Here is a 72089-nt window from a genome sequence, read left to right on the forward strand (position 1 = left end):
AGAAAATATAGAAACATCCTAATTATAATTCAGAAAAATAAGAGGTATCTAGTTTCTTTTTCTTTTTTTTAACTAAATCTACCTATATAACACTTTTCTAACTTCTAGAAATAGAAAATATAGAAAAATAAATTATAAAATAAATTGAAAAATCAAATCTGAAAAAGCAAAATGCCACTTGGCATATTTAACATTAATTTTTATCTATTTTATATTTGAGAATCTTATTTATCTTTTTTTTTTTTAAGTTTCTTGAGTGCCAAAAGAAATTTTCTATTTTAAATTGATTTTTTTAAAAATTTGTAACTCCCATCAAATTTGTTTTCTATTTTGTTTCTTAATAGTTATGATTGTGAAATGGTATTACATATTTTAATATAGTTTTTAAAGTTTTTGTAAATGCCAAATGGCATTTATTTTTTGAAATTGATTTTTAAAAAACAAATTTCATTTGTAACTCCCATTAAATTTATTTTCGATTTCTATATGTTAATAATTGTGATTACCAAATGGCATTACACATTTTATTAAAAACAAATTACATTTGTAACTCCCATTAAATTTATTTTCTATTTCTATTTGTTAACAATTATGAGTGCCAAATGGCATTGCACATCTTAATTTGTTTTTAAACTATTTTGTGAATGCAAAATGGAATTTGCTATTTTTAATTGATTTTTACAATTAAATTTGTTTTGTAACTCCCATAAAAAAAAATTTCCTTACACGGATTATTCCTTAGAATATTCCTCTACTGGGATTTGCTTCTCCCATTGTATATGCCTCTTAGCATAAGCACTCATCAAAGCATATTATTACATTGATTTATGTCACATATAATAATAGAAATGCTCTGCAATTATAGGTGCAAAGACATGGAATCGCATACACAATAGTTATTTAGTTTGACATAATGCCTCAAAGTGATATCATCTTAGGGGATAAAAAAATAAGCTTGAAGGCAAATTGTGAATTTTGAAGAAGAAAATTAATTTCTAGATTTTGTTTTTTCATATATAACATACATTGTACCTTTCATGAGAAACATTTAAAGAGAAAAGAGACAAATATATTATTGACTCATTTCTCGAGGCATGCCATTAGTGACAACCTAGAACTAAAGATCAAGTGGAGTGGAGGAAGACTGAAAGCTATTTTAAAAAATCCACTAGCTTGTTTATTTCTTATATTATGGAGCTCAAATCTAGTGTAAGTGTTCCAAGGGTTGCCTGCACTGCTCCTCAAGAGACCTAGCTTGTCTCTTCTAGACACCTAGTCCACCTAGGTCCTTGATTGGTTTAGGTGATTAACTAACACTATTCCAAACTCCTCTCCAAGAGTTTGATCCTTTGTGCTCACCCTCAGAAGACTAACACACTAGTTTAGTGCTCTTCTCCACACACACTTAGAGGGATCTAGTGCAACTTGCTCTTTAACTTCATCCTTTATTGTAGGGTCATCCATCAACATGAGATCACTCCATTTTCTTCCATTTGTCTCCATTTAGAAATATCTTTAGACCTCCTCCTTAATAATTTCATGTTTTTGTCTCAAAGAAGCCTAATTAGGCCTAGTTCCAATTAGCCCTTGTAATACAGTAATTCCTCTTTCTTGAAAAAACTCTCTAAACAACCTAGTTTAAAAACTCCAAATTTGATCACCCTTTTGGATTCCCTAAAATATTTTGTAGGTCTTGAAACCCTAAGTTGTCTATACAGTTGATTCCTATCATATAGGTCAAATAGGTCTAAAAGGCCTATTTCCTAGGACTAGACCACAAACTTTTTTGGAAACTTACCTAAATGGACTAGTAAGACCTTAATCTCTAGGATATATCAAGATATGACAATCTCATTCCTAGAATTAAACTTTTTCCATACATCCCTTTCATTCCATGCACTTAACCATTGGATTCAGCACTGTCAAACCTCTATTCGAGCCTTCCTAACTCGCCTAGGGCTTGACTTTAAACATAGCTCCCTAAACATTCACAACTCCTAATCCTATACATATGTATACTGATGACTCCCCTAACCTTTCCATCTACCCTCAACTATTTCCCTTGGTTAGATTTCATGGGGGAGCCACTTTTCATTGACTGGTTAGCATAGATCCAGTGAACAAGCTATATACAAAACAATTTACTAATGCAACTAAACTATCTCTACACTCAAAGTAAAAACAATAAAAAACACTTAAAACTAATCCTATTTCATGAATTTGATGCAATTTTTCTCCTTCAATCCATATAGCATCACATAAAATGAAAATGCTCGGTCTACACACTAATCACAGTCACAGTCACTATTGCTTTTACAAGAATGTCTTACAATCCATCTTCTTAACTTGAGATTGAGCCTTCAATGAGTAATAGATGCATTTTCCCTAGTTTTTTAGGCCATCTTATTGGATTTTCCACTCCTCATACTTAGGGGATTCAAGGTAACCAAGTTGCATGCAACATTTTCAATAAATGTTGTCATGACAACATTTTAGCAACATTTGGCATTTTTGCACTTATGCCATTACCCTTGTTTCTAGGGCGTCTAAACCCTCTAGGTCAATGCATAAGAAACATAAATGACCTTAAAGCATCTTTTTCACCTATTATATGTGTTAGGATACATTTAAAGACTCAAACTCACTATTTCCTCTAAACACTAAGAAATTGAAATAACAACTAATAATGGCTATTTGTGTGACCTTAGTCATAATGAATAACTCACCAAGCCAACAATGAAAATGACCTTCCAAGGTCTAAAAATAAACTAACCTATGCTTTTGACTTGGCTAGAGTCAACTACAAATCAACAATCATTCAAACATTGTAGGTTTCCTAGGTGTGCTCCTGCACTATCCTCCCCAAAATGAAAAGATCAAATCCATATTTAGATTGAGGATATTTGGATCAATCCCCAAATTTTTGAACTCAAATTCATTTATCCATACTACATCATTATCCATCTATCCATACTTCTTTATCAAGTGTTCCTTCTATTCCTTTGTTCTAGTCTTCTTATAGACTCTTGTGTCCAGTATGTTGTCTAGTCTTGAAGCTGTAGCAGTAGGTAAATGGAGATCCTCTATGTCTTTGACCACTTCTTGTTGTGGTACCTTGTAATGGACTAAGTTTTCAATGTTGAAGATTGGTGATAGTCCACTATATTTGTGCAATTCAACTTTGAATGCATTGTCACCATACTTAGCCAATATAGGACAGTGTCCTATCCTCTTCATTTATAACTTGTGAGGGACTCCCTTCTTCAATATTGACTTGTTAAGATGCACCATGACTAAGTCACCAATATTGATCTCAACTACCCTTCTACTTTCCTCCACCTTGGCTTTATGTTTCATGGTGTTCTCTATCAATTTTTTCCTCGCTGTTTCATGTTGTTCTCTATCAATTTTTTCCTCGTTGTTTCATGTTGTTCTCTATCAATTTTTTCCTTGTTGTTTCATGAACCTCTTTCAAGGCATATATAAAATCATCAGCATAACCACTTACCTTGACTCCATCTTTCAAATCTCTCAACTCATAGACACCCCTAGGATATAGTCCATAAACTATCTCAAATGGACTCTTCCCTATAGATCTATTTATGGTCTCATTGTAAGCATATTTAGCTTGTCTAATCAATTGATCCCACTATTTTTTGTACTCCTTTATCAATCATCTTAGAATATTTCCAAGTCTTCTATGAACAACTTCAATTTTACCATTAGTTAGGGGGTGGTAAGTTGATGCAAAGGACAAGTTGGTGCTCAATCTTTGCCAAAGAGTCTTGCAAAAAGACTTATAAACTTAGTGCCCATGTCTTATACAATGCTGATAGGTAACCCGTGGATTCTCACAATCTCTTTGAAGAATAGGGAAGCTATGTGAGTGGCATCACAAGTGGTCTTGCATGGCACAAAGTGAGCCATTTTGCTAAAACTATCTACAACCACATATTCACTATCCATGCCTCCTCTTGTCTTGGGTAACCCAACTACAAAATCCATGCTTGAACACTCCCATGGCCTAGTAGGAATTGGAAGTGGTTGGTAAAGACCAGCATTTGTAGAAGTGACCTTATCTTTTTGACATATGACACAACTTTCCACATAATTCCCAACATCAAGATTCATTCTAGGCCAATAGTAAAACCTTGAAACAAGGTGATCCCAAAATGACCAGTCAAAGATCCATTATGCTTTTCTTGTATCGAATTCTCTCTAATAGAGCCTCTAGGAACACACAATTGATTCCCTTTGAACAAAAGATCACTTTGCAAAGTATATTCAGCATACCTACTATGAAAATGATTCTTGAATTCAGCACATACCTTATATATGTCAGCAAAATCCTCATCATCAGCATATAGATCCTTGAAATGATCTATTCCCATACTTTTTAACTAAATTTCTCGAAATGTGAATGCCCTTCTAGACAATGCATCTGCCACCTTTTTTAGAACACCCTTCTTGTGTTTTATATTGAAGGTATATGCTTGTAAGTATTCAACCCACTTCATGTGCTTATGACTTAACTTTTCTTGCGAATTCAAGAAACTAAGTGTGTGGTTGTCTGAATACATAATGAACTCCTTGGGAAGCAAATAATGCCTCCACTTTCTTAGAGCTTTGACCAATGCATACATTTCTAGGTCATAGGATGAGTATTTCCTCTTGGCTTCACTCAACTTTTCATAATGAAAAGCTATTGGTTTTCCCTCTTGACTTAAAACAGCCCCAATTGTTACATTGCTAGCATCACACTCAATACTGAAAAGGCTTTCAAAGCTTGGTAACAATAAAATAGGTTCATTAGCTATCTTCTCCTTGAGTAACTCAAAGCTCTTGTTAGCATTATCATTCCACACAAACTTGGTTTTCATTCCTTGTTGATAGTATCTAACATAGGAGCACAAATTGCACTAAATTGTATTATGAATTTCCTATAGTATTGTGCAAGACCATGAAAACTTCTTACCTCTATTATTGACTTTGGAGTACTCCAATTTTTGATAGCTTCAACCTTTCTTGTATCCATTTTTAGTTGACCATGTGCTAGAACAAACCCAATGTATGCTAGCTTTGTTTTGATGAACTCACATTTCTCCAAGTTGATCATCAACTTCTCCTCATGTATCTTCTAGAAAATAATGTCAAGTTGTTCTAAGTGCTCACTCCTTGCCTTGGTATTGATTAGTATATCATCTAGATACACTACTACAAACTTTCCTATTTAGTCCTTGAGAACTTCTTTCATGAGTCTCATGAATGTGGAGTGGGCATTAGACAATCAAAATGGCATGACAAGCCATTCATACAACCCTTCATTGGTCTTGAAGGTTTTTTTCCACTCATCTCCTTCATGTATTCAATTCTATCTTGCTATAGTACTTGGCTTCACTTAGATAATTCATTAGGTATTCAATCCTATGAAGACGGAACCTATACCTAATGGTTATCCTCTTTATGGCTCTTGAATGCATACGAAGTCTCCAAGTTCCTCCTTTCTTTTCTGCAAGTACAATAGGTACAACACATGGACTATTAATCTTCCTAGTTAGGCCTTGGTTTAGGAGTTCTTGTATTTGTCTTTCTATTTCCTCATTTTGTTGAGGGGTCATCTTGTATGTTTCTTTGTTAGGTAGGGTAGCTCTTGGGATTAGGTCTATCCTATGGCTTATAGATCTTATAGGAGGCAAAGTTGATGGTTTTCCATCACTTACAATACCTTAGTAAGCTTGTAGCATCCCTTGAATCTCTTTAGGTAACTTTTCCCTCTTAGTCTCTTTATCCTTATTTCTCTCCTTTGGTCTCAACACCAATGCAAAACTGGCACCTTCACTCTCTTCCATGGTTTGTAGGAACTCCTTTTCACTCACCATGGTCACATTTGGACCAAATGTCCCTACTTTAGCATTTTCTAATAATGATTGTATCTTGAAAGTCACATTGTCCTTCTTAAAGGTATAGGAGTTCTTTCCTCCACCATTGATAGCTTGGTGATCAAATTGTCATGGTCTACCTAGGAGAAAATGACATGCATCCATACGTAACACATCACATAAAATTTTATCATTGTACCTTCCAATTTAGAACTCCACCCATGCTTGCTCATTTAATAATGCATGTTGGCCTTTGTTTAGCCATGTGATCTTATAAGGATTAGTGTGGGGTATCCTTGTTAGTTTTAACTTGCTAACTACTTCCTTTGACACAATGTTGTCAATAGACCCTGAGTCAATAATGACTGCACACTTTTCCCATCATTTTTCACTTTATCTTAAATAAAGATCTTCTTTGGCTTGGCTCCTCCTTTACTGGCTCCTTGATCAAAGTACTCATCATGAGGTTCTCCCCTTCTTCTAAATTCAATGGTACTTCAACATGTTTGTCTACTGTATTGGACTCATCTTGAACTAGATTTGTCCTCTTTTCACCTCCTTGTGATGAACCACTTTTCTCTGGACATTTATAAGCTAGGTGCCCCATTTGATTGTAATGGTAACATTTCATATTGGAAAAATAGTTGCCTCTTCCTCCTTGTCCACCACTCCTTCCTTTAGAGTTAGAGTTTCTTCCTCTACCACCTCTACTTGAACTTCCTTATTGTTTTTCACTGAATTTTACCTCACCTTGAGTCCTTGAATATGAACTTCTTCGACCACAGCCACCTCTTTGACCTCTATTATCCTTGCTCTTTTCTTTACCTTTAGAGGTTTCTTGCTTCCTCTTGCTTTTCTCTTCTATTTTCAAAGCCATTTGATAACATTTCCTAATGGTTTTGAAATTTACTAGGCTCATCTCTTCTTGAATAAACCATTTGAAGCCATCCAGGTATCTTACAAACTTGATGCTTTCATCTTCAATTACCTTGGACCTCAAACACAATTTTTGAAATTCCTTGGTATATGCTTGGACATACAAATATTTTTGTCTAAGATTTTGTCTTCTCCTATGAAGCTAAACTTCATAGTCATCAGGAAGATAGGTCTACCTCACTTTGTTTACCATACCCTTCCATGTAACAATAAGACCTTTTCCATCCTTTTCTCTCTCAGTTTGCACAAACTTCCACCAAGTAAGAGCTAAACCTCTTAGTCTAGACTTTGCCACCCTAAATTTTTGTGCCTCAATGATACCATCACATTCAAAATGGTTCCCAATATTGTTAATCTAGTCCACAACTGAATCTAGATCCATTCGTCCACTAAATAGTGGTACTCCTTCTAGAGCTTTTCCACTCAATGCTTTTAATGCCTTTAAGAATGGCTCTTCAGGAAGAACAAGGTTAGGAGTCAGTGCTTCTTCTTCCAACTCTAGTTCTTTCTCCCTTGCTTATTTTTTTTCCTTTAGGTCAACCTTCTCTTTGACCCTATCAACTTTGTCTTGGACTTCACCCAAGAGTTGCTCCATTTGAGCTATTCTTTCCCTTAGTGACTTGTTATCTTCTTCTTTTTCTTCAACCTTCTTGGTTAACTCAATGTTAGTCACCATGGTTGTATCTTATAATATTCCACTTGGTGTATTATCTCCCACTAATTCAACAGGTTGAAACATAAACCACAATCCTGATCTACATAGGCTCTAATACTAATATGGTGTAAGTGTTCCAAGGGTTGCTTTCACTACTACTCAAGAGACCTAGCTTGTCTCTTCTAGAAACCTAGTCCACCTAGGTCCTTTATTGGTTTAGGTTATCCAATCCAAACTCCTCTCCAAGAGTTTGATCCTTTGTGCTTACCCTCAGAAGACTAACACACTACTTTAGTACTCTTCTCCACACACACTTAGAGAGACCTAAGTGCAACTTGCTCTCTAACTTCATCCTTCATTTTAGGGTCATCCATCAACATGAGATCACTCCATTTTCTTCCATTTTTGTCCATTTGGACATATCTTTAGACCTTCTCCTTAAAGATTTCAAGTTTTTGTCTCAAAGAAGCCTAATTAGGCCTAGTTCCAATTAGCCCTTGTAATCCACTAATTCCTCTTTCTTGCAAAAACTCTCCAAACAAATTGGTTAAAAAAATCTAGATTTGAACACCCTTTTGGATTCCCTAAAATATGTTAAAGGTATTGAAACCCTAAGTTGTTGATACAGGTGGTTCCTATAATATAGGTCAAATGGGTCTAAAAGGCCTATTTCCTAGGACTAGGCCACAAACTTGTTTGGAAACTTGCCTAAATGGATTGGTGAGACCTCAATCTCCAGGATATATCAAGATATTATTATCTCCTTCCTAAAACTATACTTTTTCCATACATCCCTTTCATTCCTTGCACTTAACCATTGATTCAACACTATCAAACCTCTAACCAGGCCTTCCTAGCTTACCTAGGACTTGAGTTTAAAAATAGCTCCCCAAACTTTCACAGCTCCTAATCCTATAAATATGTAAATTTATGACTCCCCTAACCTTTCCATCTACCCTCAAGTGTTTCCCATGGTTATATTTCATGGGGGATCCATTTTTCATAGACCGGTCAACACAGATCTAGTGAACAGGCTATATGCAAAACAATTTACTAAAGCAAGTAAACTACTCTACACTCAAAGCAAAAACAATAAAATACACTTAAAAATAATCCTATTTAATGAATCCAATGCAATTTTTACTCCTTCAATCCATATAGCATCACATAAAATGAAAATGCTTAGTCTACACACTAATCATAGTCACAGTCACTACTATTTTTACAAGAATGTCTCACAATCCATCTTTTCAACTCAAGATTGAGCCTTCAATAAGTAATAGATGCCTTTTCCCTAGTTTTTAGGCCATCTTAGTGAATTTTCCACTCCTCATACTTAGGGTATCCAAGGTAATCAAGTTGCATGCAACATTTGCAATTTATCCAAGGTAACCAAGTTGCATGCAATATATGCAATAAATTGCAAATGTTGTCATGACAACTTTTTAGCAACATTTGGCATCTTTGAATGTATGCCATTACCCTTATTTCTAGGACCTCTAATCCCTCTAGGTCAATTCATAAGCAACATAAATGACCTTAAAGCATCTTTTCCACCTATTCTATGTGTTAAGACACATTTAAAGACTCAAACTCACTATTACCTCTGAACACTAAGACATTGAAATAACAACTAACAATGGCTATTTGTGTGACCTTAGTCCTAATGACTAACTCACCTAGAGAACAATGAAAATGACCTTATAAGGTCTAAAAACAAACTAACCTATGATCTTCACTTGGCTAGAGTCAAGTACAAGCCAAAAATCATTCAAACTATGGAGGTTTCCTAGCTGTGCTCCTACACCAAAATCATAGGTTTGTAAATTAGGACCTTTGTCATGTTTTTATTAAAGTTGGGAAGTAGACTATTTTTCATTATTATTTGGTTATTAACTATATCAAATTCAAATAAAAATAAGTTAGTTATTAAATAAATATATGACATTTTGCAATATATAAGGGAATTTTTTTGGCAAATGAGAGATTATACAAATTTTTTCCATGGAGTCTATTTGTTCTTAGAAAAACCTTAAGGTACTTTTCTTAAATGCTTTTGGTGAAGAAGTGCAACATGAATTAATTCCTACATCTTTCTTGCAATCAAAACATGAGATAAATGATGTAATTGTCTATAAGGCTAGTATGCTCCTGATGTCCCAAATATTTCACCAAAATCTCTTAGGTCTACATATACTAAGAACTAGCTACTAATGTTATTGATCCCAAAATTTATTTCAATACATTGTCAAGCATAAGGATAATGGAGGGTGAATCAATGATTTCATTGTATATGAGGCTTCATTGAATTGAAGGATATTCCTATTTGTTTCAGACTTGACTTATTTTTTATCCTCAAAGCCAACAAGTATTGGCCAAGTTAGAGAATGAATAGACATGGCTAGAAATGCCAAATCTAAAAAATGCACATGATGTTGAGCCTTCTGACATTAGGAATGCAGAATCCATGATTGAAAATGATAAATATTTTCCTAGTCATGAATATGTTTTTTATGGTGATATATGTTATCAAAGAATTAAAAATGTTGGTGCAAATGTGATTTGTTGTTATGATAGTCCAAATGTGCTTGAAAAAGTGAACCTAGTGGGTTTCATTCCTACATTAGATTATGAATGTGATAATGAATTTATTTAGTTTTTATGTTAAATTCATAACAGTGTGATGTTGTGAATCTTGATCTACAATTGAATAGTACTTGTTGTCAAGAGGAGAAAAAAGAGGAAGGTGTGAATGAGAATAATGGTTTTCCAAGTAGCGAATAGATTCTAGAGTTACTAAATTTGGAATATTAGAAATTATCATCTACAAATGGTCATGGACTTTCATGCCCTGTATAATACATTGAGTTTGGTAGTAAAATTATTCTTGGTAGTGTTATATTTACACACGTACTCTTGATCCCTCTACCACTTATGAATAATCCAGTATAATGTGCATGAAAGTAAAAGATATTTTTGATGCAATAAAGCCTTATATATGATGAGTATAATTCACATACTGATGTGAATTAAGAATTTTATCAAGTTTGGACAGTAGGTGATAATGAATTTCAATGCACACCAATACCTCTAAGTCAAGTGGCTTCAATTGTAGATTTGTATAGTTGTGTATCTTTTGATTTGGATGAATTTATTTATGAAATTTTTTATGTGGATAAAGATGTTGACCAAAGAATCAAATTCGATTGGCATTAGGATCTCCAAATTCTCGTTGACAAGTAATAGTGTATATCCATATAAGTTGTTGTGAATTATGTAGATGTTGAGTTCTCAAGCCAATTATCCAATGTTGAAATGTTAAATTTGACTCATGAGCTCCATACTATTAACTAAAATGTTGATTGATGGTTATTTGCATGCAAGTGATCTTGGCACACTATGAAGTTGGATTTCATCAATTTCTACATGGTATCAGAGCCTCCCTATTGCTTCCAGTTTGAAGGATTTTTGAAGTCACGATTCGAAGACATAAACCCTAGTTTGTTTGTGATTTTTTCTCCAATCTAGGGGAACATTGTTTTTTTGGAGCACTTTGGGCCTAAACTAACACTTCCATTAAGTTCAAAAGGCTCATTATAGTCAAGATCCATATAAAATTTTCCAATTTTGGAGAAAGTTGATCCGAGAGGCAAAAAAAATTGCCTGGGAAGCTGTATGGACAATTTGTACAAAAAAATAAAACTTAAAATTAAAAAATTAATTTTGCAAGGACACCCAGAAGCCACTGCCATGCCATTACAACCTCACTCGCACTTCGCTCAGTGGTCACCTTTATCGGCAGCATCATTGCGGAGCCACCAGCCCGCCACCTACCTGTGACCGCCGCTTCGCATCCCACCGCCTCTGTTGCGGCGATGCCATATCTACCACTACTATGGCCATTGCCGCCACCCTCTTGAAGCCCATGTGGAATCCTGCAAATAGTTAGTGACATTTGGCACACTCTGCGGGTGCCATGTGGGATGGGTTACATGTTGGCACTTGCCACATGGCCCTTGCCACATCACCCATAGCATGTCAGCAACTGTAACATGGATGCCATGTGACACCTTTTTTTGTTGCAATGGCCCCGTGGCCATCAATTTCAATGGCATGACTTGCTGATGCTAGCATGATGTCAGCCTACATCAGCACCCCTACACGCACTCCAGGTCCTTTTTTGACCTACTCGTAGTTTTTTGGCCATAACTTGAGTATACTTTTTTCTTATCTAAAAGAAGCGTCAGAAAGTTGGTTCCAAGACACAGACATTGGTGTGGGTATTTTTAGGTTTTGATGCAGTTTTATTACCCTTTTTTGTAGTCAAAGTCTAAAGTTCTATTTCTGACTCTGACAAGCATATCTTTTGCGTCCCATCTCCATTTTTTGAAAACATTATATTTTTGAAAAGTTGGTTTTGTCATATTTTTAGAAATGCTATCATTTCCTTCAGATTCTGTCCCATTCTCTTTCTATCATGTTTTTGGCATTTTTTCTCTATGGTGGATATCTTGGGTCTTCTAGGTCCGAGGATCATTTTCATCGCATATAATCTTTTTTTTTGGGTTGTACTATCTTTTGTATCAACTTTTATTTCCCTTTCTTATCATTGTTGATATCATTTGTAAGCATCTTTATGCAAATGCACTGAGATAAAGTGTCACTCTTGCATTTTGAGTTCGTGAAAGTTATTTTGAGATAGTTGTACTTGCACTATTTTATAAAGCACCATGGGGGGATAGTTGTTGTCATTTTTGTGCCCTCTTCCTTTGTCAAGTAAGTGTCCCTTCCATGACATTAGCCCCATGCAACATCGGTGACTGTGTCTTTGTAGATGTTTGTACCTCTTCAACTCTCTCGATGTTCTTGGTTCTTTTTGTAGAGGATTTTGGCACACTTTCTTAGTTTCCTATCATCTCACCTCGTCTGCATTAAGGGGGGGTTATTATGTTGTTCTAATGCTTCCTTGGTTCAATGGTTTGATAGTGTGAACTATATATTCAATATTTGATCATATATACTAGGCAATTGTAGTGGCTAGCTACCTATGCATTTTGGTGAGATGGATCATCTACCATATAGACACACTCAGTTCATGCCTTCTATTTTCCATGGAGGATCTTCAAATCAGCAGTTTCCTTCTGAAAAAGTTTGTGGCTTCTTCATGGTTCAGTGATGCTCCTCATGATCTTTATTCCTATTTTCTGGGACATTCCTCTAGTTGGAGGCTTCTTCATTCCTTCACTAGATTTTCAGCTATCTATTTTGGAGAGGGGTTTTTCCCATGGGTTTCTCTCCTTTATCTCTAGTTTACAAAGATTGCATTGCATTTCTTATGCACTTGTTCATGGGTACCTAACAAGGCTTTGTTCCCAGGACCCATCTTGCATTTCATCTTAGCTTTTGTGAGCTTGAGTGCATTATCCTAAGTTGCACTTAAGGGGGGGTTTTAGAGTAAATAATTATTTATTTATTATTTATGCTATTACTTAAGTTTACTTAGATAAATGCACTTAGTTATTAGTTGTCATCTAGGAGTTGTTGATTAGTTTTTGACAACATGGGAGTTTGTTCCTATCTAGTCATACTTATCTCCTCACCTTGATCAAGGATAATCCATCTTTTGTAGACGTATGCTTAGTTGTCAACCTTATCTCCTAGCACCTTCTAGCTTGTTGTACAAGCTTCCTAGAGGCCTTTATATTTGGGCTTTCCTATTGTGGTTTCTCAACTCATAACTCATTTTCAAGGCATATTGTATAGAAATACATTTTTCTTTGTTTGCAATATCTTCTCTCTCAATCTGTTTAGTTTTTCCAAGCTCCACCTCTTCCTTCTTTGGTTTCCCTTAAACAGGTTATTTGCATGCAGGTGATATTGGCACACTATGAAATTGGATTTCATCAACTTCTACAGTATAGCTCTAGATATATTTGTGATTTCCACTGATGAACAACAAGCTTCATGTTTAGTCTCTTTGTTTTTAAATATGTTGTTCTATTTTTCTAATAGAAATATATTTAAGTAAAACTTTTTTCTTTCCTGGAAGATGCTCAATTTCAAAATTAAAGGTGTTTAAACATTAACACCACCTTATGACTTATCTCATGATTACTTTATCCTTTGATTATTTTTAAAGAACCCTCTTAGATTTCATAAATCACTCCTAATAAGGATTTTCAGTCTATTACAAAATTGTAGAATTCCTTCAAGGAATTGATCGTCACTTAGATTTGTTTATTTCTAACATGATAATTAAGTTCACTTCCTTTAAAACTAGTAGAAACGTACCTAAAAATTTTCTCTTGCTACTAAGCTATGTTATCATTTAGAATACTTGTGCATGTTCATACTGAGGAAGAGGAGGAGATTAACCTATAATTAATAATTATAGAAGAGATGGAAGGAGTTTTTTTATGAGAAGTTATATAAATATGGAGAAGAAGATCATCAAGCATTTGAATGCACACAAGGAAATTAAATCAAGAAGACTAATAGAAATAGTAGTAATGCATCTATGGAGAAAGATTCAACAAAATCTATGAATCAACCAAAATATGGAGAAGCACTAATAGTTACAAGAGCACTATGTAATGAGGAACTTGATAAAGAACCAATATTGAGGAAAATTTTGTTCAAGACCAATTGTAAAATCGAAGGAAAGTGTTTCAAAGTCATCATTGATAGTAGAAGTTCAAATAACCTAGCACTAAAAGAATTAGTTACCAAGTTACACTTACCAAGGATGAAGTATTTAAAGTTGTATCACATTGCATGGATAAAGGTTGATCATAAGCTATTGGTAATTATGAGAAATGTGTGGTAAATTTTTGAAATTTGGGTCCCAACATGATGAGGTTCTTTGTAATATTATGCCAATGGATTATTGTCTTATCTTGTTGGGTAGACCTTGGCAGTATGATAGAAAATAAATACATGATGGTAGATTGAATAAGTGCATTGTTGACACAAAAGTCTCCACCCATGCTCAATGAGTTATCCCCAAACAACATCATGTAACATACAAGTAGTCTCCAAGTGTGGGACTTGTATTATGAGGTTGAATCTCCAGAGAAGGACACAATCAAGATGCACTTAAACTAAAACTTTAAGAGAAAAGGGAGAAGGATTGTATAAAAGTTAAATGTTGAATTGGAAGGGGAGTAATGCACCTAATTGAAAAATGGTTACTATCTATGCCGATGAATGCACTAAAGATCAACAAAACACCCAATATATATAGATCTTAACTTGACACTGCCTTCAAATAACATGTATGAAATTCAAAACTTATCAAATATTAAAATGAAAAGGAAATTCACTACACAACAACTGCCAAGTTAAACATGATATACAAATTAGGAAAATACAAAATAAATATTCACTACAAGGCACATAAAATGCATAAGACAATAGAATGGAAAGAAGAGGTAAAAACAAGATATTTCATTAATAGAAGGCAAAAGGAAGTTATAGTGGCAGACCATAATGCTACTACAAAGAACCATATATGAACTATAAAAAATATTTACAATTTTTTCCTTTATCTAGTTCACGCATAATCCATATTGAAGCATGAAGTTCAAACCCTAACTAAACTAGAGTTAGATTGCAGAGGGAATATATAAATAAATATTAGATAAAATTTTGATCTTGAAACAACTTGATCCTCAAAAGTGATAGGAAAATTGAAAAAGAATGCACCTAATTGATGAAAGGATAAATATGACATAAGATAATCACTACAAATCATAAAGACGCATAGAATGCATTTGCATCATGCTAAAAAGGCCAAAAACATCACTCAGCATTAAAGAATCAACCCTGGAAACATGTCATGGTCCCAAAGAATCAAACCGCATTGTTGTCAAAAGACTATTGAGATGGGCTAATACAAAGTATTAACCCACCTCTGTACACCTATAACTTGACTTGTTGGCTGTCATTATTTCACAAGCCCCTCTAGCAAGCTATTGAGAAAAAGTGAAAGAAACCTAGGTCAATGATCATAAAAAAGATGCACAAAAGAAAACTTTGGGAAAGATGGTATTGGCATGGCACCATAGCTTCTATTACTCCAATAGAAGAAGAACACATGGAAAATTTTTGAATTAGTTTCTCTATTTTGCAAGGGGGAAAAAAGGAATCCAATGAAATAGAAAAATGTGGATAACACAAAAGTGAATCTCATAACATGTTGCGTTAACCCACTGTGACATATTTCATCCCATTGAAATTTTCTCAAATCTTTTATTTGTGATGGGTTGAATGGAGAAAAAAATAGCCAACATTTTTGACAACTCAAAGGGGATGCTTTCTTACTAAGCATAAATTAGTGACCTTAAGAAATCTAGTGGGCATGGATTCATCAGTGGAGAAAGATGCATGAGTATACTTATAACTTCACAAAAAATCTACAACCTCTGCAACCAACAAAAACTACAAAATAACTATCTCTAGGAGGGAAATAGGTGTACACATGCAGTTCTTGGCAAGCTAAAAATGCCTACTCTTATATGTACAAGCATTTACAAATAAGATAAATCAAACAAATCCATTAAGTGGCTTGTTGAAATAGCTACACTTTCTAGCCAATGTATTGTCCCTTTTGTGCATGTGGACAATCAAACATATCAACAAGCATACTACTACATTTTATATATTCCTTCCAATTTTGAGGACAAGAAAGCTCTCCATCATTGAAATACTCTCTTTTTGAGAAAGAAAAACTTGACCCTCCTTGTAATACTCATCGTCATTATTTGAAACAAACACGACCGAGGGAACATGTTTATTTGTTGCAGAGCTAGGTGCCTTTAGGGAATCCTCTTCATGGATTTGGGTTGAGGAAATCTACAATCTTTGTATTATTATAGTCCAAAAGAAATGGATCAAATGGTACAATTGGCATTGTTCTCTCTTCTTCTTCTTATTGCAACACGTGTTCTTCATATGGGGAGATGACTTGTTTGATAAATAAGAGGCCTCAAGCATGTCCACTATGGCATTCCCATGTCACAATAGTCCCTATGATGGCTTAAAGAAGAAAGAAACTCTTCTTCTTGTATTGTTGTCTCTATTGTGATATTGTACATGGGTTGAGGAGTAACCTCATGCACATCAATGTGTTCCTCTTCAAGAATAGGGATGTCCTTGTGACTTTAAGTGTACTCCAAAATACATAAACATGATCTCAATTAACCTTTTTTTGGTTACAACAAAGCTGAACCAAGATGTTCCAATTTATAAAGAAAAAATAAATACAATTGTAAAACATGATTCATTTATCCAATAGTGGGAAAGCCATGAGTGGGAATGGAAGTTTTGGAAGAACATCAAATAAACAATGCATGGAATACGACACATTTTTTGGAAAGGTAAGATTATAGAATATTGGGAAATGGTGTGTCGTGGTACAAAGAAATGTTTTTATTAATGGAAGAAAATGTTGTCTACTAACTTGAAGAAGTATTTGTGTTGTTGGTGTAAATAAGTATTTACTTATTACAGTTACTTAAGTTTACTTAGGTTAATGCATTATTTAATTATTTTTCATTATTTTATTATTATTTTAGGTGAGACACTTAGGAGTTTGTGTACTCTCAATGAGTTACACAACTCTAATTTTTCACATCGTGTCTACAACACAGGAGTATGCATCATTCACTGAGTTGTGATGTTGACAACACAGTTATCCACACTCCTCATTTAGCACATGTTTTCTACACTATTGATTTGTGTGCTACATCATTGTAGGCTTATCCTCACATCATCGCACTTAATCCCGTGCTCAATGGAGGATAACCCATATCTAGTGGACATGTGCCTGGTTGCATGACATATCATGATGTTGACTTCTATGCATTCTAGAAGCTCTCCTGAGGCCTTTATATACAGGCACTCCTAGTGTACTCTCAAGTTGGCTAAGCTACATATTGAATGAATATCATCATTTTGATCATACTCTATCTATTTTGGTCTACTATGTGCTTGTGTTGAGTTCTTTAGTTCTTGGGTGAATTCTGGCCTAAGCCAAATTCTTACATGTGCAGTTTTGACTGAAATGAGAAATGAAATTGGTAATTGTTAAAGAGGACACAAAAAACTATCATGGAAAGTAAATCCTAGGAGTTATGGCTATGGAATTGTTGCACAACATTGGAGTGCATTTCCTTTAAAAAAATCCTTCTAAGAACTTTTGACATCCTAAGAACTTTCTAGTATTAACAAACAAACAAGAAAATGACATATCAAGAAAATAATAAGAAAAAATTAATCCCTGTTACAAAATATGTGGTGTACTTTTTTAATTTGATGTCTAAATTTTATAATTACTTTATTAATATTTTAACAAGAGCAGTGTGTGTCTTGAAATTGCTAAGTGTTGAGAACTTGTTTCTTTAAGAGAGTTTATAAGTTGAAATCATCTCAAAAGAGGTAAGGTATGTGTGTCTTGTTTGTAAACACACAATTTTAAGATGATTTAAAGTGAATGATCTATCAAACTTCTATTGATTACTAATTTATAATAATCCAAAAAACATATAAACTAATTTACTAAATTATTTATTAAATAAAAAATAAAGAACATTAGGCAAGAGCCTACAACACAAAGGTAAATTATGAGAGGTCTTGAGTTCGAGTCTACTCGAGCTTAACACACAATAATAATTAGTATCCATAAATAATAAATATTCTCAAAATATATATATATAATATATATATGCATCCATCCTGCCTCTCATGGGTGGGGCATTCCCCCTTGGGTTTGTGAGCGGAGTATTACATGAAGATTTTTGGTACTTTGTGCAAATGTATAAATATTTGAATTTGAAGATAATGAAGTAGTTTTGTAGTAGCATACAAATATTTTAGAGTTTTTCTTGAACTTTATATCATCTTTCATGAGAGTTTATGGGTTCTACTATTACTAATCATGTGATTTCTGGTTATGCATAGTTAATATTATTTTACTCAAATCTAGACACCTAGGATGGGATTATTGATGACATATAAAGAGGAAAGATGAGTGATAGTTGAGCTTCTCCAAGTGAGTGTTTGGAAAAGACAACAAATGTCTCTTGGTATCCTATTATCAATTACACTTATGTAATCCTTATCTTTGGAATTTGTGTACCCAAGTTGGAGAGAAAGTATTGCAGTCAAATCTTATGTCTTTTAACATTTTGAGGAGGAAATTTGATTGTTTGGGGTGTTTGGAGCAATGAACCTTCTTTGGGTATCTTTTTTGGTACTCTAGAATTCTTAACATGTCTATATAAACATCTCCTTAGATGCATAAATTGAGAAGGAATAGTTGAATGCAGACTTACTCTATAGTAACAAGGACAAGTTGGGACATGTTACTCCCTTGTAATGTGACTAAAAAAAATTAAATAAAAGTTTTAATTTTTTCATAAAAAAATATGCCTTAATTTATTTCTATTTTTTATTTGAATAGTTAAGGATTATTTTATGAAGTAATTTTAATTACTAATTAATTCTCTTTATTTTGTTAGATTACATTCTATTAATTAGAATATTTATCAAGAAAACTTAATATTCATGTTAATATCTTGAAATTGATGTTGTTATTGGAGGTTAAAATTCATGTTTACATCCACAGGGTGCATGGTTTGATATGAGGAGTTTTACGTCTTCACACCCGTCAAAGCATAATAGATGTTTTTTCCTAGATATGGAATCATGGACAACAAGCCTAGATTGAACCTTGACAAAAGCATTAAAGAAATGTGGTTTCATGAAATATGGGAGCAGAGAGATAAGACGGTAAATGTTTGACAAAATGTCACTTTGTGAGGAGTATTGTAGTCATAAATCATGTTGGAGAAATTATTACAGCTATAGGACTAAACCCATCAACCTTTGTCGATAATACCTATTATAATTAAACACTTCTCACCGTTTGTGTATAGAAAAGGCACAAAATTGTATGTCAAAATGCCTCAAAGAAGACACCAATCCAGCAATTGTGATGAGTGTTTGATAGCTCTAGGTATATTTGTGATTTCCAATGATGAACAACAAGCTTCATATTTAGTCTCTTTGTATTTAAATCCATTGTTCTATTTTTCTAATAGAAAGATATTTAACTAAAAACTTTTTTCTTTTCTGGAAGATGCTCAATTTCAAAATTAAAGGTGTTTAAACATTGACACCACCTTATGACTTATCTCATGATTACTTTATCCTTTGATTATTTTTAAAGAACCCTCTTAGATTTCATAAATCGCTGCTAATAAGGATTTTTCAATCTATTACAAACTTGTAGAATTCCTTCAAGGAATTGATCATAACTGAGATTTGTTTATTTCTAACATGATAACTATGTTCAATTCCTTTAAAACTAGTAGAAATATACCTTAAAAATTTCTCTTGCTATTGAGCTATTTTATCCTTTAGAATACTTGTCCATGTTCATACTGAGAAAGAGGAGGAGATTAACTTATAATTAATAATTATAGAAGAGATGAAAGGAGTTTTTTATGAGAATTTATTTAAATATGGAGAAGAAGGTCATCAAGAATTTGAATGCACACAAGGAAATTAAATCAAGAAGACTAGTAAAAATAGTAGTAATGCATCTATGGAGAAAGATTCAATTGAATCTATGAATCAACCAAAAGATGGAGAAGCCCTAATAGTTACAAGAGCACTATGTAATGAGGAACTTGATAAGGAACCAATATTGAGGAAAATTTTGTTCAAGACCAATTGCAAAATTGAAGGAAAGTGTTTCAAAGTCATCATTGATAGTAGAAGTTTAGATAACCTAGCACCAAAGGAATTAGTTACCAAGTTACACTTACCAAGGATGAAGTATTTAAAGTTGTATCACATTGCATGGATAAAGGTTGATCATAAGCTATTGGTAATTGTGAGCAATGTGTGGTAAATTTTTGAAATTTGGGTCCCAACATGATGAGGTTCTTTGTGATATTATGCCAATCGATTATTGTCATATATTGTTGGGTAGACCTTAGCAGTATGATAGAAAATAAATACATGATGGTAGATTGAATAAGTGTATTGTTGACACAAAAGTCTCCACCCATGCTCAACGTGTTATCCCCGGACAACCTCTTGTAACATACAAGTAATCTCCAAGTGTGGGACTTGTATTGTGAGGTTGAATCTCCAGAGAAGGCCACAATCAAGATGCACTTAAACTAAAACTTTAAGGGAAAAGGGAGAAGGATTCCATAAAAGCTAAATGTTGAATGGGAAGGGGGGTGATGCACCTTATTGAAACATGGTTACTATCTATGCCTATGAATGCACTAAAGATCAATAAAACACCCAACATATGTCGATCTTAACTTGAAACTGCCTTCAAATAACATGTATGCAAGTAAAAATTAATCAAATATGAAAAGGAAAAGGAATTTCACTACACAGCAACTACCAAAAAGTTAAACATGATATACAAATTATGAAAATAGAAAATAAACATTCACTACAAGGCACATAAAATGCATAAGAGAATAGAATGGAAAGAAGAGATAAAAACAAGATATTTCATTAATATAAGGCAAGAGGATGTTATAGTTGCAGACCATAATGCTACTACAAAGAACAATATATGAACTATAAAAAATATTTACAATTTTTTCCTTTATAGAGTTCATGCATAATCCATATTGAGGCATGAAGTTCAAACCTTAACCAAACTAGAGTTAGATTGCAGAGGGAATAAATAAATAAATATTAGATAAAAATTTGATCTTGAAATAACTTGATCCTCAAAAGTGATAGGAAAAGTGAAAAAGAATGCACCCAATTGATGAAAGGATAAATATGGCATAAGATAATCACTGCAAATAATAAAGATGCATAGAACGCAATGGCATTGTGCTAAAAAGGCAAAAAATGTCACTCAACATTAAAGAATCGACCCTGGAAACATGTCATGGCCCCAAAGAATCAAATTGCACCATTGTCAAAAGACTATCAAGATGAGATAATACAAAGTATTAACCCACCTTTGTACACCTATAAGTTGACTCATTGACTGTCACTATTTCACAAGCACCTCTAGCAAGCTATTGAGAAAAAGTGAAAGAAACCTAGGTCAATGATCATAAAAAAAGATGCATGAAATAAAACTTTGGGAAAGATGGTATTGACATGGCCCCCCCAACACCTGTTAGTCCAATAGAAGAAGAACACATGGAAAAGTTTTGAATTAGTTTCTCTATTTTACAAGGGGAAAAAAAGGAATCTATTGAAATAGAAAATGTGGATAACACAAAAGTGAATCTCATAACATGTTGCCTTAACCCACTATGACATATTTCATCCCATTGAAATTTTCTCAGATCTTTTATTTGTGATGGGTTGAATGGGGGGAAAAATAGCCAACATTTTTTACAACTCAAAGGGGATGCTTTCTTACTAAGCATAAACTAGTGGCCTTAAGAAATCCAGTGAGCATGGATTCATCAGTAGAGAATGACGCATGAGTATACCTATAACTTCACAAAAAATCTACAACCTGTGCAACCAACAAAAATTGCAAAATAACTATCTTTAGGAGGGAAATAGGTGTGTACATGCAGTTCTTGACAAGCTAAAAATGCCTACTCTTATATGTACAAGTATTTACAAATAAAATAAATAAACAAATCCATTAAATGGCTTGTTGAAATAGCTACACCTTCTAGCCAATGTATTGTCCCTTTCATTCATCTAGACAATCAAACATATCAACAAGCATACTGCTACATTTTATATATTCCTTCCAATGTTGAGGACAAGAAAGCTCTCAATCATTGGAACACTCTATTTTTGAGAAGGAAAAATTTGACCCTCCTTGCAATACTCGTCGTCATTATTTGAAACAAACACTACCGAGGGAACATGTTTATTTGTTGCAGAGCTAGGTTGCCTTATAGGGAATCCTCTTGATGGATTTAGGTTGAGAAAATCTGCAATCTTTGTATTCTTATAGTCCAAAAGAGATGGATCAGATGATACAATTGGCATTGTTCTCTCTTCTTCTTGTTGTTACAACATGTGTTCTTCATATGGGGAGATGACTTGTTTGATAAATAAGAGGCCTCAAGCATGTATAAATTGATCTCCCCCATCCACTATGACATCCCCATGTCACAATAGTCCCTATGATGGCTTAAAGAAGAAAGAAACTCTTCTTCTTGTATCATTTTCTCTATTGTGACATTGCACATGGGTTGAGGAGGAACGTCATGCACATCAATGTGTTCCTCTTCAAGAATAGGGATGTCCTTGTGACTTTAAGTGTACTCCAAGACACATAAATATGATCTCAATTAACCTCTTTTTGGTTACAACAAAACTAAACTAGGATGTTCCAATTTATAAAGAGAAAATAAATACAATTGCAAAACCTGATTCATTTATCCAATGGTGGGAAAGTTGTGAATGGGGAATGGAAGTTTTGGAAGAACATCAAATAAACAATGCATGGAATATGACACATTTTTTGGAAAGGTAAGATTATAGAATATTGGGAAATGGTGTGTCGTGGTACAAAGAAATGTTTGTATTGATGGAAGAAAATGTTGTCTACTAACTTGAAGAAGTATTTGTGCAGTTTTGACTGAAATGAGAAATGAAATTGGTAATTGTTAAAGAGGACACAAAAAACTATCATGGAAAGTAAATCCTAGGAGTTATGTCTATGGAATTGTTGCACAACATTGGAGTGCATTTCCTTTATAAAAATCCTTCTAAGAACATCTGACATCCTAAGAACTTTCTAGCATTAACAAACAAACAAGAAAATGACATATCAAGAAAATAATAAGAAAAAATTGATCCTGTGTTACAAAATATGTGGTGTACTTTTTTAATTTGATGTCTAAATTTTATAATTACTTTATTAATATTTTAACAAGAGCAGTGTGTGTCTTGAAATCGCTAAGTGTTGAGAACTTGTTTCTTTAAGAGAGTTTACAAGTTGAAATCGTCTCAAAAGAGGTAAGGTATGTGTGTCTTGTTTGTAAACACACAATTTTAAGATGATTTAAAGTGAATGATCTATCGAACTTCTATTGATTGCTAATTTATAATGATCCAAAAAATGTATAAATTAATTCACTAAATTATTTATTAAATAAAAAATAAAGAACATTAGGCAAGAGCCTACAACACAAAGGTAAATTATGGGAGGTCTTGAGTTCGAGTCTACTCGAACTTAACACACAATAACAATTAGTATCCATAAATAATAATTACTCTCAAAAAATATATATAATATATATGCATCCATCCCTTCTCTCGTGAGTGGGGCCTTCTCCCTTGGGTTTGTGAGCAAAGTATTACATGAAGATTTTTGGTACTTTGTGCAAATGTATAAATATTTGAATTTGAAGATAATGAAGTAGTTTTGTAGTAGCATACAAATGTTTTAGAGTTTGTCTTGAACTTTATATCATCTTTCATAACAATTTATGGGATCTACTAGTACTAATCACGTGACTTGTGGTTATGCATAGTTAATATTATTTTACTCAATTCTAGACACCTAGGATGGGATTATTGATGACATATAAAGAGGAAAGATTAGTGATAGTTGAGCTTCTCCAAGACAACAAATGTCTCTTGGTATCCTATTATCAATTACACTTATGTAATCCTTATCTTTGGGATTTGTGTACTCAAATTGGAGAGAAAGTATTGCAGCCAAATCTTATGTCTTTTAACATTTTGAGGAGGAAATTTGATTGTTTGGAGTGTTTGGAACAATGAGCCTTCTTTGGGTATCATTTTTGGTACTCTAGAACTCTTAACATGTCTATATAAACATCTCCTTAGATGCATAAATTGAAAAGGAATAGGTGAATGCACAGTTACTCTATAGTAACACAGTAAATGTTTTGACAAAATGTCGCTTTGTGAGGAGCATTACAGCCATAAATCATTTTGGAGAAATTATTACAGCTGTGGGACTAAAACTATCTAACGTTTGTCGATAATGCCCATTATAATTAAACACTTGTCACCGTTGGTGTACAGAAAAAGCACAGAATTGTATGTCAAAATGCCTGAAAGAAGACACCAGTCCAGAAAATGTAATGAGTGTTTGATATGAAAAATATAATTTTGTCGAAAGATCTTCAAAAACTTTGAAGAAAGTATAACTGAAGCCACAGCCAGAACACTTGATGTGTTTGACAACTAATTGAATGCGATGATTGCAAGATTAGAACAAATATTGTTGAAAAAGGTTTAGAAACTAAAAGAAAATATTACTGATAGTAATGATGTCGGACTCCATAATTTTTGCCATTAACGCTAAAATGGTATATTTGGAAAAGGGTATAAACATCCACCAAATCATATTATTATTACAAGAGATTTATGCCAGATATAATAATTGAGATGCTCTGCAATCATGGGTGCAAGACGTGGAATCATATTCATACAACAGTTTTGTAGTTTGATATAATGCCTCAAAGAGATGTCATCAGATTTGTGTAAAAATAAGTCAATTACTAGTTTGAAAAAGAAAATAGTTATTTCATGAAATCTGTGAAATGTGATATTTTGTAATGTGAAAGGGAAGGAACTTTTTGCAAAGGAGAAACTATATAGAATTTTCTTATGAAGTCTATATGTTCTTGCAAAAAATCTTATGGTACTTTTCTTAAATGCTTTCGGTGAAAGAGTGCAATATGAGTTTTGTTACAAAACATTGAAAATACACCTTATTTGCAACCAAAATATAAGATAAATGATGTAATTGTCTATCAAAGTGAGTATGCTCTTGATTTCCCAAATGTCTCACTAAAATATCTTGCATAAAATGGTTCTAGATATACTCAGAGCTAGCTACAAGTGTTATTGATCCCAAAATTTGTGTGGATACATTGTCAGCATAAGGATAATTGAGGGTGAATCAATGATTTCATTGTATATGAGGCTTGATTACATTCAAGGATATTCCTATTTGTTTCAGACCCCAAGATTCCACATTTACTGAGTTGTTTTGTATCCTCAAAGCCAACAAGTATTGGTCAAGTTAGAGAGTGGATAGGCAAATGTCAAATCTAAAAATGCACATGATGTTGAACCTTCTACCATTAAGAATGCATAATTCTTGATTGAAACTGATAAGTGTGTTCCTAGTCATTAATTTGTTTTTTTATGGTAATTCATGTTATCAATGAATAGAAAATATTGATGCAAATATGATCTGTTGTTGTGATAGTCCAATTGTGCATGAAAAAGTGAACATAGAGAGTTTCATTCCTATATCATATTATGAATATGACAATGACATTATTTAGTTTTTATATTAAAGTCATAACAGTGGTAATGTTGTGAACCTTTATCTACAAATGAATGGTACTCATTACATCAAGAGGAGAAGAAAAGGATGGTGTGAATGAGAATAATGGGTTGCCAAGTAGTGAATAGATTTTATAGTTACTAAATTTGGAATATCAGAGATTTTCATCTACAAATGGTCATGGATTTTCATGCCCTATACATTACATTGAGTTTGGTAATGAAAATATTATTGGTAGTGTCATATTTACATGTGTACTCTTGATCCTTCTACCGCTTATGAACAATCCAGTATGCAAGATGATAATATGCATGAAAGTGAAAGATCTTTTTGTTGCAATGGTGCCTTATATGATGAGTATAAAGATCCATATGTTGATGTGAATTTAAAAAAATATCAATTATGGACAACAAACGATAATGAATTTCAGTGCACAACAATACTCCAAGTCAAGTGGCTTCAATTGCATATTTGTATAGCTGTGTATCTTTTGATTTAGATGAATTTATTCATGAAACATTTTATGTGGATAGATATGTTGACCAAAGAATCAAATTCTAATGGCATTAGGATCCCTAAATTCTTGTTGATTAATACTAGTCTATATCAATATAGGTTGTTGTGAATTGTATATATGTTGAGTTCTTGAGCCAATTGTCCAATGTTAAAATATTAAATTTGGCTCATGGGGTCCATTACTACTAACTAACATGTTGATTGATTAGATTATAATTCTATGGTTTGAATATTAGATTCCAAACAAAACCTTTATATCTAGAGAAGATAAAATATAAATCTTACAAATACAATCCTTGAAATAAATCCCTAATATGTTTGAATCCCTTCTCTTAATGTATCCATATTTCAGGTCTTCATATATGAGGATTTTAAAACTAAATGGGGATCTAGAACCTTAAAACTAAATGGAGATCTAGAACCTAATTTCTAGAGACAGATTATTTGTTTGACTTGATCCTCTAATGGTCCATCGTTTCCTTGAATTCAAAGGAAACTACTTGGATCCAAAGTATTTGATTTTCTCAAAATCTTCTTAGCTTGAATCATCCATCCTTAGTGTATCAAAGAGATGGTCATTTTCTAGTTCAAAACTTCTTCTCACTCTATGAGAGAATGGATTATTGCTAGATTTTGAGCAACTTTCTTCATATCATCTTTCCTATTAAACTTTGATTGCTCAAATAGTACCAAAAGCTAAGCTAGATCCTCTATAGGAATGTGTTGGAATTTAATGTTCCAATAGTTAGAGAGTTAGAAAAGGAGTCAAATATGATTGTAGATGTGTTTGAGTAAGTTGTTAATAAGTTTGAGTTAAATATCAATCACATGATCTATTTTGTTGTCATTTACATAATTATAGGGTCTTGGTGAAGTGATATAGCTATATATATTTGTAGTTTCCAATGATGAATAACAAGATTTGTGTTTAGTCTCTCAATTTTTGAATCTGTTGTTCTATTTTTCTAATTTGGTATCAAAGCCATATTCTTATTAAATTGTTTATGTTTAAGAAGAACTTTTGTGCTACTAGAATAAGTTTGAGAAGAAGCTATCAAGGAGATGTGGCTTGGTGAAGAACCACTAGATCTTGATGGTGATGATTATTTCATCGAAGATGAAGCTCTTGTCATATTTTTAAGAAGACAATTCTTTGAAATAGGAAAGGTTGTAGTAGAGGCTAGATGGATGCTCAATAGTCTAAGATGCTAATGGATCAAAGAAACTATACCTCATTAGGGTTATGAGACACACATGTGTGGATTGGTGCCCAATAGTTCAGGGAGATTTGAAAAAATTTAAGCTTAGAATCATACCTTTACAATGATTATGATACATTTCATGTGAGAATGGTGTCCAATGGTGTTTCAAATCTTGGATGATAGTTGCATGACTATACTAGTAGTTGGGAGCTACTTGAAGAAGGCTTACTAGTCTAAGAACTATTTTTCAAAGAAAAGATTACGCATAATGTATTTTCTATTGTATGTTAGTTTAATGTTGTAGCAATAAGAGGAGGTGTTTGAATTTAATGCTTCAACATTTAGAGAGTTAGAAAAGGAATAAAATAAGATTGTAGTTTTGTTTGAGTTAGCTATCAATAGGTTCTAGTTAGTTGTTAGTCAAGTCTAGTTTTTTTAATGTATATTAGCATAATTATAGGATCTTGTTTTGGAAATATAAATGGGAAAGTAAGTTCTAAGAGTGGGAGTGAATCAATATTTCAAATTTTTACTATAAAAGCATTTCACCATTCATCCATCTCATGACTTAACAAATAAACTGAAATATGTAACCATGTATCACATCCATAGCATAATATAAATCAACACATAACATAAAAGATTTTGGTTACCCAAAATCCCTCCAAGGAGAAGGTAAAATTGGCATGGGGATGACACCCACAAATCTTCAATACTGCAACAATAAAGTGTGGCCAATTATGGCTAAAAATTTTTGATCAAAAACTATGATCTACCCTGTTAAAGGCTTACAAGATTGTTAGGTCTCACCTTGACTAAAGGAGTTAAACTCGTAATTAAGTCAGCACTATGTTAGGAGATTTACAAAAGTATGTTAGGACTACTCTGTTAAGAGATTCACCCTATATCACCTATCAAAATGATTCAGTACATGATCCTTCAGTTAGCACCTTTCTACTAGATGTCAAATTTTCTCTTTATTGTTTATATCTTGATCCTATTGATCTAATTACTCTTCTTTGACCTTTCACTACATGTCTTCTCAACTAGCTATGTTCTCATCAATTAGTTCTGTAATGTTGATCCTTCAATTAAGCATCTTTTCTATGCTTCCTTTTGCACACAATACTCTTCTTTGTATCTCTATCATTACTATACTCCCTCTTAGGGTTTACCTCTTTAAATAGACAATTGGAAATGATATTCGATAATAATCAACAACTCTAGTTGATTATTATTGCCACTTAAAGCTTCTCTTTTTCTTATTGTTTGCATGGGTTACCTTGGGATGTGTGATATGACTTTGTTCTTATCTCACAATATCACAAATAAAAGATTATGTTGGCCAAAAATGGTTTACATAGAATTTTGTGCCATTACAGGCTTGTATGTCAATGACTGTTCACTCAGGATCAATAGGCTTCTGATGCTTGGCCTAAAATGTGCTCTTTGTTGATTGCTCAGCTCCTAAATGGATTAGTACATACTATTTTCTCAACTCCTGAGTCACTTGGCATATACTAACTACTCAGCATACATGTCTTCTTGACACCTGAATGACTCGACACATATTTCTTGTCACATCACTCGACATGTATTGTCAAAACGCTTATGCTTGGCATATACTATTCACTCAGCCTAAGTAGTAGCTTGGTTGTAGTGATGACCAACTAAATCTACTAGATAAGGACTAAGTGTTTTGTCACTACTTTGTCAAAACTTCAATGAGATTAACGATCTCCCCATTTGACATGAATGAAAAAAATACTTTTTCATGGCATATATTATCTTGTAGCATAAGTTAGACAATCTATAAAAAAATTCTTGATCTCTAAACAAAATTTCAAAATCTTCAAAATTTGCAAAAAAAATTGTCTCATTACCTTGTTACTCCCCCTGAGTAAATACTTCATCTGGTTCTGGAATGTTTGCTTCAAAAATATACTGCCCATGTTGTCTACCTTGATAAAATCCTCAAAATTCACAAGATCCCCCTTTTTTGACACTTATGTCATTTGGGTGGTACACTTAAAGTGTATTTATCCAAAAATGGTTTGTATATTTGCATAATGATTCCTAATGTGGAATCCCAATTATCTTTGGTTGCATCTAGATATTGGATCTAAATTTCTAAATTTGCTGCCATGTTGACTAAGCCTTCTTGAGTTGAAAGATGTGAATCTTTCTTCAACGGTGTTTTTGCAAATGCTAGCTCTCTTTCAAAAACTTCCATGTGAGGGGTCAACATGGAATAAATGTTGATCAATGTGGATCTAATGTTAGCATCCTTAGCTTGCAACTCAACAAGCCTTCCCTATGTTAACAATAATCTTTGAAAAATGTAATTCAGTGGTGCCAAGAGATGTCTGCAATGTCATTCTAGTATACATAAGTTATTACAACCTATCAATAGTTTGTTGAGTTTACTAAGGAAAGAAATCAACATTGCAAAGTTTAGTATACAAAGAATATATGTTTTCTAAAACTTTCTTCACACTCTCCATATTTATTGATAAATCAACTTGCCTAAGTTCAATAGCACTGGATATTTTATCCATGAACTTTGTGTGAAACTTATTTTCAGACCATTCCAACAACTTGACATTAGTCTCTATGTCTTCCTCTTTTATCATATCAACTATATGTATAAGTTGTTCAATGATAGGCTTATTGGACAATGAATCTAAAGCATCAAAAGCATCTACAAAAATATATTTAATTTAATGCAAAACTTGTTTTTGCTTGTGCTCTCTCATGCCCTTCTCTTGCCTTGACTTTCGTTGTAGAGCCTCTTTAAGTACTTCCATCTCTTCAAGTGTGATTTTTTTAGGATCAAACTATGGTAATACAATAACTTCATCCAAACTAACATTCTCCAATTATATAGTTTCAACACTCTTGGGTGTTCTAGTACTTGGTCTAGATATTTTCATTGGAGTTGCTTGAGTACTCAATCCTTGAAGAGTCTGGCTACTGAGAGCTGATGTAGTCACTACCAAGGTAACTAGTGTTTGTATTGCTACTTTCTTCTCTATCTCAATAGTCTTCTTATCCTCTTCTACTTGTTAATCCTCCTTTGAATTTTCAGTAGATTTTGGTGAGATGGATTTAGGACTATCTTCCTTACCCTTATTTTCTTCACTTCCCTCCACAATTGTTAGTATACTTGAGCTTTGTAGAGTAGGTAGTGATATGGTTGGTGTATCTACCTCTTTTTCTTTAATCTCAATGACAAGTGTAGGCATTGAAGATGGTTCCTTATTAAGCTCATCTTTCTTCTCCAAAATCTTATCATGACTTGTTGTTTACTCTTGTGACTCTTTATCCTTGACTTATGCAGCATGTGGGGGCACAATAGATGTATCTAGTTGTTGTTTCTCAGTGGATGGAATCCTAGCCATAGGAGATTCATCAATTCTTACCAATATATGATTTGTACACGGAATAGTTGCATTGGTGGATTCTTGTTGCAATTTCTTGATGTCATCATCAATCAATAGATTGACATTCTGTGTAGAGTTGTCAAGGATGTATTCAATAGTGATAGAGTCCTATTGACTCTCTTTCTCTTCTTGTGGAAGACTAATGTCTAGCATAATAAAATTTGTGTCCTATTTTATATATTCTTTGTTGTTTCTTCCTTCTCTCCTACTGTTACTTCCTTTTCTTCTACCACTTTTGTGGTCAACCCATAGATTGATTTCCAAAGTAATGTACTTTGGGTTACCACCTCTTTAATTTGATTTCTTAAGATGTAAAAATCCATGTATTTTGGATAAAATATCCCTTTATACTTCTCCAATCATATGCTTATCTAGAGTAGGCATAACTTGAGCTAAAGTAGCCTTTCTTATCTATCTTTCAGTCATCATAATGAATTTCCATTTCCTCTCTACTCTCTTATATAAGCTTTTTGGTATTGAATTAGAAATTTCTAAAGGAGTAGTCTTAAAATTAGCCATCATATCATAAATAGCTTCTTCAATATTGTTCTTGTCTCCTTTATCTAACTTATCAAAATCAATATGTAGAGATCCTAACAAATCTGCATTATTCTTTACATTCTCACATAGATGATATACATTCTCACTTAGATTATCTATATCAAATGAGGGATTGTGGCTTACCACTTTGAATTGACTTATTTCATCTAATTATGTCCTCTCTTCATCTAATTCATCTTGAGGTTTGAATTGCTTCCTTGACTTCTTTGTAGGTTGCCTCCACTCTGCAGTATCACTCTTCCTTTTGCCTTTTGATTGTGTCTCTTTTGCTACCACAATGGCTACTCTAGTGCTTAACCTTGTCAAAGGTGCAACAAGCTTCTATTATTTCTTCTTTGTGGTCTTCTTGAGATTTTGCACCTTCTGTGGTACCTTTCTTTTCTTTCCAACTTCCTTTGTCTCTTCCTCGACTTCCTCATCATTTGAACCTGGATCCTCACCTAACCCTTGTGTCAACTATAAAGGTCCTTGACCTTCTTCTTCTTCTTCTTCTTCACCAAATTGCTCCTTAATTTTATTTAGCAATTTTTTCTTCTTCCTATCAATGATGGTAGTTTGCAAGTTGATAGTAATCCTTGCCTCCGTCTCTTCATAATTTCCAAATGCCTTAGCATTCTTTTCAATGTCCTATGCTAACAATGTAGTGATGGTTGCACATGCTTCATCAAAATTTACCTCATAAGATAAATGTTTCAGCCATCTCACCCTTGGAATAACTACCTGTACATATGTGTAGTCAAAATCTACTAGAAAATGAACATCATTATAATGTTGGTCCACTAGAGACATAGGTATCCTTGATCTCTACTTCATTGACTTCTTGAAATTTTCAAAGTAACTAGTCATAACTGAATCAAAGTTCTCTCCTAGTTGATCAATGTATTCCCCTATTCATTGGGTAGTAGATTGAGTACTAGTCTTCCATGCAACTTTTCCAAATGTAGGAAATGTGTTTTGCATGTAAAAGAATATACAAACAATAAGTGAGCCAAACTTATTGTTGGCTTCCCAATTAGATTAATAACTTGGTTCTAAAAACACAAGTCATGGATTGGACATCCAAAGTGAGTAGTTATCTTTCTTATGGAGAAGAATCATTTAAATTGTCAACCCGAGGACGTATACTTGAAACAAGTCTACAAAGTATATGCACCATGAAACTCTCTAAGCTATTCTATCATTGAAAAGTTTAAACTATAAAAATTTTGCAAATAAATCACAGTAATGGCTACAAGAAACTGCACAGTAGTGGTTGCAGGAACTATATATTATAACTTTATATATATATATATATATATATATATATATACATATCAAATGCTTGACTACAATTTTGAATATATAAGCTTTTTGAATCTCTAACAACCATCTAACAAGTGTCTCATCATTCATTTAAACAAAGAAGAGATTTATTACAAAACTAATGACTAAGTGTGCTGATTTTATGTTCCACATTTTTAGTAGTCCACTCAAATGCATATCGCTCCTTCATTATTATAAATTAGATCAAACCCCTTTACTAGATTATTCTCCTCCCTTTTATCTTTCCAGATCATTTTGAAAATATAAATTTCATTAAGAAACATGGAACTTATGATCATTTTATTGAAAGTGGTTTTCTGCTACTTGAAAATGTGCCACCTTTTACTCAATCAACTATTGATTCACAGTGCTCATTAACTATTTCAAAATAATTCAAACTCTCAAAAGGGTTTGTGAACCTTATTTTCAAATTTATAAATCTATAATAAATTCTTAATTTTATTAAAAATTGAGAGAGATATGTATATTTTATTGAAACTAACTTTTTGACTTTTTCTGCATTTCCTGCAATTGTTGATTATTGACAAGTGTCAATTTGCTTCTCCTTCTTCCCAACTACATGAATGACTCAAATACCTCACAAGAAACATTTTAATCATCTCAAGATAATTTTTATTCAATAATAACCATTTATCATAATAAATCATCACAGTTTAGCATTAACTAGCTACACATACAAATGTTAATCAATAAATCATTAATCATAGTTAATGTTTCATAAATCAAGTTAATGTATGGAAATGGCTTGGGAATATATTGAAACCATGGGGTAAAGTGTTATAGTAGATGAATATAAATATGACATTTTATAGGCTCATCCCTTACATGAAGAATTCTTTTATTTTATGATTGCTTCAATGTTTTTTGATAGTTGTTGAAATTGTAACTCGGCTAGGTCATAGTTATGATATTTTTTGACAATCTTGTAACTGAGGTCTATTGCAATACATGGCATACTGTTAAGTCAGATTGAATAGTAGAATTTATGTCTAATCACATGTACTACAAATGCAATAACAGGGTCTATGATTGTGTCTATGGACGTTCCCCTTTTGTTCCAAGTAACTCTCGTAGCCTTTTCAATTGCTTCCTTAGCGTCGCTCCTAATGGTCTTGTGTTTGTCTAGGGTAGGATACCATGTTACCCTATGAATAATTTTCTTTGTGATCTTGACAAGACCATAGTCCAACCACATTTGGCTTGTGTTAGGATTTAGCCACAAACAAAAATAACAATTATATGCAAGTATAAAAAATATTTAAAAAATAATAGATCACACAAAAAAGAACACAAGACACCAAGATTTAACATGGTTCACCCAAACCCTAGGCTACATCCACCAAATAGAAAGTCCAATATTATTACAATCCATTGATTACAACCTAATTAAAATTCATAATCTATTATAGCTCAATACCACCACAAGAACCAATTTCCACATCACACCTTATGAGACAATCCCTAAACCTAAGCCCTTTTATACAAGTTTTTTTGCCACTTTAGGGTTAAAACTAGTTACAACATGTTGGCCATAAATTGGCAAATATAAACAGTAGCCAATTGGCGAATAGTAGCCCAATTTTTTGTGCCATTGGCAAAAAGTATTATGAAGTATTTATATTACTTCCCTGATCAATCTCCATAAACTAACAATATCTCACTTCGGGATTGATCAGACTCCACACTAGACAACAATCTTCCACTTGGAGATTGATCCTATAGCAATACTGCTACCACATGGGGCTCCCATTGGATCAAACCACCCTGGACTCTGCTATTCTTTTATTATTTATAGTCTTGAAGACTACCCGAAGCTAAAGAGGAATTCAGCTTCTCCCTTGTCACTACCTTTCTAACCATATCCAATAAATTGTCATCTATATGTTTCTTATTTAGCTTTAACTGTCCATCATCCAAAACTAATTGAATGAAATGGTACCATAATTAAATGTGTTGTTTCTTTGAATGCAAAGTTGAATTCTTTGTAAGATGAATAACACTCTAACTCTCTATAAACAAATAATTATCCCTCTAAGGGTGTCCTAATTCTTCCAAGAAGAACTAAAGCCATGTCATTTCCTCGGTTGCCTATGTAGCAGCAACATACTTTGCCTTTGTAGTGGATAAAGCATTAAACTTCTGTAACCTAGAAACCTAGCTCACGGCTACCCCACCAATAGTAAATACATAACTTATAGTACTCCACCTAGTATCTATATCTCCTACCAAATCTAAGTCAACATAGCCCTATAAGTCAATAGTAGATCCCCCAAAGTGTAAACACTTATTGGATGTTCCTCTTAAATATCTAAGAATCAATTTGATTCAATTCCAATACTCAGTTCCTAGATGACTCATATACCTACTAACGACTCCCACTACATGTGAAATATTTGGCCTTGTACATACCATAGCATACATCAAGCTTCCTACAACTCAAGAATAGGGTACCTTGGACGTCTTATCCTTCTCTTCTTGAGTCTTGGGACACATCTCCTTATTCAACTTCAAATGACTAGGTAAAGGTGTGCTGATAGCTTTAGCAATCTCCATAGAGAAATGTTACAACACCTTCTCAATATAATCAACCTGAGATAGTGTCAACCTCTGATTCTTCCTATCCCTACAAATCTTTATACCAAGGATTTGTTTTGTTGTGCACAAATCCTTCATAGCAAATGCATGTGCTAACTAGCATTTCAACCCCTTAATGTGATCCATGTTAGACCCAACTATAAGCATACCATCAACATATACACATAAAATAATGTAGTTGTCATCATCCAACCTCTTAAAATAAACACAATGATCTAAATGACACCTACTATATCCATGCTCATGCATAAAATTGTCAAATTTCAGATACCATTGCTGAGGTGCTTGCTTCAAGCCATATAAAAAAAATTTCAATCTACACACTATGTTCTCCTTATCTTTGACCTCAAATCCCTATGGCTATGCCATATATATCTCTTCATCCAAATCACCATGAAGGAAGGTTGTTTTAACATCAAGTTGCTCCAAATGCAAATCTTTAGTAGCCACAATACTTAAAACGGTATAGATGGAAGTCAATTTAACAACAAGAGAGAACATCTCATCAAAATTAATGCCTTACAACTAACCTAGCTTTAAATATTTTCTTATCTCCATCCTCTTCTTTCAACATGTAAACCAACTTATTATGTAAAGCCCTTTTACCTATATGCAACTTGCATAAATCTCATGTCTTGTTTTTCAACAAAGAGTCCATTTCGTCTTTCATTGCAAACTCCCACTAAATCTTAGTATCCACCTACATAGCTTCATCATAACATTTAGGTTCACCAACATCTATTAGTAAAATAGAATACAGAGAGGGAGAAAATCTTTCTAGAGTTTGAATTAGCCTTGTTGACCATCTAACAGTCATTAGTATGTGTGGTACTTGTTGTTGCACTTGTTGAACATCATGGAAAATTTTTAGAACATCATCTTTTGGAGTATCATACAGCACTACATAATCATCTTTTTTCTTCTCATGTTGCTACAATAGATCTTTGTACAGCACTTTCTCATTGAATATGACATCCTTTCTTCTTACAATTTTACAAATTTTAAAATCCCAAAGCCTATAACCAAATTCATTAATGTCATATCCAACAAATACACATTTCTTTGACTTAGCTTCCAGCTTAGTTCTATTTTTAGAATCTATATGAGCAAATGCTTCACAACTGAAGGTTTTGAGAAAAGAACAACTCACATGCTTACCAATCCATGCTTCCTCTTGAATACTACAACCAAAAGGAGTAGATGAACCTCTATTAATAAAATATATAGTAGTATTGATAGCCCCTGCCCACATGTGTAAGGACAACCTAACATGCAACCTCATGTTCCTTGCATGCTCCATTATAGTCCTGTTCATGCGTTCAGCCACTCCATTTTCCTGTGGAGTCCTTGGAATAGTTTTTTGTCTATGAATACCATTAGTGGAGCAATAATCTTCAAATTCATAACTAAAATACTCACCACCATTATCAATCTGAGACATTTTAATTTCTTACCAGTCTCATTTTGAACCAAGCATTTCCATTTCTTAGAAGTTTGAAATACATCAGATTTATGTCTAAGGAAATAAACCCATACTTTTCTAGTTGCATCATCAATAAATGTAACATAATAATGAGAGCCATCAAGGGAACATACTTGAGCTAGTCCCCATACATCTGCATGCACAAGCTCTAATTTCTCCCTTTTATTTTCCTTCCCAGTCTTCACAAAACTCACTCTCTCTCTTTTTTTTCCATACACGCAACTTTCAAAGAAATCCATATAAACACATTTTAGACTTGGAAAAGATTTATTTGAATGAAGTAATTTCATACCTTTCTCACTCATGTGCCCATGTTTATTATGTCATAGTTCTATATCAGAATCTATAGCACCTATTTATTCTCCCTATTCAACTACAGTAATTGTTCTTGAACATTCATGTTTCTCTAAAACAATTAAAGTAGAAGGAAAATTATGACTTGTACAAAGATATAAGGTGCCTACTTTCACACCTTTTGCTATTACAAGGGAACCTTTTGAAACCTTCAAATTTTCATCAATAAAAACAACTACACAACCCTCATCATTGAGTTGCCCTACTAAAATTAAATTCCTACTCAACCTTTCTAACATGTCTTACCTCATGTAGTAGCCAATGATTTCTATTTTGCAACTTAATCTTAACTTTTCCCTTTCTAACAATCTAATAGGATTCATTATCCCCCAAATAAACAAGCCCAAAATTTGCTTGGACATAATCAATGAAATAACCTCTATAAGGAGTAGCATGAAATGAAGCACCAGAATCTAAAACCCATGAATCATCAACACTTTTTAAAGATAGAAGCAAAGCATCCTCTTCAGATTTGTTACTTACCACATTTGCCTCCTTGTCTCCATCTTTCTTTTCTCCTTCATTTTTCTTTTGAGTCCAATAGTCTTTCTTCTTATGCCCTATTTTACCATAGTACCAATAGTCTTTTGGTCCTCTTGATTGAGACCTCCTCTCCTTTGACTTTCCTCTTTTTTCCCACAATTTATGGAATTACTTCCTCTCTTAGTTGTTTTTCCTTTGCTTTGTGCATTCAAAAAACTTCCTAATGTAGATCCACCTAAGGATTTCCTATGAATTTTCTCACTTAGAATAACATCGATCACATCATCATATTTTAGGGTATTAAATTTAGAAATAGAATTACTTCAAGCCATTACCAAGCCATTTCAACTTTCAAGCAAAGAACACAAAATCAAGAGAGCCCCAATTTCTTCATCGAAAGTAATACCCACAGAAGATAACTAACAAGTAATAGTGTTAAACTCTTTTAAATGATCTACAACAAATCCACCTTTGGCTATTTTCATATTAAATAAATGCTTCATGAGAAATACCTTATTTGAAGCAGCGGGTTGTTCACTAGGGTTTCCATCAACTCTTCTATCATCTTCACTTTTGTAATATTAAATGCCACTGATGGTGCTAGACATAATCACATGCTTACAAGTACCTTTCTATGCAAAAAATCTCATTTTTCATTTGACATAGATCATTGATTGTTGGTTTTTCCTTCGAACAGCTTCCATAAATCCTTCTAATAAAGATAGTCTTCCATTTGCATCTTCCATAATTGAAAGTTTTGCCCATTAAACTTGTCAAACCTTAGCTTACCCTCATCTTCCATCACTCACACACAACCGTGAGACTTTCCTGTAGAGGATAACCACTTGTTAGTATTTAGCCATGGACAAAAATAACAATTACATGTAAATATAAACAATATCAAAAATTAATAGGTCATACCAAAAAGAACACAAGACACCAAGATTTAACATGGTTGACCCAAACCTTGGCCTATGTCCACCAAACAACAAGTCCAATATTATTATGATCCAGTGATTACAACTCGATTACAAACTGTAATCCCTTATAGCTCAATATTGCCGCAAGAACTAATTTTCACATCACACCTTGTGAGACAATCCCTAACTCTAAGCCCTTTTCTACAAGTAATTTTTCTGCTTTAGGGTTAAAACTAGTTACAAGTCAACCATAAATTGGCAAATATAAATAATAGCCAATTGGTGAATAATAGCCCAAAATTTTGTGCCGTTGGCGAATGGTGAATACTAGCCTAAAATTTTGTGCCATTGGTGAATAGTATTATGAAGTATGTACAATAATTTCCTAATCAGTCACCACAAACTAATAGCTTGAATTTTGCTCAAAGTAATTTTATTCCATTCCCTTTTGAAAACCTAGGGAAAATCTAGGGCACGAGTTAACCCTTTATGCTCAACAATCTTGTTTTATTCATTCAAGAATTCCATTTCACATAACTTTTGATATGTCTTTCTAATCTCTAGGCCTCCAATCTCTTGTACCTTGGATATGTAGCAACATCTTGCATCATGTATCATTAAAAAATTTGTTGGAATCATTCACAACACACCTAATGGATCTCCCTTATATGTTATCTCAGGTATGGCTCAAAACTTAGGAGGTTCCTGTACATCATTTCTAATCAGTTGAACATTAGTAACCTCTTTGTCTTCCTTCCTTTCTATTGTTAAAGAACTTTCTTCCATTTTGACTTGCTAGGATATGAAATTATGAAATAAGGTAACTTGACACAAGTAAAATACCTTTCAATTTGATGAAAATTGTCAAGTAGTAGTTGAATCACCTTTGCACTTGTTGGAATCCTCTTTCACAAATTGCCTTCCTTCTATTCAATCATCTAGTAAGTGAAAATGACGCAAAAAATCAACTATATAGTCTTGAAAACCTTGCATTTAATGCTAAGAACCTACACAGTTGTAAGCTCAGTCACTATAAGTCTTTAAATTGTGCTCAATCTATATGTGCTAAGTCTTTGTAATGTCCCCTTTCTTGACTATAATGAATAATAGGAGGACAATTGCTTACAAATCCCAAATTATATATTTTATTTATTTATCTCTTAAATTATATGTTATGAATGTAATAGTGACTAGGGAATTGATATTATTAATATCATAGGAATAAGGTCCCTATTATATCTATTTGATTTCTACAAGAATGATCTGTACATCTACATTTCTAATATGGAATATGAATTGAAGATAAATTTGTATCTGATAGAGTATAATATACTAAGGTCTATGTAATGACTCGGCCTCTAATTGGAGTAATGAATACTAAAACCTCTATTCTCAACCTTAAGGAAACCTTTTATATTTAAATACTTGATGAGTATGTACTGAGAGAAATTAATTTATTATTTCTACTGCTGCAGTCTACAGGGATATTCTTTATTTAATTATTAGAGTGTCTCTTCTAACTACGATGTGATCTTTATCAGTTAGAGATGACTCATCTATCTTGTTTGTTGTTTGAAGCTTTGCTATTTGGTATATGAGTTTTCTCCCTTCCCTATACGATCGACTATTGTGAAAGCCTCTATTGTTGATATCCTGGAATGATGCTAACCTTTTGTTACTGAATTATGCTATAGTTTTTAAAGTAATTAAATACAATTTTCTGTCTGCAATTTATGCAATTACTACCCAATGATGATTATGAACATTGACTTCATAACTTGCATATATGTTCTTTCCACACGCGGCAACAATATATATGTAATGATCCCTTCCATCAATACTACATATGCAATCTATGGATTCTGTTGAGGGTACAAGACCCTATCCACAAAATTCATATTCCGGCAACCCTTCCAATGGAGGATATACCTGTGCTTCGACCGGATGGAGTGTTACAGGTGCTTCAACTGGGTTGATTGTTATGGGATGTTGTTGGCGATATAAACCAAATGAATTATGGGATGTTCTTAGATATGTAACCCTGTTGATGGAAAAGTAAGTTTGTTGATCCAATGTTAAGAGGAAATCTGATTTAATACTCTTCTTGGTCACCGTCAATATCCCCGTCTTGTCGACATTCTTCCATTCTAATATATGAGTATAGGTTGAACGTCATGGTTATTCATAATTTATTATTTAGCATATTTGTTTACATTAAAATATTTGATTATTATATATTATGATTTCAATTATAATATGTAGTTAGATTTATTACTAAAGGTATGTAATTATGAATTATTAAATTGTATTGCTTATATAATCTTACATTAAAAGTATAACCATAAAATATGATTATAATAATAATAGATTTATCATCATTATTATATATTCATTATTTTTATATCTCATTATTTATTTTCTAATAATTATTAAATCTTATTTTAGAGTGACATTACAATCCACCCATCTCCAAAATTGTTCGTCCCCAAGCAATTCAAAACTTTGTTTTGAGTGATTGTGTGTTATGTTGATATCCATTTTGATAATCCTAAAATAATAATTTTAACTTAGAGGTTAGAATGACACTTAAATATATCAATTTAGATTAAAATAATAATTTTGCAAAAGTACTAAGAATAATTCAAATAAGACAACTTATCTTTGATGTATTAGGTACTTCCCACTCTTCCTTTGGTCCATGACAAGTCTTGATGAGTAACCCTTATAAGTTTTGGTAGTGTTCATCTCTTCCCAAATCTTATGAATACCCTCTTTTACTATGCATTGTAAACTTGTAGGGGAGACTTTATCCCATCGTAGGCTGCTATGGATATTTCCTTAGGATTTATCCATCTCTACAATCCTTAGGAGAGACTTTATCTCACCCTAAGGCCTCTATGAGTAACCCTCTTAGGACTTACTCATTTCTATGATCCCTAGGAGAGGCTTTATCTCATCTGAGGTCACTAGGGATATTCCTTTAGAATTATCCTTCTCTATTTAATCTTTAGGAGAGACTTTAATTCATCCTAAGGCCTCTATGGGTATCCCTTTAGGATTACCCATCTCTATAATCCTTGGGAGAGACTTTATCTCTCCCTAAGACCTCTATGGATATCCCTTTAGGATAATCCCTCTTGTAATCCTTATGAGAGACTTTATTTCATCCTAAGGCCCCTAGAAGTGCATGATCTTCTATAGTTTCATTCAAGGAGTTTTGATAAAATTTTGAGTATAAATACAATTGAATATTTGTATTCATATGCTCATTATAAACTCTAATAATCCATTACTTTTTTTTACTTGTCAATCCAAAAGAAATAGGTATGAATACTAACTAAAAGTGAATAATTTCTTATCCCATTTTATTTTCCCTTCTTCTCTAATATCTATTACTAATTCCATTCAAATTTATACATCAAGTGGAATATCTTCAAAATACCATCGCTTCTCTCCTTCATTTTGTGCTTGGATATTATTCAGATCTCCTAGATCGTGTCTTTCTTTCTTATGTGAATCTTATGTTTCTCTCTCAGACATTGCTTCTATTCTATTAATTTGATTCCTTTTGCTACACTTGTGACCTAATTCCCATGGTTCTCTACACTAAAAGCATAAGCCTTTCTTCATTATGTCCTCTCTTTTTTCTGAAAGCATTCTTTCCTTGGCATTGATGCCCAACACTCCACTATCCTTTGCAAAAATAATATTTATTTTCTTTATGATCTGTTCTCGAGCCATTGTTTCTATGTTATATCTTTGTTGAAAAATTCTTAGATCTTTTCTTTGAAGGATTTGATTATACCATTTTTGCTTTTCTAATGGCTTCTTTCAAGTTTTGTGGCTCATGCGGTTTAACAGAGTACCTTGTGGAGTCTTTTAATACTTCTATAAATATATGAGTGAGTCTCTTTTGGGAAAGGTCTAGAACCATAATTGATAACTCTTGGGATTTGTGAGCATAGTCTTCCACTATTCCAATTTGTTTGAGTTGAGTTAGTTCTTGAAAATACCATTTGATGTCCTTATCATCAAATATGTTCATGATCTTTTGGGATAAGTTTTCATAGGATTTTATATCTTTATGTCCCAATAAGATACACCCATGGGTCCACCAATCATGTGTTGCTCCCTCTAGATGTACTATAGCGAATTGCAAGGCATCTTCTTTTGTTATGAGATTTAGAATTAAAAATGTGTTTAATTTTTCTAACCATTGGCATGGCATAATATTTTATGAACCATCAAAATGTGGAAGCTTTATTTTGTTAATTTTACATTTGAGTTCTTCATTTATAGTCCTTCTAGACATCTCCCTTCATTTATCATCATAAAATTCTCTAAAAGATACCAATCCTCTAATGTTGGGCTCTAGAGTTGTGTATGCCCTTGCAATTTTTTTCGTACTAGTTAGTGATTGCTTGACCCCTTCCTCCTCTCTTAGATTTACTCTTCTAAGTAGGAATGTGGGATGGGGTAGGCTAGAGCTTGAAGTTACATTGTTATTTTTAGAATGGACTGAATTAGTTTCTCTCCCTATGTTAGGTTGACTTCTTAAGTTATTGATCAAATTTCCCATGTTCTATAATGCTTGTCGGAGGGCCTGATTTGACTTCTCCATTTGATTCAATATAGTTTGGTTGGTTTGGTGGGTTTGATCCATATATTTTCTCACTTCATTTTCTAAGTTGTTCATTGTAGTTTTATTTGTCCTTCTCTTGTAATTTTCCATATGCCTTCACTCACATGATGGTAGGATTATGCTCTAATACCACTATAATATCCCCTTGCTTGACTATAATGAATAGTAGGAAGATGATTGCCTACAAATCCCAAATTATATGATTTTATTTATTTATCTCTTAAATTATATGTTATGAATGCAATAGTGACTAGGGAATTGATATTATTAATATCCTAGGAACAAGATCATTGTTATATCTATTTGATTTCTGCAAGAACAATTTATATATCTAATTTTGTGATATGGAATATGAATTGAAGATAAATTTGTATATGATAGAGTATAATATATTGAGATCTATGTAATGACTTAGCCTCTAATTGGATTAATGAATATTGGAACCTCTATTATCAACCTTGAGGAAACCTTTTACATTTAAATACTTGATGAGTATGTACTAAGAGAAATTAAGTTATTATTTCTATTCCTACAGTCTACAGGGATATTCTTTATTTAATTATTAGAGTGCCTCTTCTAACTGCTTTGTGATCTTTATCATTTAGAGATGAATCATCTCTCTTATTTAATGTCTGAATCTTTGTTATTTGGTATATGAGTTTTCTCCCTTCCTTATATGATCACCTATTGTGAAGGCTTCTATTGTTGATACCTTGGAATGATGCTAACCTCTTGTTACTGACTTGTGCTACATTTTGTAAAGTAATTAAATGTAATTGTCTATCTCCAATTTATACAATAACTACCTAATGATAATTATCAACATCGACTTCATAACTAGCATATATGTTCTTGCCACATGCGAAAGGAGTATATATGTGATGATCCCTTCCTTCAATACTATGTATGCAATCTTTGGATTCTATTGAGGGTACAGGACCCTACCCACATTATTTTTATTCTGGCAACCCCTCTAATGGAGGATCTACCTGTGCTTCAACTAGATGGACTATTGCAGGTGCTTCAACTAGGCTAAGTGTTATGGGATTAAATATTGTTGATGGTATAAACCAAATAAATTATGGGGTGTTCTGAGATATGTAACAATGTGGATGGAAAAATATGTCTGTTGATCTAATGTTAGGAGTAAATCTAATTTAATATTCTTCTTGGTCACTATTGGGTGGTCATTATGCACAAGGTCAATGGCAAGAATTCTTTGCGCAATTCCTCTCTTGAAAAGCTAATCTTTTGGGATCAAATCCAAGGTTCAGTATTTGTCTTGCGACATACCAAAATCTACTCAGTTGAAGATAAATGTGATTGTTCATGAAGAGGCCTTTGCTAGTTCTATTTTGATCTCAGAATGAAGTAAAATCTATTCGTTGTCTCAAAACAACACACAAAAGAACAATGTTTTTTTGTATTTTCTATTTTCCAATGAATGCAATCTAACATTGCAACTAAAATGAGTTCCTATTCTAGCAAGGGGTTAGCTAAGCAAATAACAAAACTGAAAGTAAATAACATGAAATTGAAATAACACAAAATTGAAAACCTAACGGACATAAGCTACAAAAAACAACACGCTACGAGTTAAACTTTTGAAGAAATTCATAGGAAACTAATAAAAATAGGAGTAGTGCTTCTTGGAATCCACTACTACAATCGTCAATGGGAAATTTCAATAACTGAATGATGTTTCACTCTTCATTAAATCGCAAGGCCACAAAAAGTGTGCTCATGCAAGAAAAAGAGTTATGTAGGCACAATTTGTTGATTTCTCCTCAAGCTCGATACATCAGTAGAATTTGTAAATCTATAGCAAACACTAGAGCTAAAAGATCACACAACCAGAAACAATGCAATAAACCTTTGGCTCAATCACAATCTTAAGAACAAAATTCACAAAAAAATGACACATTTAGGCAAGAATCACTAAACTCCAAATGTGAGCACCAAAAGCATAATTTTATTGCATAATAATGGAGACCTTTTTTACATATTATAATGGGGTATTTATAAGAAATCATCTCCTTAATTTGTGTTGAGAGTGAGAGATATTCTTCATGCAATAAAATGCTTTTAAACAATAAAACAAACTAAATATATACAATCTAATAGTTAATCTAGTGCTTAGAGGGACTCCATCCATATTTTATTCATTAATTGGATGCATAAGCCCTTTACATGTCAAAAACAAAGAAATTGTGAGAGAGAAAGCATGAAAAAGCTTTGAGCTAAAATGTAAGTGTCTAGAAGTGCCAAAAATAAAAGTTGATCCTTCACTAGGCGTGTGTTAAAGTTAAACTACTGTCAGAATGCATTTTTGATGCATGGAAAGTGCTATTTTTGGAACAAGTAGTTAACTATCAGCATATCTCTAAATTGTAGAGCTGTAGATCTGCGGAGCTACGGACCTTGACAATGTCAAAATCTCAAAATTTTACTAAGTGTCAAAATTGAAATTCTAGCATCTGGGTTTTGTTCTTCTTCATCCCAAAGCTATGTTTGGATGTTTGCCCTTGAATTTCTCTATCATCTCAGTAATCTTAGCTGCATTCAAAATATCTAAAGCCTCATATTTATCTTTTACCTTCTATCTATAATTGTCTACCTCAATCTAGGTGTTAGCAAAATCCCCGAGTTTGGTATCCAATTCTAACAAGGCTTCTTCTATCATGAAAGCTTGTTCGATGTCCTCATCATTAGCAACCTCCACAAAAATATTCCTAAAATTCTCCACTACTGTCTCTACAGGTAACAACTTTTCTCATTCCTCATCTTCAAAAATATCCAAGCATGCATCACTGTAGTGTCTCTTTGCTTCCAAAATTCGCTCTTAGGCTTGGTCCTTGAGCTGATGAATCTCCTCATGTAATATTCCCATTACCTTATTTTTATCTACTCTCTTCTCTATCCAATCATTGATCATATCTAATTCTTCTTCGATATATACATCAATCAAAACCTAGTATCTTTGGCCCTTTATGGCTTGTAGAGTTTGTAAATCCTTACTCCAAGCCCATACTTCATCCATAATACTAAAGTCCTACTTTAAAATTGCTATGATTTTATTCACATTCTCCTGCATACCATGCAGTAACTTCAAATTCCCTATGATGATCGTAACACCTTTCTCCTCAAAACTTTCTCACCACTCCTGACAAGCCTTCAAAATGGATCAAGTTGTAAACCTCCCCCTTCTCTAAGTACAGTGTTCAAGGTCTACTCGAGGTGTTCAGGATCTAGTGGACAAACTACTTCTGCTAGATATCCCTTTAGGATCTCAACCTACCTTCAAAGTGCTTTGAGTTCGGCCCCATCCTATTCCATATGCTTAAGGGCATCTTTGACTCCTGGGGTCATCATCAATTGAGCTAAATCCTGTGTAGGCCTACCCAACATAACATCCTTCAATTCATAATCCTCAAGACCAAGTCCTTCCACATCTGTGCCTTCAGGAGGGAGAGCCACTTGTGCAAATAGTTCATAGTTCCTTGTGCTAGTGATAAATGTTAATGGCATTGCCTCATGTGATGGAGACTTAGGTTTATTCAAAATCTCTGCAATGTCACAAATGTCTTCTTCTAAAGCACAAAATTGAGGCTTAGTACTCCTCAGTATTTCCTTTCAAATCCATCTAGGGATGCGTCCTGCTAAGGAATTGGCTCTTGATGACAAAGGAGTATGTTCTACAACTTCCTTCTCTTTGTCGCTCTTTCTCATAGTTGTATCTTGTTGGGAGGGATCTTCTTCTATAGCCTCAGTCTCAATAGACCCTATAGCTTGAACCTTAGTGTCTTGGGAAGGTGGTTGAGAACATTCCACCATTTGCCCCTCCTTTGATACTTCATTGGTCACCCTTTGTTTTGGTTTCTCCTCTGATGATGGCATCTTCTAAACCTATTCTTCTTCTGAACTCTAAGGTGGAGGAGTTACTAAGCCCTATTCTATCACTATAAATCATGGTGGAGATGGAGGAGTAAGATCAGGACCCTATGTATCTAGTGGCATTTGTGTCCAGTCTTCTTGTTGAAGTTCACCTATAGGGGTGTCCCTAATCTTATCCCCAATCAACTTTATACCTATGGGCATGAAATTAAAATCTAACATTAAGAAAACATCATTGCCTTCCTTACTTTTCTCATCCACCCACTATTTTACTTCATCTACTAAAGAAGAGAGTTCAAAGGGTTCTACTTGAGTGGATGGTGGAGTACCCGTGGCACTCTTTCTCCTTTGCAACTCAGTAGCTCTTGCTAGTTGAGTTCTTCCTTGTAGAGGCAGTTGTTCCTCTTCCTCTTCTAATTCTTCTTCTTCCTCCTCTTCATCTCCCTCCAGAATACTTTTAGGGATAGATGGGGAAGGCATCGATCTTCTGTTGATCCTTTGCCTCTTTTTCATCTAAATCTTAATTCTCTTCTTTTGTCTCTTGGAGGCAAAAGGAGAAGCTGGCTCTTCTTATGCAAGAGGAATGGAGGCCTATGAAATCTCACCCTCTTCCAATTGGCTAGACACAATGGGAGGAAACTGAGGTTCATCGTAGACTTGAGTAGCTCTAGTATCATCAAACCCTTGTGCACTTTGTTCTTTTTGTCAGGGAGGTGCTTGTTCTGCAGAGTGTTTTGCCTGCATCATTTGAGGGGAGGTCCTCTTTCTTTTTTTCTTTCCTTTCCTTTTAGGAGGGTGATAATATCCAACTGGACGATCAAGCTAGTATACTATCTTGGGCCTAATGGGAGACTAAGCTGTGAAGGTAGGAATTGTTAGTTTCTTCCCTTTACCTCTTTCTGGACAAGCATGTGCATGGAAGACTATTGTGTTAGGAATCGGATCAAGTGGAAAAGGTTTCTTGATCCAATCCTTCATCATTTTAATGACATGCCTAGCTTGATGATTAATATCATCGGCCTCCTTCCTATCAACCTCAACATTCATAATGGGTCTTTCACCAATTTTTCAGCATTGAACAGGGCGTCCAATAACTCCTTAGAATTTTGTTTCTTTATCTCCTCTGGGATGTTCAACTGGAGAGCCTTTTCTGCTAGATACAAATTCATCCTACAATAGTCCCTAATGCAGACATCATAGTCATTTGTGGCATTTATCTAGTGATCTTCAATAGCATCCTCATGATGGAAGTCCTTTCCTGCAAGACTCTCCACTCTCCCAACATTATCAAAATAGGGTCAGGGAGAGTTGTATTCTTCAAGTGGATAGTTCCCCCACTCTCACTTGAAGGACATAATATCTTGATTCCTCTTCACCTGATATGGTCCAATGATCAATGGCCATCCTAGCAAGGTCTTCGTTATCTCTTTATCTTCTCATAAGCCAAATCAATTTGTCAAGTATTCTCCAATAGCACCAACTTGTCACTAGGATAGCTGGGGAGCTTCTTAGGATTGATGGAGGCACTAGCTACCCACAAATATGTGAATGTCTTGAACTGGATGAAGTAGGCTCTAAGAAATATGATTTGTGCTTTGGCTTCATCAGATAACCTCTTCCCATAGTCTCCCTCAATGAATTGAATGATCGCGAAGATGAACGCATCATTCATGATTTTGTATTCCTTGTTCCACACTGAGAGCTTCTTCTTCACGAGTTGAGGGTAGACTATGTATGACCAGGCATTGGGATCTTGCATACTACCTCTCCTGTACAAATCGAGATAGTTTTTTGCCCTTTTTGCAAGCAAGTATACCATGTAAGAAGTCATGTAAAACTTCTTTCCCTTCACTGTCCTCAATTGTTCACACAAGTTTTTACTTAGTGTGGTAGCCCAGTCCAGTGGTATCTTTGCCTATCTGATAGTCTCAATAAAGTTGACCATAAAGGTGCTAAGTTGACCTACTGCGGGTAAGCCCATGACTCTACTTAGAAGAATGATAGAGTATCCAATGTATTCCTTCATATATCTTCAAATCATGTCCACTTTTCCTGTTATCCTTCCGTAAAGAGGCTTCTCGATGAGGCAGGAGGATTGAATGATGTCAATCGCATCCTGTTGGTGCTCCCTATACCATCTCTCAGTTGTTTCATATGAGATCCTAATGAACTGGTCTACTCTTAGAAGATGGAAGACCCTCTCAATATTGTCAAGTCATAGATCCAAAACCACCTCGTCAATGATACTCTTGATGACCCTTTCTTCAGGAACAAAACATTGTGCTAGGGCCATAATTAGTTCAACTGATTGTACTGACACGGGGTGTGATGCTGCATTAACCAACCCAGAACGGATCAATGTGGATACCAAAGTTGATCTCTCTATTGGCTTGTTGCAAATTTTGAGGAATTCTCCAAGATCTGTGTGCCCTAAGTCAGTATCTCTAATTTCTGCTTGGTCATCATGAAATCTTGACTTCGAGGGAACGCCTTGGAATTTGAAAACTATGGGTTTGGGTCCTACTCTAGATGTGGATGCCATTTGATCACCTATACATCATGAGAGAACAAAAAAAATTAGTTAGTTGACAGATAAAAACTAATTGCAAAAGAAAATGTTTAATTAAAGTCTAAATGAGCATTAAATAAAATATTAAAAAAATGTCCCTTTGGTTTATTTCATCTCTTTTATTTTTATTTTTATTTTTTTTTATTTTTTTCAATTTTAATATTTTTTATTTTTTTAGAATTTTAATTTTTTTAATTTTTTTTAATTCAAGGTTTATTAAAACACAAAAATAATGTGTGTGGCATAGTTTGGTAGCACGCACGGGGTTGCGAAAGGTGCACGACTGCCCAAAGACCACATGGTGCGGAGCGTTTACAAAGTGGGTGCGATGGTAAAGTGTGGTGGAAGATGGCACGCAATCGTGCGTGGCAGAGCATGTGGTGCCATTTTATGGTGCGCAGCATTGAAGGTGGGGCGCCTACACGGTAACGTAGGGCACGATAATGCAATTTTGGTGTGCGACATTGAAGGTGGGCGCCAACGTGGTAACAGAGGGCATGGCGGCACCATTTTGGCTCGCAAGGCACTGGGGCACCATTTTGTAGTGTGTGATGCCAAAGGTGGGGCGCCTGCATGGTGTCACAGGGCACAGCAACACCAAAAAGGCCTACAATGCCCCCGTGGTGCTAAAAGCCCGTGACACCCACACGTTACACATGACGCGTGGCATATATGGAAGGTCTCGTGGCATACCTCTTATTGCAGCATTTCTCAAATGCAAAGTGAAAAATGGCTGAAGTGTGCAGTGTTTGGCGGGTTTTATAACCACCCCGTGCCAGGCAGGGTGCGCAACATGCTTCAGCATGAGCGTGGTGCGCACTTTGCCCGTGCACACGTGCTTCTTCTTCTTTTTTTGACTTTTAGATTTTATTTTTATTTTTTTCATCCTTTTAAATATTTTTGAATTTATTTTATTTTTCTAATTTTATTTATTTATTTTTTTGTGTTTTTTAACTTTTTTTACTTTAACATCTTTTCTCGACCCTCGAACAATGAGTTCAGGAGTTTGAAAAAAGTAGGGGGTCCCCATTCTTGATTAGGAATGGGGTGTGTGTTGTGACCACAACAATCACCATCCATTTCCCCTTCTTGTCAACATTCTTCCATTCTAATATATGAGTATAGGTTAAACATCATGGCCATTCATAATTTAATATTTAGCATATTCATTTACATTAAAATATTTGATTAGTATATATTTAGATTTCAATTATAATATGTAGTTAGATTTATTACTAAAGGTATGTAATTATGAATTATTAAATTATATTAATTATATACTCTTACATTAAATTATAATAATAATAATAATAATAATAGATTTATCATCATTATTATATATTCATTATTTTTATATCTCATTATATATTTACTATTAATTATTAAATCTTATTTTAGAGGGACATTACAGCTATCATGGTAATTCCTTCATTACTCGGCAACAACTTAGAAAATCTTATAACGATATAATAACTCATCCTTCTAATCACTTCATTATATCTTAATTTATGTTGATAAATTATTTTCATACCTTAAATGCTTGGAACTTATGCAAAATATATCATTTCAAATGCCAGTTCCATACTCACCTTTAATTGCCTAGTTGGGGGTGATATGATCACCTGATCCATTGGATAAAATGGCCTTATCTTGGCTTGATGTGTTGCAATCTTATTTCTTTCTCCATTTTTTTTTTCATTTGGATCTTTACCTTTTCAGCATCTACCTTTCCTTTGCCTTTGTTGAATTCACTGCTTGGTGCAAGTGACCAAGTTGGGCAGTTTCTGCTTACCTGACCGCCCTTAAGATAACTAAAGCATAAAATCTCATTCAACCGCCTTTTGTAATTACCTCTAAAGTGTGTCCTTATGCAATTTTCAGGAACATGACCATATTCTTCACAATAGTGACATTTATACATTGTTGTGTAATCCCAATTGTAAGATTTTTCATGATGAAGTACCTTTATTTTCTTGTTCGATGTCCACTTAGGTTTGGATATGCACTCATATACTTCGTGTCCATACTTTTGACAATTGTAACAATATCCTTCAAATTTTTTAATGTTGATGGTCTTACTCCTCCATTCATGTGTCTAATGTCCTTATTTCTTACAGTTATAACAATGTCCCTTATATTTCTACTTAGGGTTTTGATTACCAGTGTTACTTCTATAGACATTTGTTCTATGACCTAATTTTCTACAGTGATGACAAGTGGATTTGTTGGTCTTTTTCTTATTACTCCTTTGTTCACCACTTTTAGATGATTCTCCTTCCTCAGTAGTAGAATATCCCAATCTAGTAGTATCATCATTTGTCCTTGGTGTGTTCTTTAGTTTTTCAATGTACTTTATGGCTTCACTTGGCTTATTAAACCTTTCAATGAATTCCTTCTCTATTTTCAATTCATTTTACATTAGGTCATTTTGTGATTTTAAAGTTGCAATCTCAATGTCTTTCATGTTCTATTCAATTGATTCATTGTGTCTAGTTGCATGTTTGCAAGAATTTGCACATCGATGACTTCTACTCAAGTCTATTTGCCAGTAATCTTTTATCTTCTTCAATCATTCCTTTATCTTCCTCAACTTTCTTTTTCAATTTATATATCTCACACAACATTATTGATTGAGCTTCTTATTCCCTTTTCAGATTCTTGACTTCTTCATTTAGGGCACCGTTCTTTTCCATCAGATCTACAATTGTTGCATCAAGTTCTTTGGAGTTCTTATCTTCAAATAATCTTGTAATGTCTTCTTGATATTGAGTGTCATTTTGTTGAATGACTAGATCCTTTCTTCTCTTTAATGATTGTTGTAGTTCATCTCTTACTTCCTTCAATTTATGCAGGGAAAGTTGTATTTCAATCTTCTGGTTCTCAATAGTCTTTCCCAATTTATAGACTTTCATCTTCAAGATCTTTCCTCTCAAGATGTCAAACTTTACTTTCTGGAGAACTCAGCTCTAATCCCAATTGTTGGAAATAGAAATGTGAATGTAAGTTCTAAGAGGGGGATGAAACCCACAAATCTTCACTAATTCAACACATGAATTAAATCAACACATTACACAAAAGATTTTGGTTACCCAGAAACCCTCCAAGGAGAAGGTAAAAATGGGTGGGGATGACATCCACAAATCTTCACTATTGTAGCAATAAAGTGCGGTCAATTATGCTACAAAGTTTTGATCATAAACTATGATCTACCTTGTTAAAGGCTTACAAGACTATTAAGTCTCACCTTGACTAAAGGATTTAAACTCACAATTAAGTAAGAACTTTATTAGGAGATTTAGAAAATTCTATTAGGACTACTCTATTAAGAGACCTACCTTGTATCACTTGTCAAAATGATTTGGTACCTGATCCTTCAATTAGCACCTTTTTTCTAGATTTTAGATCTCCTCTTTACTATTTATATCTCGATCCTCTTGATATAATTACTCTTCTCTGACCTTTCACTAGTTATGTTCCCATCAACTAGTTCTACAATGTTGATCCTTCAATTAAGCATCTTCTCCATGCCTCCTTTTACACATGATACTCTTCTTTGTATCTCTATAATCATTATACTCCCCCTTAGGGTTTACCTCTTTAAATAAGCACTTGGAGATGATCTTAGGTAATAATCAATGACTCTAATTTATTATTATTTATACTTAAAGCTTCCCTTTTTCTTATTGGTTGCATGGGTTACCTTGGGATGTGTTGTATGACTTTGTTCTTATCTCACAATATGGCAAATAAAAGATTGTGTTAGCCAAGAATGGTTTACATAAATAAATTCCATTACAAACATGTATGTCAATGACTTATTCACTTAACATCAATAGGCTTCTAATGCTTAGCCTAAACTATACTCCTGATGTTTTCTCAGCTCCTGAATGGCTTGGTACATACTATTTTCTTAGCTCCGAAATTACTCGGCACATACTACTACTCAACATACACTATCTTCTTGGCACTTGAGTGACTTAGCACATACTACTTGTCATATCACTCAACTTCTATTTTCTAAATGCTTATGCTCAACATATACCATTCACTCAACATTTATTGTTTGAACACTTATGCTCGATATATACTATTCAATTAGTCTAAGTAATAGCTCAGTTGTAGTGATGACTGACTAACTCTGCTAGAGAATGACTAAGTGACTTGTCACTACTTTGTCAAAACCTCAATGATATTAACATCTTGTTGAAGTGATGGAGCTCTATATATTTGTAATTTCCAATTATGAATAACAAGCTTCATGTTTAGTCACTCTATTTTTGGACCTGTTCTATTTTTCTAATAGAAAGATATTTTGCAAAAATGTTTTTCTTTCTTGAAAGATGCACAATTTCAAAACTAAAGGTGTTTAAGCATTGATACCAGCTTACTATTTATCTCATGATTAATTTAATCTTTGACTATTTCTTAGGAACCACCTCAGATTTTGTATATCATTCATAATAAGGATTTTTTAATCTATTGTAAACTTGTACAATTCCTTCAAGGAATTGATCATAAAAGAGAAGGAAGGAGTTTTTTTAAGAGAACTTATTTTAAATATTGAGAAGAAGGTCTTAGGTCATTTGAGTGCACATAAGGAAATTCAATCAAGAAGACTAGTAACACTAGTAGTAATGCATTATGGAGAAAGAAACACCTAAATCTATGAATCAACCAAAATATGGAGAAGTCGTAATAGTTATAAGAGAATTGTGTAATGAGGAACTTGATCAAGAACTAATATCAAGAAAAAATTATTCAAGACTAGTTGTAAAATTAAAGGAAAGCATTTTTAAGTAAATAACTAATAGTGGAAGTTTAGATAACCACCCAAGGAAATAATTAACAAGTTACACTTACCAATGAGGAAGCATTTAAAGTTGTATCACATTGTATGGATAAAGGTTGATCACAAGGTATTGGTACTTGTGAGTAATGTGTAGTAAATTTGAAAATTGGATCCTATTATAATGAGGTTCTTTGCGATATTATGTCAATGGATTGTTGTCATAACTAGTTGGGTAGACCTTTCCAATGTAATAGAAAATAATACATGATCGTAAATTGAATAAGTATATTATCAGCACAAAATATACACCCATGCCTGACATGTTATCCTTGGATGACCTCATATAACATGGAAATAACCTCCAAGTGTGGGATGTGTGTTCTGAGGTTGAATCTCTTAAGAAGGCCACAATCAAGATTCACCTAAACTAAAACTTTGAGGGAAAAGGAAAAGGATTGCATAGAAATTAAGTGTTGAAAGGGAAAGGGGGTGATGTGCCTAATTGAAACATAGTTACTATCTATGCATATGAATGCACTACACATCAATAAACACCCAAAATACATAGATCTTAACTCTAAATTACCTTCCAATAACTTATATGTAGGTTAGAACTTATTACATACTATAAGGAAAAGGAATTTCACTATACAATAACTACCAACAAGTTAAACATGACATACAAATTAGGAAAATATAAAAGAAATATTCACTACAAGGCACATAAAATGCACAAGGTAGTAGAATGGAAAGAAGAGGTGAAAAAAAAGATATTTCATTTATATAAGGAAAAAGGAAGTTACATTTGTAGAGCATAATGTCGCTGCAAAGAACCAGATAAGAATTCCAAAATATATCACAAACTTTTCAGTTATATATTTCATGCATTGCTCAAATTGAAGCATGTAGTTCAAACCCCAACTAAATTGGAGTTAGATTGCAGAGGAAATAAATAAATAAAGATTAGATAAAAATATGATCTTGAAACAACTTGATCCTTAGAAATGATGGGAAAGGCCCAAAAAATGCACCTAGTTGATGAAAGGATAAATATGACATAAGATACTCTCTACAAATCATAAAGAGGCATGGAGTGCACTGGAATAATGCTAACAAAGCCAAAAAAATACTCAACATTAAAGAATCAACCTTGGAAATGTGTCATAGCCGCAAAGAATCAAATTGCACCACTGCCAAAAGATTGTTGGGATAGGATAATACAAAGTGTTAACCCACTTGTGCACACTTGTAAGTTGACCCATTTAATCTTGTTATTTTACAAGCAACTTGGACAAGCTATTAAGAAAATGTAAAAGAAACTTGGGTCATTGATCATAAAAAAGATGCACCACATAAAACTTTGGGAAACATGGCACTAACATGGGCCTACAACACCTATTAGTCCAATAAAAGGAGAACATGTGGAAAAGTTTTGAATTGGTTTCATTATTTTGTAATAGGAAAAAAAGGAACCAAATGAAATAGAAAAATGTGGATAACATGAATGTGAATCTCATAACATGACGTGTTAACCCATTGTGACATATTCTAACCTATTGAAAATTTCTCAAATCAGTTATCAATGATGGGTTGAATGGGGGCAAAAATAGCCAACATTTTTGGCAACTCGAAGGGGATGCTTTCCTGCTAAGCATAAATTAGTGGCCTTAAGAAATCCATTGGGCATGGATTCACCAATAAAGAATGACATATAATTTCACAAAAAAACTACAACCTCTGCAACCAGCAAAAATTGTAAAACTACTATCTCTAGGAAGGAAGTAGGTGTGCATGTGCAATTCTTAGAAAGCTGAAAATGCCTACTCTAATATGTAAAAGTATTTACAAATAAAATAAATCAAATAATTCCATTAATTGGCTTGTTTAAATAACTACCCTTTCTAACCAATTTTTTGTTCCTTTCATGCATGTGGGCAGTCAAACAGATCAACAAGAATGACAAGCATACTATTACATTTTTTAATTTACTTCTAATGTCAAGGAGAAGGAAGCTCTCCACCATTGGAACACTATCTTTTTCAGCAAGAAGAACTCACTCCTCCTTGTGATGCTCACCTCCATTCTCTCAAACAACCATGACCAGCTGAAACATGTTGATTTATTACAGAGTTAGGTGCCTTATAGTGAATCCTCTTGATGGATTCAAGTCTAGGAAATCAACCTTGATTACACTAATGTATTCTACAACCTTTGTATATTTCTATTCCAAAAGATATGGCTTAGATGATATAGTTGGTAGTGTTGTATCTTCTTGGTGTTGTTGCAACACATGCTCTTCATATGTGGAAGACAACTTGTTGGATAAATATGAGGCCTCAAGCTCATATAAATCAATCCCCCCCATCCACTATGATATCCCCATGTTAGAACAATCCTTTGTTGATATTAGAGTTAATTTATCTATTAGTGACTCAACACTTAGTCAAATGGTTACATTTCTACCGAGTTCTACATTTACTACCAAGCCTATCATTCATCCAGCAATGTTAACCAAGCATCTCAGTTGCTACCAAGCAAAACAGATAGTTTACAGTTCATGTCGAGCTGCACAATATCTACCAGGCATCAATGACAATTTGTAGTATAGCCTGAGCATAGCAATGTCTATGGAGCTATTTAATATGAGTAATGAAGACTCTAATGTTAATCAAGCTCTGTAGTGTTAACCAAGTCCTATAATGTTTACCGAGTTTTTAGTGTTAAAAATTTGAATCTAGTGTTGACTAAGTCATGCAGTGTCAACTAAGTGATTCAGTAGCTACCAAGTTTCTTAGTGTTCACCAAGTCATACAGTGTTGACCAAGTTCAAGCTACTTGGAAGTGATTAGTATGGATCAAGCTTCAAGTTCAACCGAGTGCCAAAGTTTGATGAGCATCAATAGTGTTTGTTGTTTATCAAAACATCGTCGAGTTTGTCTTCATAACTCAAATTATAGTAGTTGGGATGACTTTGTGAATTATGATGAAATTGGTATTGTAGCTGACTCCAATAAGTTGTTATTTTGATTGGTATATGTGTAATACATTGTACCATATCCAAATATGTAATTTAAGAAGATTATAGAAGTGCATGAGTGTGAATTAAAGAAGGCTACAATTAGCATAAGGAAAAATAGAGATTTATCTATCACAACCATTTGATCATTTTAATTCAAGGAATCTCATTCAACAAATCAAAGTTGCAGATCAGAGATCAACCATTAGTTCATCCTAATGGGTGTATTAGTTAAATCCTTCAATAGGGTAGACTTAACAGTCTTTTTCTTAATCTCTTAACTGAGTGCATACTTCACTATATGTTTGTAAATCCTTTAGCAAGGTGGACCTCATAGTCCTTATTGCCCCTAATAGGGAAAATCACCAGAAGTGGTCAATTGTAAGCCTTAATAGGTTAATTTTATACTGTAGTACTAAAGCTTGTTAGCATATTGTTCGAAGCATGAATGCTTATGATACATCAATGGGGGATCATTGTAGAAATATGATTAGTTCATTATCATAATGATACGTTACATTCATGATTGTGTTTGTCATTGATGTCAAAATAGCAATTTTTTGTGGTATCCGACAGAAGAACAATGGTAAAGGTCCAATTGGTACAGATAGATCGTTGAGAATTTTCACTAAGTGAGGTTGAAGGGAGGTACTACTAAGTGTCTAGTATATGCAACTATTCTCAAAAGCATAATATATTAAGTCTGGAAGAATTTATGCAAGTTTTGGTGAAGATTGTTCTAAGATAGAGTTATACAAGCATGTTCTAGTAAACTTGTTATATCTCTTAGCAGAGTTGTTATTCTAAGAAGCAAGGTTAAAAGCATGTAAAAACATGTTGGAGATGATGTCAATAAGCTTTCTCATCATGATATTACACATACAAAAAGTTATTCAACTTACAAGGCTACAAATTAATGTTATTGCTAAGTATAATGTGTTCTTAATGAGGTCCTATAATAATTAACTGAGAAGGTGTAATAGCCAACTCAAAGAATTTTTTTATGGATATGATATAAGGGAAAGACATTTTTATTTTTTATGTATGAATGTATGAATGATTTCAAGAAGCATAAAGATCATAATAGAAGAGAAACAAATTGATATGCGAGGATAAGCAGAGTAGAGCAAAGTTGGAGAAAAATTTGTTGATGAGGTTTTATTGTGAGATTTGAGGTTTGATCTTTGGATCTAAGGTTTGTGACCTAGTCTACAAGGTCTGATAGTGATTGGTCTAGTTGACAAGATAGAAGAAAGAGGTTAAAGAATAGTACAAACAATTATTCTACAAGGAATAGTTGAGAGATCAGTTGGACAGTGAAGTTTAGTGGGCTTTCCCCAGAAGTTATTTGGGCACTAGGTCATTCTACCTTATACAACTCCTAATAGGGTTAGCACAACTCTTAACAGGGTTGGAATCTCCTAATAGGGATTCAAAGTCTCCTAACATGGACTCTTATGTACTAAATGTGTCTATAGACTCCTAACAGGGTCCATCCTCTAACAAGGAATATATGTATCAGTATATCTTTGTGGGCATCATTCCCACTGGGGTTTTTCCTCTGATGAAGGGTTTCCCTAGTTAACAAATTTGGTGTAATTGCATGTGTGCATGGTTGATTTTTACTTTGATTGAATGGTTAAGATTAATTAAGGTTGATAATTGTTTTAATTGGATAACTGATTCACCCCCCCCCCACAGTTATTTTGGTGGACTATTATTTCTAATAATTGGTATCAGAGCATCAGGGCATAGTTTAACAACTTTGGGAGATCCATGGTGAACATATTCAGAAAGCATAGTTCAAAGTTTGATAGAACAAATTATGATAGCTAGAAGGAAAAGATGAAGACACATATGTTGATTATGGGTCTAGGATGTTGGATCTTGATAAAATTAGAAAAGACAATTATTGCTGAAAGTGATTTGGAAACTTGTACTAAGGATGAGAGAGAACTTTGCATTTGAGACATGAGAGCTAGAGAAGCACTAATGTCTATACTTCCTGAAATTGAGTACAACTAGGTAAAAACACTTGATACATCTTATAATATTTGGAAGCTTTGGAAAATATTTTTGAAGGTGATAGACATTCTAAGAAATTGAGGCTGAAAAGATGGATTTGTGCATTTCAAGATGCTAAAATTATGGAAAATGAATCTATAAGAACATATGTAAGCAGAATATCAAAAATTACTACAAGTATCAGATCTCAAGGAGGAACCAAGGAATATGATGAGGTGATTTGGAAGATATTGAAGAGCTTAATGCCTCCATTTAAGCAAATAGTTCAAATGATATAGTTGTTGATCTCTTGTACTAAAGATTTCACAAAGGAAACATTACTTGGGAGATTAGAAGCAATTGAGAATGAGCTTAGATATTCTAGAGAATTGTCTAGAACAGAGATAGCTTTTAGTGTCCTAAACATTTGACCTAGATTATCAAGGAGCCCAAATGATAGAGGAGATTTTGCTAGCTATAGTAGATCTAATGAGGACAAAAAGATAGGAGTAGCCCTTCTAGTAAGAAGAGAAAAATATGGTAGGAAAATCTTTAATGTTGGGCTTGTAATGAGTTTGTTCATTATGCATCTACCTAAAAGATAGAAAAAGTATAAAGGAAAGTTCAAACCTAGAGAAGATAGAGATTGTTTGTATGCAAATGAAGAAGATGATTCTAATGAACAATTAGTAAGTGCTAGTGATGATGAAATAGGATTTGTAAGCTATTAAAGAAGGAATTCCAGAGAAAATGGCTTTTCTGTATCACAGGTTGAAAAGAAATCTGATTGGATAATTGATAGTGGTTGTTCACATCATATGACTAGTGATATGAATAAGTTTGTTGACTTCAAAAGTTATGATGGTGGCATTGTCAAAGTTGGAAACAATGCAATTTTCCATGTGAAAGGTATTGGATCTATAACTCTTAATGGTAAGACTAACACTAAGGATGTATATTTTTTTGATAGTTTGAAATACAATATTTTGAGTGTTGGACAACTAATGAATAAAGATTATCAGTTACAGTTCATAGAGAAGACATGCATGAACAAAGAAAAAGATGGGAAGGTGATTAAAACATGAACTAGATCTAGAGGTAATGTATCTCAGCTAAATCCCATTGAAATGACATGTTTGGTTGCAAAGGTAGATGACAGTTGGTTATGGCATAAGAGATTTTTTCATATAAACTTTGATAGCATTGTGAAAACTAGTAGTATGTTTGTAGTTAGAGATTTTCCTAAGATTGTAAAACCTATCAACACTATTTTCAAGGAGTGTGTATTGGAAAAACATACCAAAACTTCTTTTCCTAGAAAGAAGTTTACTACTACAACAAAGTTGGAGATTATACACACATATATTAGTGGTCCTATGAAGACTAAAGGATTCTATGGTGAAAGGTAATTCATGATTATTGTTGATGACTTTTCTGGAATGATGTGGGTTGCATTTGTTAAAGAAAAATCTGAGGCATTTGATAAGTTCAAGATATTCAAGGATAGAGTTGAGAATGAATCAGGTATGAAGATTAAATGTTTAAGGTTAGAAAGAGGAGGAGAGTTTACTTCAAATGAGTTTAATATATTTTGTGAAACTAATGGAATCAAAAGATAGTTTTCAGCTCCTAGAACCCCTAAACAAAATGGCATTGTAGAAAGAAGAAACAGGTTAGTAACAGAAGTAGCAAGAGCTATGTTAGCTGAGAATGATGTATCCAAGATGTTTTGGAAAGAAGTAGTGAATACAACAGTCTATATTATGAATAGAGTACAAGTCAGGAAAGACACAAACAAGATGTCTTATGGACTATGGTTTGGTCACTCACCTACAGTTAAGTATTTCATAATTTTTGGTAGCAAATTTTATATCAAAAGAGATGATGATGTTGATAAATTTGATGCTAGAAGTGATGAAGGTATGTTTCTTGGTTATTCAATGAAAAGAAGAGCTTATAGATGTTATAATCTGAGAACTAAGAATATTTTTGAAAGTGCAAATGTAAAAGTTGATGAGAAATTTAGGATACAAGAAAGAATAGTTGACTATAATTCTGATGATGAGAATATTGTTACTAAACCAAGGAATGATGAACTATTCTTTAAGACTAAAAATGATTTGCAGAATGAAGGAAAGCTAAGGTGGAAACAAAGTTTGGAACCTACAATAGAGCTAAGAGTTGAGATAACAACTCCTACTTCTGGTAAAAATATGACAAAGAATCATCAACCAAAGCAAATCATCAACAGCAAAGATAAAATTGTGATGACAAGAAGTAGAATCAATGAAGAATTATGTCTAATATCTCAAGTAGAACCAAAGAATGCAGAGGAGGCATGTAAAGATGACTATTGGAAGCAAGCTATGAAAGAAGAATTGGATTAGAAAGTGAACAATGAGACATGGGACTTGGTCCTTAGACTAGCAAACAAGAATGTGATAGGAACAAAATGGGTGTTTGTAAGAATTTTCCTTAGGGCAAAATTTTTCACCCAAGAACTCAAACACAAGCACAACTATAGACCAAAATGGAGTATGATCAAAATAACAATGTATTTAATTCAATATACTTATTAAAAGTACACTAGGAGTGCTTGTATATAAAGGCTTCTGAGATGCATCTAGAATGCCTAAGAATCAACATCATGATAAGTCATACAACCAAGCACATGTCCACCAGATATGGGTTATCCTCCATTAAGTATGGAAGTAAGTGCAACGATAAGAGGATAAGCCTACAAGGGTGTAACACCAAATCAGTGTTGTAGACAACATGTGCTAATAAGGGAGTGCAAATAACTATGTTGTCTACATGACAACTCAATGAATGATGCAAACTCTAGTGTTGTAGACACCATGTGCTGAAATAGAGTTGCATACTTCTATGTTGTTGACATGACAACTCAAAAAGGTACACAAACTCCTAAGTGTCTCACAAAATAAATAATAAAATAATGCATTAACCTAAGTAAACTTAAGTATGTGTAAATAATAAATAGGTATTTACACCAACACCCCCCTTTAAGTGCAACTTAGGGGAATGCACCCTTTAAGCTTACAAAAATTGGGATGAAATGCATGATGTGTCCCAGCTACTAGCCCATGTTAGGTACCCATGTACTTAATGAAATGCAATCTCTCATAAAGCAGAGAAAGAGGGAAAACCTCATGGGAAAAACCCTCCCCCAAAAAGAGAGATGAATAGGGATGCATGGATGGATGGAGTAATCAAGACCCCTCCCCATTACAACATACATCTAGTATATACAATAGTGAAGAATGAGAAGAACAAGACCTCATAAGAGGAAAAAGTCCACCCCATAAGAAAGAAGAGGAAGAGAGACAAGGTAGTCCCCCCCCCCAAAATGAAGAATGTTGACTAGTGAGTGTTGCTCCAAGGAAGAAGTTGGTCCATGAGTGCAGAATGATGTTCCTCCCCTTTGGAAGAAACAATGGCAAAGATACAATCCTAAAGATGTATGGTGGCCCTAAAACCTACTCAAGTGTCCTTGTGTTGATGTTGATGGTTGTCCCTTCCAACTATCCTAAAAAGAATGAATGTAGAGCTGGCAAGAATGTCTGTTGAACCTATTCCAATGAATCATCTATCTCCTCAACTAATAAAGAGACCTCCAACAATTGTTGTTCATAAGGATCCACAATCATACCAACCTATAAAGATTGATCATGTAGAGAATGGACATGAGGGTCAGAGTGAGCCCTCGTAACAACTATAGAAGGATTATTTCATCAAAGAGAAGATGTAAATCATCAAGGTTGTCTCCTAAATCTACAATGTGTGACTCCACGAAAAAACCCGCAATGTCTACCATGCAGTCATTAACTGAAGCTGGAGTTGGAAGACAACATGTACCCTATTGTGTTGGACCTATCACTGTGGCAATGTATGCATGTGGACTATACTGATGTTTTCACCTCTCACTACAACTATTGATAGAACCCCACGTGTTTGAATCTATTGAAGCACTATCACTGGTGTCACTACTAGTTTCCATAGTGTATGAAGTGCAGAGAGGATTAGAGGATAAGCTGGGTGAACTTTCTTCAAAGTGAACATCCTTCTCCATAGAAATCTCATGAGTCTTTGGATCCATAAGTTTATATGCCTTCACATTGTCTTCATATATAATGAAAGTACAAGGCCTAGGTGCTTGTGTCTTATATCTCCTAGAAGATAGGGTTGCCCAAGTTGGACAACCAAAGACTCTAAAGTGACTCAAAACTAGTTTTCTGCCACACCATGCCTCAAAAGGAGTCTTCCCATCTAAGGCATTATGAGGAGACCTATTAAGTATGTGAGTGGCACTGCTGATAGCTTCAACTTCTAATGTTGGATCAAGAGACTTGACTTTTATCATGCAACTTGCCATGGTCTTGAGAGTCCTTATCCTCAATGCTACAATGTTTGTCTTGTGCAAACTGAATGCTGGTGGATTCTAAAGATCAATTCCTTCATATTTGCAAAAGTCTTTGAGTCTTCTATCCACATATCTACTTTCATTGTCCATTCATAGAACCTTGATGGATTTCCTTGATTTGTGTTCAACATGAGTCTTAAAGGCTTGAAGCATATCAACCACTTCACTCTTATGATGAAGGAAGTAGACCCATGTGAATCACGAAAAATCATCAACAAAAGTAAAGATGTAGCAGCCTTGGCTGACTGATATCATTGCAAAGGGTCCTACTAAAACCATGTGAACCAACTAGAGAACAATTGGTGCTCTAGAAGATTTTATTTTATCATACTTCTCCTCAAGATGCATATCCATAATACTTTCTAAACATTCACCTGTGGAAGAGTTGATTTTGGGTAGACCTTTGACTGTGTATTTTGAGCAAAGTTGTTAAAGATGGCAAAAGGCAAGATGACCAAACTGCTTTTGCCATAGTTTGATTTGTGAATGTGAGTGAGTTAACAAGGCTTGAGAAGGAGACTTAGGCACAAAGTGGGAAAAGGTATAAAGCTTCTTGTCATGATTGACTTTCCCCACTGCAACCAATGAATCATCTCTAAGACTTCACACCATCACTGAATCTGGAAGGAACTCAACTTTGTGACCATCTCCGAGGTGAGTGATTTGGTAAATTGAGAGGAGATTGGAGCTAAGGTTTGCAACATAGAGGAGGTCTTTGAATTCCCCATTTTCCATTTCCACATGTCCTTTCCCTTCAACTGTAATTTTAGTATCATCTCCCACAAAGATGTGTGGTACCTATGACTAGTTCAATGAAGAAAATTCTCCCTTTGAAGAACCCATATGATAGGAGGCACTTGAGTCAAGTATCCATTCCAAAGAAGAACTTGTGTTTGCTATAAGTTCTTTCCCTTTTCCCTTTGAAGAGGTTGGAGTTGAATCCTTGGAAGTACCTAGCACTTGAATTTTGTTCTTCTTGAGTAGGTTTTCCAACTCATTGATTCTTTTAGTCTTTCAATGATGCTCGTCATGATTTGGCTTTTTGCAATATACACAAAAAAAATTGTCCTTCTTTTTATTACTTCCCTTCTTGTTGGAAGAAGAATTGCCTTGCTCTAAGGAGGATTATTGTGTCTCGGACTATGATTTTTGCTTCCACTACTTCTTCTTCTTGTTGCTGGAAATTTTCCCTCCTTGACTTGATTGGTGCTCATCACTAACCACCAATTCTTTGGCCTTTGATGTCATGAGAAGTCCCAAATCTATCAAGTGATATTGTTCAACAATCAACATCTCTGCAAATGCATTAAAGGTAGGCTTCTAGTAAGCAATTTCCATGGTTAACCTGTGAGTATTGAAACTCAAAACAAATGAAGCATACTTTAAAGGTAGCCTCTTCAAGATGTGATGAATCAACTTGTCATCCTTCATGGGATTTCCACAATGTTTAAGTAGTGCCCTACACTCGTTGGATTTTTTGATGTAATCTTGAATTGTGTCAAAGTTCTTTGGATCCAAGAGAAGTAGATCATCCTCAATCTGAAATCCCTTTTCCTCATCCACCTTACCATACAATGATTCAAGTTTGTCCCAAGTAGGTTTGCATTCCATGAAACTAGCAATGTGGAAGAAGAGATCTCTATGTACACAACTCTTGATAATTCCTAAAGCATGTTGGTCTTGTTTTTTCCAATCAATGAGTTCTTTAGCATTAGTGGTTTTGGGTATTGTACCATCAACATAAAGACTGTAACCTTTTTCCATTAATCTACTCCATGCAATATCTTTCCATGTAGAATAATTACATGAAGTTAGAAGTGGACATTTAGGTGAACCCATGATGCATAAAATGAAAAGAGCACACAAGAGAGACACAAGAACATAGTACACACACCCCTTATTCACTCAATTAAAAGATCCCCCCAAAAAAGATGCTTTTGGCACTTTATAAGTAGTCTATGTACAATAGGCCACTTGTCCAAATAAACAAAGTGGACTTCTAATTTTTCTTTTTACAACTGCCTTTTGAGACCCAAATCTATCACTAAGCATTGTAGCTAAGATATACAAAAATTCTGAAAAGTAATCAAAGCATGACAATGCAGAAAAAACCCTAATTCTAAAAATGAGATTTTTTCCCACACAACCCTGGAATTTGACTGCAAATCTAGAAAGTAGACAAAATTAATGCACTTTCAAAAAAATGGAACCTATTTTCATGACCAAATGAGCCTATACAGAGCTTTTGAAGTTGCAGAATGTAGGATTAAATAGGTATAGTCACCAAAAAATGCAATTTTTGAAAAATTCTTGCATCAAAACTAGAAAAGTACACCACCAGTAGAAATTTTAGCAAATTCTACCCAATTTTTAATAAAATCACACCTGAATTGGAGTCTAGATGACCAAGTTATGGCCTCATAAAGTCAGGTTGCCAATTCAAAAATGCATTTGAAGAGGGTATGGCAGAAAAACTATTATCTTAAATTTGACGGTCAAACAATTATCAAGGTAGTTATAAAAGGCCTAGTTTTAGTGGTCAGATGGCCATCAATTTTAACCTCACAAAATGATGATGTCAGTAAAAAAATCTGCCTAGGTTACGTAGCAGCTGACTGGATGTACAGACATAACACATGTCACCATATGGATGCTGGCATGTTATGGTATGGAGATGAAGTAGTAGGTTGAGTCATGTGCTAACATGTACAACCTGCTAGCACTAACTGTGCAGTTGAGTCACCTAATATGTGGTTGCCACAGATTGGTCTGCATGTCAAGGACATGGCTACAAGTTTGTGTGTTGTCTGAAGGGTTGGAAGTACCATGTGAGTGGCGATGTGAATGTCCCGTGACAACATGTAGGGTGAGTTCATGTGGATGACTATCATGATGCATGGCACCTATAAAATATCATCGCATGTTGAAGTGTGAGAAGGCACCGGATTAAACAGTGATTGTTGGATTAACACTTCGCGTGCTGAAAAGTATGTTTGGCAGAACTGAAGACTCCAAATTCCAGTGGTCACCGATCTAAATCTACAGTCCAAAAACTTAATCTGTTGTCACTAGAATTCTCAAATAAAACCCCACATTCATGGGGATGACAGATGCACAGTGGTATAAAAACAAAATTGTGCAATGTAAAATCAAACAAGCTATCATCGATTGGCATGCCGGATTCTTGGGTAGGGTCAAAAAGAGTGTGTCATCCATTAGAAAGTTGATTGTGTAGCCAATGAGATGCCTCTACCTGAAACAGTAGAATATTCACCACCGAGGGAATATGCTAAGCCAGACTGTAATTAAACCACCAAAATAAATATGCTCTATAGGGTCGGGATGTGACTGCCCAGTCTTGCAAAAAAAAAAAATTATTTGCTAGCCCGACTGGGCCAAAAAAATTTGAAAAACATATAGACCTCAAAAATAATGTAGAGAAATAAATAGATCCAAATTAAATAAAATTGTAGATCTAAAATATCATACCCGTTCTTGCAAATCAGGGCCTCTGGATGCTGATTTGCAAAAAGAAATTTCCTCATGATCGACTTTAGCCTAGGGTAAGCAAATTTATAGCTAATTTTCACTGAATCAGTGTTCCAGATGCAATGGCAAGGTCAGATTTGGCTCTAGACACTCCCAATTTCTACAGTACTTTGAATTCAGGCCAAGGTGATGAAGCAACAATGGTCTCAAATGGTTATGTGAAGAGAATTTCTCCAAGCTCTGGTACCATGTAAGAATTTTCCTTAGGAAAAAATTCACCCAAGAACTAAGAACTCAAACACAAGCACAACTATAGACCAAAAAAGGAGTATGATCAAAATAACAATGTATTCAATTCAATATGCTCATTAAAAGTACACTAGGAGTGCCTATATATAAAAGCCTCTGAGATGCATCTAGAATGCCTAAGAATCAACATCATGATAAGTCATACAGCTAGCCACATGTCCACCAAATATGGGTTATCCTCCATTAAGCATGAAAGTAAGTGTGATGATGAGAGGATAAGCCTACAAGGGTGTAACATGCAAATTAGTGTTGTAGACAACATGTGCTAAAAAGGGAGTGCAAATAACTATGTTGTCTACATCACAACTTAGTGAATGATGCAAACTCTAGTGCTATAGACACCATGTGCTAAAATAGAGTTGTGTACTTCTGTGTTGTCATTATGACAACTCAAAAAGGTACACAAACTCCTAAGTGTCTCACAAAATAAATAATAAAATAATGCATTAACCTAAGTAAACTTAAGTGTAAATAGTAAATGCGTATTTACACCAATGGTATTCAAGAACAAGATGAATGAACAAGGTGAAGTTGTTAGGAACAAAGCAAGATTGGTATGTAAAGGTTACTCATAGAAAGAAGGAATAGACTATGAAAAAGCCTATGCTCCTATGGAAAGAATAGAAGAAGTAAGGTTATTCTTAGCCTATGCCAGCAAATAGGAAATTCAAAGTGCATCAAATGGATGTCAAGTCAACATTTTTGAATGGAGAACTTGAAGAAGAGGTATACATAGGATAGCCTAAAGGTTTTCCTTTAACAAGTGATAAGGACATATTATGCAGATTGAAGAAAGAATTGTATGGCTTAAAACACACACCTAGAACTTGGTATGCAAGGTTGGACAAGCATTTGACAAAGCTTGGATTTAGCAAAGGTATGATAGGTAGTAATCTATACTAGAAAGAAATAGATGATGGATTGATGATTTTTGTAATATTTGGAGGAAATGATAATGAAAGTAACAAGTTTTCAAAAGAGGTAAAGAAGGAATTTGAAATGAGCATGATAGGAAAGATGAAATACTTCCTAGGATTACATATTATGCAAGATAAAGAAATAATCTTTATTTCTCAGTGTTGGTGTAAATACGTATTAACTATTTACACTTAAGTTTACTTAGGTTAGTGTATATTTTTTATTATTTATTTATTAGCCACCTAAGAGTATGTGTACTCTTGTGAGTTGTCATGTTGACAACACAGGAGTTCGCACCTCTTTTATACACATGGTGTCTACAACATAGGAGTTAGCACACTAATTAATCACATGGTGTCTACAACCTTGTCATTCTTATCCACTCGTCTAGAATGATGGATCAAGCATGTGCTTAGTTGTCATGATACTTATCTTATATCCTAGTTCTTTCTAGAGACATTCTAGGTGCTTCCTGAGAGGTCTTAATATACAGGCACTCCTAGTGTGTTTGGACATCATATACTGAACAAAGAAATATATTAGGACATACTCTAATTAATTGATCATGTCCATTTTTGGTCTACAGTTGTACTTGTGTTTGAGTTCTTAGTTCTTGGGTGAATTTTTTCCTTAGGCAAATTCTTACATGGTATTAGAGCTTGAAGATTTTCTCATCACATAGCTATTTGAGACCACTGTTGCTTGAGCACCTCAACCTAAATCTAGAGTACTGTAGAATTGGGAGTGTCTAGAGCTAGATCTAACCTCACCATTGTGTCTAAAATGTTGATTCAATGAAAATTGGCTATAAAGTTGCCTACCCTAGGCCAAAGTCAATTGTGAGGCAAAAAAATTTTGTAAACTGGAACACGAAGGACCAATTTACAACATTGGTATGATCATTTCAGATCTGTACTATTAATTTTTAGATTTGTATCTTTTTCATTTTGCATCTCTACAAAAAAAAACAAAAAACAAAAAAAAAATTGGATCTGCATTATTTTCTAGAATTTTTTTGGCCATTAGGCCAATTGGAGAGATTTTTGGAAGTGAAAATTGAAGCTTGCTGGTGCAAATTAGATATTTACATCACATTCAGAAGGTCAAAAAATCCCTAGATCAGATTTTGTTTCATCCAAATTAGACATCTGCGGCAAAATCTAGAGCCATTTGATTTTTGGAGGTGCAGCAACAATTCAAAAAAAATAAAAGTAGTAGCAATTTTCAAACAGCAATATATCCCTCATACAGACTCCTTTTGTGAGCAATTTTTTTTTGTTTTGGGGTAGAATTTCATGATCTACACATTTGTGCAGGTAGTTTGAGATCTTTGTTCTTGAATTTTTTTGTAACTCACAAATCCCAATTTTTGCTACTTAAAATGTTTAGTATAGGCTCATCTAGAATCCAAATCAGGTTTCATTTTTTTGAAAGTGCATTTTTTTTGTCTATTTTCCATATCTACAATTAGATTATAAGTTCTATAGATAGAAATACTACTTTCAAAATAGGCCCTAAATTGGCAAGTGGCTATCAAGTGCTCAAATCATACATAAGGGGGCATTCTTTGATTCATTATTCTTTGATTCTTTGGGGGTTCACTGATTGATCTCATGGAGGAGTTTTTTTTCACATGTCAGCATGGAGTTAGACCCAAGTTGACAAACAGAAACTATCACATATGGAGTGATACACTTCTTGATCATCTTAGAAGAGAGCATAAGGAAGTTTTTCCTTATTTATGTTCTAATGACTTGATCACTAATGAATCATAGGAACCTTTTGGTAGACTAATTTGTATAATTCTTACCAATCTCTCTTCCTTTGATCGTCATAAGCTGGTTGCCAAGATATGGCCACCACATGATTATTGGATGTATCTTTGGGAGAAGTATGGAGATCCAAACATTCCTCCATTCCCAGAAGATCTCATACATCCACTTGCAATTGATTCCTCTTCAGAAGAGATCATACCTCTAGATGCTCTTGTTGCTCCTATTGATCTTGTTCCAACCATAGATGTTATAGATTCAATGCAGTAGGACCCTTTATGTCTTCCTACTTTACCTTCATGTGATGACTTCCTTCTCGCCATTGCAAGCCTATTCATGGAGTCTCACATTGAAGATGTGGGAGACATCCTATTTGATATTCATCTTCTCTTTGAGGCAAATTCTTCATTCATTGCCACAGTGACAGATTCATGTACTCTAGTAGAGCAAGGTACACTTTGTCTTCTAGGTGATGACTTCTTGTCTGACATATCAGCTTTGTTCTTGGAGTCACACATAGAAAATTTAGAAGACTTCTTTGATGATCTACCACTTCTCTTAGCTGAGGACAATCCTTCTATAGTTGTTGTGAGGGCTTACTTTGACCCTCATGTCCATTCTCTACATGATCAGTCTTTCTAAGCTGATGTGATTATGGATACTTATGTACAACATCTGCAGGAGGTCTCTTTGTCATTTGAGAAGACTGTTGGTTTTTTGAAATAGGTTCTACATCACTCCTTGTTAGATCTACACTTCTTCTCAGCAATTTTGGAGGAAGCCATCATCAGCATTGACACAAGGACACTTAAGTAGGTTTCAGAGACACCGTTCATCATAGAGATTCCTTCTCCATACAGGGGATGCATCTCCTTTGTACCCTTGCATTTATTTCTTCCAAAGGGGAGGAACATCTTTCAAAGTTCATGGATCGGCTTCTATATTGGAGTATTTCTCATTGATCAACACACTAGTTTTGGGGGGTGGGAGACTACCTCATCTCCTTCTTCTCACTTTTTCCTCTTAGGGGGTTTTGTGCTTCTCCATTTTTCTCTTGTATATATTGGATGTATGTCCTAATGGGGGGGCTTGATTACTCCATCCATCCATGCATCCCTATTCATCTCTCTTTTTGGGGAGGGTTTTTCCCATGAGGTTTTCCCTCTTTCCTTGCTTTATGAGAGATTTGCATATCATTATGTACATGGGTACCTAACATGCAGTAGTTGGGACCCATTATGCACCTCTTCCTAGTTTATGTAAGCTTAAGGGCATTCCCCTAAGTTTCACTTAAGGGGGGGTGTTGGTGTAAATAAGTATTTACTATTTACAGTTAAGTTTACTTAGGTTAATGCATATTTTTTATTATTTATTTATTAGCCACCTAGGAATATACATACTCTTGTGAATTGTCATGTTGACAAATAGAAGTTCGCACCTCTTTTATGCACATGGTGTCTACAACACAAGAGTTAGCACACTAATTAAGCACATGGTGTCTACAACCTTGTCATTCTTATCCACTCATCTAGAATGATGGATAAGGCATGTGCTTAGTTTTCATGATGCTTATCTTATCTCATGGTTCCTTCTAGAGACAT

This window comes from Cupressus sempervirens, chromosome 4 (genome assembly GCF_028749045.1).
Source record: "Cupressus sempervirens isolate cs-2001-9-10 chromosome 4, ASM2874904v1, whole genome shotgun sequence".
Lineage (NCBI taxonomy): Eukaryota > Viridiplantae > Streptophyta > Pinopsida > Cupressales > Cupressaceae > Cupressus > Cupressus sempervirens.